We start from the raw sequence: 72089 nt of genomic DNA, 5'->3' as shown, positions 1-72089 counted from the left end.
GAGCCTTTTAGAAACAGTTCAGCTTCCTTTATGCTATTTCTGAAGTTTTGTACAGATTTCATTGCTCAAGTGGCATAAATACTGTATGGTCTATGATATCAGGAGTATGAATATTTTATAATTATGAAAAAGATGTAATGATCACTCATCTGGTTTGATAAACATCTGAATTTGTACCTTTGTATTCCAACCTTCTAAAGTTTGAGCATTCTGATAAGCCTCATAATAGTATAATATCTCATTTTAATGTAAAAATTATGCAGAATATTTCACTTTCAGTTGTAAATCACTAGTAATTTGAAGAATGTTTGATAAGGTACTAAAAACATTAGAAAATGTTAATAAGATAGTCAAACTATTTGCCTTTCTCCCCTTGAAGGTGGTTTTTAGGCATTAATTGCCTTAATTCTGACTTTAGCTTAAAATACCTTTCTGGTAACTATAACTTAGTATGAATTATTTATAATCTTCAAAAGAACCATGCAGAGAGATATGTTGAATCATAAAATGGATCTTATTCCTCATGGCAATTGCAACCGTTTGTAAGTCTTCTTGAGTAGCCCTCTTTTCTGCCTTGATATGTATAGGTGGGTTGTTGGTTCAATGATAGCCACATTGGGAGTGAGGAAAACCCACCCTGAGTTTTTTAAAAGAGGGTGAATGAATGGGACTTCTGATGTTCAGAGGATTGAGGACATCTAGATTTTATTTTATCAATAAAGTTAAAACTCCCCTTTCTGTCACAGTTTGACTTTTATAAACAAGGCTGTAGTGCTTCCACATGGGCTTTAATTGGCTTTTGCTTATAAGGTGTGGGGATGGAATGGTGATTTTTATTTCAGAGTTAAATTTTGATACTAGTGCTAATACGCACCTGATAATTTCTCTCCAGCTCCTGCCGCCAAGTCCCACCAGTCCCAGAGCCCACTTATAAAGTAAACACACAGACTCTTACATTACTTAAACTGGTTGGCCATTAGCTCAGGCCTATCATTGTCTAGCTCTTACTCTTATATTTAGCCCATTTCTATTAATCTTTACTTTGCCACGTGGCTCGTGGCTTACCGGTACTTTATATCTTCCTTGTCCTGGCGGCAGCTCCAGGCAGTCTCTCCTATCCTTCCTCCTTCCTCAATTCTCCTCTCTGTTAGTCCTGACTATACTTCCTGTCTGGCTATTGGCCAATCAGTGTTTATTTACATATAGTGATATCCACAGCACTTCCCCTTTTCTTCTTTCTTAAAAAGGAAGGTTTTAACTTTAACATAGAAAAATTACATATAACAAAACAATTATCGAGCAAGAATTACAGTTACAATATTAAAGAAGATATCCTATCTATTTTATATTTGTGAGTTTAAGGTTTTATATCTAACTTATCTTTTATCATAACTAAGGAAAATTGTAAGTATCTAGTCTTCAACCACATCAAAGACCTCAGAAGGGTATAATACTATCTGAGAAATGGGAAAAGGATGCAAGCAACTTTCAGGAGTCTTGCAGGGTAGACAATGACAGCTGACAGCCTGGACAGTCATCCAAAGTTCTCTTGTAAAGTTGGGGCATCTGTCTTTAGCCCACAGGCCTAGAGTCTCTCAGCCACTTTTCTCTGTGTCCTGTAGAATGTCTGGCAGTTTCCTCTGCAAAGCTGGAACCTGAAGGACCATTTTGTCAAGCAAAGTTCAGTGGTCACCTTCCTATGGGTCATGCATGTCCAGTTGATCAAGCAGTCCAGGCAAGAACAGTTTCTTGCCCAAATGGCTATTTTTGCCAAGGTGAAGATAAACTCCATATGGAGTGTCCTCGATGCCCATCCTCCTCTCTGAAGTAAATCGGTGCTGCCAGGAGCAGACACTTTTATTGTAACTGTAATTCTTGCTCAATAATTGTTTTGTTATATGTAATTTTACTATGTTAAAGTTAAAACCTTCCTTTTTAAAAAAGAAGACACTGTCCAGAAAGTCTAAATTTTTTAAAACATTTTAAATGCCATATTCTGCCGTGGAATGGTCTGTATGTCACGTGTGTTGCTGATTGGTCAATAAATAAATCACTGATTGGCCAGTGGCCAGGCAGGAATTATAGACGGGACAAGGAGGAGAATAAAACTTGGAAATGGAAGGCTGAGTCAGAGACACTGCCAGCCACCACGATGACAAACAGCATGTGAAGATGCCGGTAAGCCACGAGCCACGTGGCAAGGTATAGATGTATAGAAAAGGATTAATTTAAGCTATAAGAACAGTTAGCAAGAAGCCTGCCATGGCCATACAGTTTGTAAGCAATATAAGTCTCTGTGTTTACTTGGTTGGGTCTGAGCAGCTGTGGGACTGGCAGGTGAGAGAGATTTGTCCTGACTGTGGGCCAGGCAGGAAAAGTCTAGCTACAATATTCTGTAGGTCTTTGAAGTGTTTGAAGACTACCTATCTATCTGAAATATATCTATGTATACCTAGAAAACTTAACTAACATGGCTACAAGTCTCGCTATCATAGAAGACTAATTATTAATCTGTATTTTTAAAGTGACTTATGGAAGAAAGCTTATTTTGGTGTATGTTTCCCAAGGAAAATCCATAACAGCAGGAGAATCGTAGCAATAGTTGTTAGATAGGAAGTTGATATATCCCCTCTTTAACCTCAGAAATGCAACAGAAAGTTAATTGGAAGCCCACCTAAAGTGATATACTTCCTCCAGCAAGATTCCATCTCCTAAAGGTCCCATAATCGTTCCCAACACTGTTACCAATTGGGAAAAAAGTGTCCAAATCCCTGAGCCTAGGGAAGGTATTTATAATTGAAACCACTACATTCCACCATCCCCCATAGTCTCATGGTTGTATTATAATGTACATTGCATTCAGTTCAGTTTCAAAAATCTCCATAGTCTTTAATTGTCCCAACAATGCTGAAAACTGTTAAATGTCTTCTAAAATACAAGGCAGTATTCTTACTGTGACTTCCTGTTAAATCAGAAAGCAAATTACATCTTCCAGCATATAATTTCAACATACAATGAAAACAGAATATATTTTTTTATTACAAAAGGAAAGAATCATCATTTGAAGACACAGTTTCTTTCCAGGAATCTTCACAGCAACTGTCAATAAAATCATTCTTTCACAAAAGTTAAGTTGTTGAGCTCCTTTCTTTGGTCTGTTGGCACCTTCTTGGTGGAGGTGAATAATTCCTTCTCTTTTCTCCAAAAGAAAAGTCTTATGAAACACATAGCCAAAGTAAGTCAATAGAATCAAAGATGAGTTGTGGTAGGGTGTTTGCAGGGGAATCCCCATATTCCCGTCTTTCTGTATGTGTTAATAGATGGTGTGCCTCCTAGCTGAAGTCTCAGTTGTATGGTCCTTGGCATGCAACTGGGACTGCCCTACTGTCCAGATGGAAGATCTTGGTTGTGGTGCTATTTTATTTGTGCCCTCAAATAAAGCTTATCTGAGGATCAGAGGAAAAAGCCAGCCACTATATTAAACATAGAGGCCAGACAATGGTAGCACAAGACTTTAATCCTAGCATTCCAGAGACAGATATTCATCCAGATCTCTGTGAGTTCAAGGACCACACTGGGAACAGATCCAGGCATTGTGGCACATGCCTTTAATCCCAGCATTAACCATAGAGGTCTGGAGACCTGTACAGACAGACAGGAAATGATAGAGCTGGGTGAAAACAAGAAATAGATTCTAAAAGCCATTTTTATCTGTCAGTTACAGGATTCTAGTTCTGACAAAGAGGCAGGAAAAGAATGGCTATTCAGGAGGGTTAAAGCTCACTAGATAAGGTAACTAGCCTTAGACCTACAATAGTCAAATGTCTTCACATCACTGTAGTTCTACTTAGTCTATCAGTCTTTATAGACACAGCTTCTTTCGAGAATTCTCATTGACAGCTACCCTTGTTAGCCAACTATCATGTTTTGTATGTGTGACTGACCACATATTATTTGTTAAATATCATAAAGCATCTTGTATCGAACAATCATTCCTAGTATTTGATTTGATGAGACTGAGTAATGGTCAGGACATTAGGTTTCAGGAAAGAATAACAACTGATAAAGGCCATTAATAAAGAAAACTCTGGACCATATCAAAACTACTTGCCATCATGACCTGAATCTGACCATGTCACATATAATAGGATTATTATACCTGAAATTAAAATACTCAATAACACAGGTTGACCTAATGGAGTGAAGGTAACAGGTGAAGGAAGCATGTATTTTAAACAATCAAAATTTATGTATTTTTTAATCTAATTGATTATATGTTTCTCCCTGTATTTATAGTTATTTGTACTATAATAACTAACTTAATTATATTTAAATGATTAGAAATGGGACTCTAGAAGAAATCACTGTAGCACTGTCCTTTATTATAAAAATATGAATACTGTTAAATTCTTTTAAAAGCCAACTGATTTTGTTATAGGGCATGTTAGATATTATTTCAACTAAGAAACATCAGTACACATGAATGTCACTATCAGAAATTTATGTGTTTTCTATAATCTGGATACAAAGAGTTAACCCAAATTTTTGTGTATCTCTATCTAGAGTAATGGATGTAAAGTTTAATTTAAAAACTATATTGTTTTGTTTTATTCAAATTATGCTGATTAATGGGGAAAGTGTATTTATAAAGAAAGTTAAAACACTTGAATCTTTAAGACGTAAATACTAGTTTTGAATAAGTAGGGGTTTAGGGTAAGCAAAGAGTCATAACAAAAATATGATTAATGCAAGGACATATTTTCATTTTGAAACTTAATTTAAACTGAAGTTTAATATTATTTTCTAACTTAGGACTTTACTAAATGAAATATTAAACATCATAAATAACTTTAATCATAAAATTATTAAAGGAAGAGTAGAAGTATGAGAGATGTTTAGTCACTCAGAATACTCAATTGCAAATTGTAGATGAATTTCTAAATGGTATTATTAAATAAAAAACAAGGAGTGAAAGCCTTAGATGAGGGAAATAGGGAAAGCCACCAGCCAACCTTACCTCACCAAATCTGCAGTTTCCAAATGTGAGTTACTTCCTGTCTTACCCATGCCTTTATTGCCTTGTTGTTCTACCCTCTCATTGGCTGTCTTAGCCCAGCTAAATTTTATACACAGATTCAAATACTTCTTTAATAATTCTAAAACTAGCTAGTTTTAGAATTACTATGTAGTTGAGTATGAATGTTCTAAATAGGGATAACTCTTTAAAAAGCAATGACCAGTTATATAAAAAGTAAAAGCTTTGTCCAACAGAAAACACATAAAACTGTAATCTAATTATAGGTTTTAGTAAAAGAATAATGTAGATGTAACCAACCGTCTTATTAAATAAGAAACACAGAGCCGATTCAGAGAAGAAAGCCAAGAGGTCAGAGCTAAGAGCCTCACCCTTCCTGCTTCAGCAAACTTCTTCAGTCAAGAGAGCTCTCCGAAAGGGGGCTACTTCCTGTGTGTATGTCTTTATATAGTCTAGCTGTTCTGCCTTCTCATTGGTTGTAAACCCAAACACGTGACTGCCTCATCACTGCCTGTATGTACCACCCTCCAGGTCCTTAAAGGCGTGTACCACCGCCGCCACGCACTTGCTATGGCTCTAATAGCTCTGACCCCTGGGCAACTTTATTTATTAACATACAATTAAAATCACATTTCAGTACAAGTAAAATACCACCACAGAATAAAAAAAAAGTTTGTTTTGCTTTATTTTGTTTTTATTTTTTTAGTTTTTTTGGGGGGGTAAAAATTACTAAGAATAGATCAATACTTAAGAAAATATTTTTGTAGAGAATAAAACATTAAATTTTATCTAAGGGTCTTGAGCTTTGACCCAAAAGTTGTTATACCCATGAGATTATACTCAGTTTAGTGACAACCATATTTTATCAGTCTTTTTAAAACACGTTTTAATCTTAACATTATTATTGCTATTATAAAATTTAGAAAGCAGTTTTAATAAAATAATTAAAAATGAAATTCAGGAGACTATTTAAAACAGAGAAAACATGTATAGTAGCTTATATATCTAGTAGAATACAAGTAAAATAGCAATTGTTTTTATTTTTGTAATAAAAAGTAATTAATTAAATGTTAAAGTTTTAGATCATTATAACATTCACCCTGAAATTGTTGTTGTTGATGCTGGAAAAATATATTTACTTTTAATTAGTGTTTATGGGGCATCCAGAGTAAAACAATACATCCAGAAGAAGATGAAAATTGGTATATGATTAAAAGCATAGATAAAGAATTCTTTCAACCATACCATTATAATGTGACACATTAAGATTTTCTGTAAATTTTAAAATATCTTTGTAAGCTTTAATATATGTTTGTTCAAAATGTCAACTTTTAAAAACTATTTAAGCTTATAACCTGATAGGTTATAGATATGGATTTTTGAGATTTCATTTTTTTTTTCTTTCTTTGCCTTTCGAGACAGACAGGGTTTCTCTGCTTTGGTGCCTGTCCTGGATCTTACTCTGTAGACTAGCCTGGCCTTGAACTCACATAGGTCTGCCTGATTCTACCTCCTGAGTGCTGGGATTAAAGGCATGTGTCACCACTGCCCAATGATTTGTTTGTTTTTAAAGATCCAATAGTAGTCAAAATATTCTTAAAATGTTTACATGTATATACATACTCACATACACACAAAACTTACCTGAAAGCATAGAAATAACTAATCCTCTGAATATTTGGAATAGAGAATTTAGTATCTCAAAAGATACTCAGAATAATTATGGCATCTGCACCATCATGGTTAGAGGAGTGCTTATGGAGAAGCTTCCTACACTGCTGAGGCTTTGTGGGGTGATCTTCTGTTCTTGACATTTATTATTCACGGTAGACCTTTTGGCAGGTATTAGGAATGAACACATTCTTGGAAGGAGGCAATAGCAGATGTCAGATGGGTGTTTAGGTCCGCATTCCATGGTAAGAACCCTATAGAGCCAATGCCACCACTATATCAGGCTCTGTGGGGTATTCATTGATAAGCAATATCTGGCCTGCCTGCCAGATATGGGACTTGGTGCATACTGTGGGTAAATATGAAAAGGAAGATTGTTTTCTTCTGATCATGTCTCATTTTGTAGTTGGCAAGGGTTAGAGTATGATGTGAAGCTCATACTCTTAGGAGGAAAAGGTTCCAGAAGTACTGGAGGTCAGAAGTATCACACAAGTAGTAAAAGAATACTAGGCTCCTAATTGGGATCTTAAAACCAAGCAAGAACTCACATTGTAAACTTTCAAAGTTGCTCTAACGGGTTGAGGAAAGCATTTTGGTCATTGTAGGCAGAAAATATTAAAAAAAGATTTTTTAAAGGCTGGTTGAACTTTATAAAGCATATCATATCCAAACTATAGAAAAATCAATAAGGGTCCACTGCCTAGGAGAAGGCCATACCAGTCACAAGAACAGGTGAGTGATCCAACTGTCTATGGAAATCTCCTGCTCCCTAGATTCTTGATTCAATTCTCCAAGACTTATTCCACAGCCTTCACCCATTCCACTGCCTGCTCCTGTCCTGCTCCACCACCCATCCTGCTGCAGTGCCCCTGTCCCCAACTATACAGATGCCGGCCATACCAGTCAGAAGAACTGATGCAGACCATAACAGTTTGAAGAACAGACGCAGGCCAAGCAAGCCAGAAAAGCAGATAGGCAAACTCAGGCAGAGATTTCCTACTGGACCAGAGACCACACCTGCCACCAGAACCACAGATAGGCAGCTCACCAGTGGTCCTCCTACACTCACTCAGTACTTCCAATTCCCATTCCCCTCTTAATTACCATAGCCCATTCCCCAACTGGTGCAGAGACAACCTGCTGCACCAAAGGCCAAGCTAACCACCAGAAAGTCCAGCCCTCAACTTGGACAGAGACCCCCTACTGGATCAGAGCTCATGCTGGCCACCAGTTAATCCAGGCCACAAAGACCAGAAGACCAAAGGGGAAATAGAAACCAAGGAACAAAACAACCATTGAACAAAGACAAACTCAGAAATCAGCTAATTGACCTATAATAATCCCTAACTCAGATACCTAAATGCCAGTGAAAGAACACAATGAACAGCAGTCAGGGAAATATGTCACCACCAGAGACAAGCCATCCTGTTACAGGAAGCCATAAATATTCCAACATAGCTGAAACACAAGAAAACAACCTTAAAACCAACTTTATGAAGATGATAGAGGTCCTTAAAGAGGATATAAAAAATCCCTTAGAGAAATCAAGAAAAAGACAAAGAAAATAATTGAAGGAAATACATACAACACTTAAAGAATTATAAGAAAGCAAAGAAAAACAAACAAACAAAAACAAGCAAAACAGGTGAAGCAAACTGTTCAAGTCCTGAAAATGAAAATAGAAGCAATCAAGCAAACACAAACTGATGGAATTCTGGAAATGGAAAATCTAGGTAAGTGAACAAGAACTATAGACACAAGCATCACCAACAGACTACAAGAGATGGAAGACAGAATCTCAGGTGTTGAAGACACGATAAAAGAAATAAATTGATAGGTTAAATAAAATGTTAAATCTAAAAAAAAAAATCCTAACACAAAACATCCAGGAAATCTGGGACACTATGAAAAGACCAAACATAAACAATAAGAATAGAAGAAGGAGAAGAATCCCAGATCAAAATCCCAAGAAATATATTTTAAAAAAATCATAGAAGTAAAATTTCCTAACCTAAAGAAGGACATGCTTGTAAAAATATAAGAGGCTTACAAAACAAAAATAGATTGCACCAGAAAAGAAAGTCCCTACACCACATAAAAATCAAAATAGTAAACATACAGAACAAATAAAGAATATTAAAAGCTGCAAAGAAAAGAGGCCAAGTAACATATAAAAGCAGACCTATTAGAATTATACATATCTTCTCAAATGAGACTCTAAAAGCCAGAAGGGCCTGGGTAGACTTCTAGCAGATTCCAAGAGACCATAGATGCCAACCCAGACTACTATACCAGGCAAAATTTTCAATCAACATAGAAGGGGAAAACAAGCTAGTTCATGACAAAATCAAATTTAAACTATCTTTCCACAAATCTGGCCATACAGAAGGTATTAGAAAACTCCAACCCAAGGATGTTAATAGCACCCATGAAAACACAGGCAGTAAATAATCTCATAGCAGCATAATCCAATGAAGGGAAACATACACACACTTATACACACACACACACACACACACACACACACACACACACACACACACACACACACTCATGCACACACTAACACTACCATTACCAACAACAACAACAACATAACAGAAATTAAAAATCATGATTCATTAATATCTCTCAATATTAATGGACATAATTTCCCAGTAAAAAGACATAGACTAACAGAATGAATATGGAAACAGGATCAATCCTTCTGCTGTATACAATAAATAAACTACAACAACAAAGATAGAAATTACCTGAGATTAAAGAGTTGGAAAAAGATTTTCCAAGCAAATGGACCCAAGAAGAAAGCTAGCGGAGCAATCTAATATTTAACAAAATAGACTTCAAACCAAAATTATTCAAAATAGATGAAGAAGGATATTTCATACTCATCAAAGGAGAAATACACCAAGATAGCATCTCAGTTCTTAACATTTATGTCCCAAATGCAAGGGCACCTATGTTTGTAAAAGGAACATTACTGAAGCTTAAATCACACATTGAGCCTCACTCACTAATAGGGGGAGACTTTAATACTCTACTCTCACCAATGGATAGGTCATGCAGACAAAAACTAAACAGAGAAATACCAGAGCTAACTGGAATTATGAATCAAATGGACCTAAGAGATATCTGTAGAACACTTCACCCAAACACAAAAGAATATACCTTCTTCTCAGCACCTACAGAACATGCTCCAAAATTGACCACATACTCAGTCACAAAGCAAGTCTCAGCAGATACAAGAAAATTGAAATGAGCCCTCTATCCTATCAGTCCACCATGGATTAAAGCTGGATTTCAACAACAGAAAGCATACGAGCTCATGGAAACTGAACAATTCCCTACTGAATAACTATTGTCTCAAGGCATAAATAAAGAAATTAAAGACTTCCTAGAATTCAGTGAAAATGAATGAACAACATACCCAAACTACAGGACACAGTGAAAGTGGTGCTACGAGAAAAGTCCATGGCACTAAGCTCCTACATAAAGAAATTGCAGAGATCTCACACTAGCAACTTAACAGCACACTTGAAAGCTCTAGAACAAAAAAGAAGTAAACACACACACCCAAGAGGAGTAGAGGGCAGGAAATAGTCAAACTGAGGACTGAAATCAGTAAAATAGAAATAAAGAGAACAATAAAAAAAATATAACAAAGAGTTGGTTCTTAGAGAAAATCAACAAGATAGACAAACCCTTATCCAAAGTAACTAAAAGGCAGCGAGAGAATATCCAAATCACCAAAATCAGAAAAGAAAAGGAGGACATAACAGCAGATCCTGAGAAAATCCAAAGAGCCATTAGATCATACTTCAAAAACCTGTGCTCCAAAAAATTGGAAAATCAAATGGAAATGGACAATTTTCTCAATTGTACTACCTACCAAAGTTAAATCAAGATCAGATAAACAATTTAAATAGACCTATAGCCCTTAAGGAAATAGAACCAGTAATTAAGTCTCCCAAGCAAAAAAAAAGCCTAGGGCCAGATGGTTTTTGTGTAAAATTCTATCAGACCTTCAAAGAAGTGCTAATACTAATACCCTGCAAATTATTTCATAAAATAGAAACAGAAGGTGATTCATCTTCTGGAGCCACAATTTTTCTGATATCCAAACCACATAAAAGATTTAACAAAGAAAGAGAATAACAGACTATTTTCCCTCATGAACAGTGATGCAAAAATACTCAATAAAATACTTGCATACCAAATTTAAGAACACATCGAAAAGATCATCCACTGTGATAAAGTAGGCTTCATACCAGAGATGTAGGGATAATTTAACATATGAAAATCAAACTGAAAGAAAAAACCACAAGATCATCTCATTAAATTCTGAAAAAACCTTTGACAAATTCTCAAATCCTTTCATGATAAAAGTCTTGGCGAGATCAGGAATATAAGTGACATGCCCAAACATAATAAAGGTGATTTACAGCAAGCCTAGAGGCAATATTAAGTTAAATGGAGAGAAAAATCAAAACATTTACACTAAAATCAGAAACAAGACAAGGTTGTGCACTCCATATCTATTCAATATGGTACTTAAAGTTCTAGCTAGAGCAGTAAGACAACTAAAGGAGATCATCAATGGGACATAAATTGGAAAGGAAGAAGTTAAAGTATCATTATTTGCAGATAATAGAATAGTATATGTAAGAGACCAAAAAAAAAAAAATCTACCAAGGAACTCCTACAGCTGGTAAACACCTTTAGTGAATTGACTGGATACAAGATTAACTAAAAAAAAATCAGTAGCCCTCCTATATACAAAAGATAAATGGGCTCAGAAAGAAATCAGGGAGACAATATCCTTCACAATAGCCACAAATAATGCGAAATATATTGGTGTGGCTCTAACCAAGCAAGTGAAAAACTATTGGTTGAAGTATTAAGGCAACTCCATGTAATTGTTAAAAGGGAGGGTGTTTTGTGGGGTAACTTACAAATACAGGAATAGGTTACAGGGTCCGGGAGAGGTAAAGTGAAGTCCAGGGGTATTCTGTGGAGAATTCTGCTTGATCTACCTCCAGTGTCCAGGACCCAGGAACCAAGAGAGTTGGCACATGCAGATCTCAGGTCTTAAGGAATCCTGTCTTGGCCCCGCCTCTTAGGCATGACAGTTACTGGAAGCCTCAATGGGGGCAGTACTTCCAGGTCAAAGCTGGAATATCTACTGACTATATCTCCCCCTTTTGTCTAAATAAGAAAGTTCTAACCTAATACAAAACTATATACAATAGGAAAGATTATCAAATATTGTCCAGGAGGAATAAGGAATAATTACCTAGACAAGATGGAACTACAACCAACACAAACAATATCAAACAAGAGACACAATCCAGAGAAGTCTGGAGCATAGGTAAATGGCATGTTACAAAGATCATTACAAAAGGTGTCCTGTCCTAAAGTAACTAAATATAACACTTAATATGTTCTAGCTAAGAATATATATATATATATATATATATATATATATATATATATATATATATATATATATATACTAAGTTGTAACTATAACTGCTAGCTGCTAGTCTTCAATCCCATCAAAGACCTGAGGAGGAATATAATGACATCTGCGAAATGGAAGAAGGACACAAGCAACTTCCTGGAGTCTTGAGAGAGTAGACAGAGACAGCTGGCAGCCTGGATAGTCACCTAATGTTTCTCAGCATTGTTGGTACATTCAGATTGTCTACAGGCCTAGACTATCTGACAGACCATTTTCAGATGCAGGAATTCTCAAAGACCATCTTACCCTGTCTTGGCAGAGTTCAGTAGTTGCTTTTCCTTGTGTTTCGCTCATCTAGAAAGGACAGCATTTGTACTGTCAGCAGTTGAGGCAAGGGCAGTTCTTTGCCCAGTAGGCCATTTTGTGCCAAGACGAAGACAAACTTCCAAATAGAAATGTCTTAGAAGCTCAACATTCTCTCAGGATGAAATTGGTGCTGCCAAGAGCAGTTGTGTCTCACATCAACAGAATTCTAAGTTATTTAAATGCCATATTCTCTAGGTCCATGAAGTGTTTGAAAATTAGCTGTCCATTGAGCTATGTATCTGTAAATCTGGACAACCTAACTAACATAACTGTAGAGATGACAAGCATAGGTGACTATAAATCTGTAAGTCTTATCTACCTAAATAACCTAAGGACTAAGTCTTCATGTAAACAAGGTAAACAGTCTGTAAGGAAATGTACGGTGAAAGGACAATGACCTCAAAACTGTAACAATACACAAAATATCTTTAGCAGAGGTAGGAATGTATAGTGCAATATGCAATATGACAATAATCCTAAATATATATCAATATACAAAATAACCTAAACAGAGGTAGAACATACATACATTATGACAGATATAAATTTACATTTGTATCAATATGCAAAATATTTCAGATAAGAGTAGAAATATATGTACATTACAACAAATATAGTTCTGCATTTGTATCAATATACAAATTATCTTAAACAGGAATATAAAAATAGTTTACATTTGTATCAATATACAAGAATCCATAACAGTGCAAATTATCTAAGGCTGCTATTTTACTAAATTTGTTAACTAGTATATACAATAATCTACCATGATATTGTATACCTATTCCACTTTTTCCTTTCCTTTTGTTTTTTTGTTGTTGTTGTTGCTTTTGTTTTTTGAAACACTTATTCTTTACTTAAGGAGAATACTGAGTCTAGTATTTTCTTCCACCCCCAACCCTATAACCATCATTTATAACCCTGAGAAACATGAAACCTTTGGGGAAAAGTGCGTCATTTTCTTAGAATTGCTTCCTGCTGTTTAAGGGGTGATGGTATCTCTATGGGGTCCTGTAAGAAAGCTCAGATACTTAGGTCTCAGTAGGACTAACTGTAGGTTCTGCAGCCAGTTTCAGAGGAATGGGTAAGGGTGTCTGAGTTTTTTCCTAGAAGTGTACTATGATGAACCATCTCATCTTGGAACTGTCCTGGAGAGTTTTCAGTCCAAGGTTGATCACTGAGTAATGTTCATGCCATGTCATCATTCTGGACTGGGTAGAGTTGTTGTTGTTGTGCAGCCCCATCTTCCTTCTGGAGACTTCAGAGATTGCTATTGGAAAGATTTTTTTAAATGTGGAAAACGTGAACATTTTTAATATCAAAATGGAAAGTTTTTGGATTTATACTGGATAGAGAAGGGATTCTTCAAAGATGAGGAAAAGCATTGAAAGAAATAGAATCTAGATTACAATGGTCCCTTTTTATTGATTTTCTTCTGTCCTACATCAGGCAGCTCTTCTGATATGAGACAGAAACTCCTAAGTTTTTCTTTTAGCAACATGCTTGGGTTTAGAGAAGGAGAGAGCCACATTCCAACTCCAATGCCAGCTTGATTTATAATTGAATCAAGACAACAACTTTTCTAGAGTTAAAGAGATATAGATGTTAAACAGTGAGATATTACCCTGTATAGATTGGTACCAATAGGTTCTTCCCTTCTGCTGTAGATGTCTGGGTATCCAAGGCCTTATGAGTTCTGAAAGATGGGTATTACGATTACCATGTAAAGACAGAAAACAAAACCCTGCCCCAACCGTTTTGTTAAATTTTTCTTACAGCTTACATCAGTGGATGAACTTTCACTTGTCATCAAGGGGTTTCTCCCGTTCGAATCTAATTTTTATTAATTTTGTTGGTATCCATGGCTTTTATTCTCCTGCAGAAACAAAAGCAAAACCCCTTCCCCAACACAGGACGTATCTTGGTTTCCATTCTGAGGTCAACACATCTTTGAAATAAATCGGTTGATTTAGCTCAAAAGTCTGTCGTCCGGTGTCTCTCCACAGCTGTTGTTCCTTTCTCATCAGTATTGAGAAAATTCAAGGTTAATAAAGCATTATGCAATCTATTTCTAGGAGTCATTGTTACCTGTTGCTGTTTATTTAGCATATCCTTTAAAGTTTGATTGGTTCTTTCTATGACTGTTTGGCCTGTGGAATTATGTGGCATTCCTGTAACATGCTTTATATTGTAATAAGCCAAAAACTGTTTCATTTCATTGGAGACATATGCTTGGGCATTGTCTGTCTTAATTTGTACAGGTATTTCCATGATGGCCATAACTTCTAATAGGTGTGTAATCACAGAATCAACCTTTTCAGAACTCGTAGGAGCTGCCCATTGAAATCATGAATAGGTGTCAATGGTATGGTGTACATACTTTAATCTTCCAAATTCTGCAAAATGAAACACATCCACCTGCCAAATTTCATTTTTTTGTATACCTTTTATATTACTTCCTTCGGGTAATGGGAGTTTGGTTATAGGAGAACAAGTAGGACATTTTCATACAATTTCCTTGGCTTTTTGCCAAGTTATGGAGAGATCTTTCTTCAAATCCTTGCTATCTACATGGTGTTTCTTATGAAATTCTGAGGCTTGTAGCACATTATCTATTAATAACTGATCAATCTCATCATAACCCTGTACTAGAGGTCCTGGCAGACTCCTATAGGACCTGATGTGTTTTATATATATAGGATGTCCTGTATTTCTGATGATTTCCTGTAATTGTATGTAATTCTGTATTATCAGGAATAAATCTAGCAGTGTCAATATGTAAAACAACTCTCTCTGCATATTGAGAGTCAGTGACAATATTTTGGTGTTCTGTGAAGTCCATTAGTACCATTAAGAATGGCATACAGTTCTGCCTTTTGTACAGAATTATGTAGGCTTTGAACCATTTTACTTAAGTCTCCTGATTTATATCCTGCCTTTCCTGATTTGTTTGCATCAGTATAGAATGTGGGGGCTCCAGAGATTAGTTTTTGCCATACAATGTGAGGAAGGACCCATTCAGTTCTCTTTATGAATTCTATTCTCGTGCTTTTGGGACAACAGTTGTTAATTTCTCCCAAAAAGTCATGGCAGGCTCTTTGCCAGTATTCATTATCTTTCCATAACAAGGACATTTCCTTATTAGTTAAAGGTATTACAATTTCTGCTGGGCCCATTCCTATCAACTGACAAAGTCTTAATTTTCCTTTTAGAATCAAATCAGAGATCTTTTCCATATAAGTTTTTAATTTCTTACTCAGTTTACATGGCAGAAATATCCATTCCTATATAATATGTTCCCTCTGTACCAAAATACTTGTGGGGGAGTTTCTGGACGGCAATATGACCAGAATGCACTTAAGTTCTGGATTCACATGATCCACATATTTTCTTTTCTACTAGAGCCAATTCCTTCTCAGCTTCAGCTGATAATTCTCTTGGACTATTTAAGTCCTTGTCCCCTTTTAGGGTATTAGCCAGATTTACTAGTCCATCCTAAGGTACTCCAATGATGATCTATTAGTTGGATATGCTTCTTATCAATTTTTGAAAATCATTAAGAGTCCACAGTTGATCTCTTCTGATTTGTACCTTTTGGGATCTAATTTTTTGTAGCCCTGTCTTGTATGCTAAGTAGTTAATATAATCTCTTCTTTGTATTTTTTCAGGAACAATTTGTAGTCCCTAGCGAGGCAAAACTTTCTTTACTTCTTCAAACATGCTTTCTACGGTACCTAACAGTTGATCAGCAAATAAGATATCATCCACAGAACGATAAATTATAGATTGTGGAAATTTCACATGAATTACTTCCAATGGTTTTTGCACAGGGTAGGGCTATTTAACATTCCCTGTGGGAGGATCTTCCATTGATATCTCTTGACTGGCTGGGAATTATTATAATTAGATACTGTGAAGGCAGATTTTTCTCCATCCTTTTCTTGAAGAGGTATGGTAAAGAAACAGTCTTTCAAGTCAATAACTATAAATGGGAGGATAAGCCATTGTATGAGAGCCATCTAGCGATGTTACGACTTTTATGCCTTTGTCCTTCTGCATAATAGTTCCTTTGTCATCTTTACTGAGAGTTTCTTCCAGAGCTTGTAACCAAGCACCTAGGGTTAGTTGCAGTGAGTGAACCTCCTCTTTTGTAAGGGTTTCCAGAGATTTCATGGAATAATGCAACCACTTATAGTCTTCTGAAACACATGATTCCATAGCCCTTAGTTAATGATAATCTTTCTTCTTTATAAAGTATCTGAATAGTGGCAACATTACTCTGGAGAGTTATTGTCTTATCCATTAAGTATTCATATTTATTATCAATAGAATCAAATCTTGTTGTACATTTATTATTAATGGACTGAAGTTCTTGTAGTAAGTTAGCAGATTCCAAACGAAGGATTCTTTTATGTAAGTCTTTAATATTACCTTGTAAATCCTGGTTAGCAGATTCCAGAGAAAGAATCTGTTTATTCAAGTCTATATTGCTACCTTGTAAAGCATGATTAGCAGATTCCAGGGAAAGAATCTTTTTACTTAAGTCTTCATTGCTATCTTGTAAAGCCTGTATTACTCGCAGTAATGACTCATCTTTGTTATTATTAGTAAACCAGTTCTTCAAGGCTATGTGAATTATTATACTAAACGCTATGATGATATATATCATATACTTCCCAGGGAGGTCCTATATGTCCTATAAAAATTCATTCACCATACAAGCAAAACAGTTTTTAAATTCTTGTAATGTAATATTTTTTGCCATTTTGAGAAATGTTGAAAATTGGTAAAGAAAATTTTATTAATTTGTTTACTTATTAATCAGTTTTAAGGTGTAAAATTATCAAGTACTTTTACCTTGGATGAAATCCTTAATTGTTGGTGTTTAGTTCTTGATTTTTGGGTGTAGTAGCACACCTCGGCCAGCAGGTGTTGCACTGAAGCAGATCCTAGGGTCTGGGAGAGGTGAAGTGCAGTCCAATGGTGTTCTCTGGAGAACTCTGCTCAGTCTACCTCCAGCGTCCAGGATCCAGGAACCAAGAGAGCTGGCACATCCAGACCTCAGGTCTTAAGGGCTCCTGTCTCGGCCCCGCCTCATAGGCGTGACAGTTACAGGAAGCCTCAATGGGGGTAGTTACCTCCAGGTCAAAGCTGGAACAGCTACCCACTACAAAAGACCTGTATGACAAGAACTTCAAGTCTTTTAAGACAGAAATTGGAGGAGATATCAGAAGACAGAAATATCTCCCATGCCATGAATCAATAAGATTAACATAGTAAAAATGGCCATCTTACCAAAAGTAATCTACAGGTTCAACACAATCCCAATTTAAATCCCAACACAATTCTTTACAGACCTTGAAAGAGCAATACTCAACTTAATATGGAAAAATTTAAAAAAAAAACCTTGGATAGCTAAAATAAGCCTATACGTCTCCATCTCTGATTATAAGGTGTACTATAGAGCTGTAGTGATAAAAACTGCATGATTTGACATAAAAACAGACAGGTTGATCACTAGAATCATATTGAAGACCCAGACATAAATCCATATACCTATGGACAGCTGATTTTTGACAAAGAAGCCAAAATCATACAATGGACAAAAGAAAGCATTTTCAACAAGTGGTGCTGGTCTAACTATATCAGCATGTAGAGGAATGCAAATAGATCCATATCTATTGCCCTGCATAAAACTCAAGCCAGGTGGATCAAAATCTTCAACATAAAACCAGATACACTGAGCCTAATAGAAGAGAAAGTGGGGAATAACTTTGAATGCATTGGCACAGAAGACAAATTTCTGAGAACACCAGTAGTGCAGGCACTAAGAACAATTAACAAATTGAACCTCATGAAACTGAAAAGCTTCTGTAAGGCATCAATAGAACAAAACAGCAGCCTGCAGAGTGGGAAAATATTTTTTTTTGCCAACTCCATATCTGACAGAGGACTAATAGCCAAAATACATAAAGAACTCAAGAAACTACATCAACAAAGCAAATAATCCAATTTAAAAATGGGTTACATATCTAAACAGAATTTTCAACAGAGGAAGCTCAAGTGTCTGAGAAACACTTAAAGAAATGTTCAATATCCTTAGCCATCAGAGGAATGCAAATCAAAATGACTTTGAGATTCTATCTTATACCTATCAGAATGGCTAAGATCAAAAACCCTGATGACAGCTTATGTTGGAGAGGATGTGGAGTAAGGGGAATTGTCCTCTGCCGAGGACAATTTTAAGAGCCATTCCATATTGCCTGTCTGAGTTAAGTTTCTGTTGTCTGGTATTGAGCCACTAACCAGAAACTTTTGACATGCCTGGACAAGTCCTGAGTTATTAGAAAATAACTTAACATGTCCTTATCTTTCTGCTACACTGACCATTAGTAACAATGTTTTGTGTTTAGGTTGTTTGGTTGGGTTTCTTGGCAACTCAACAGTCACCTGATCTTTTTCCAAAGAAAGTTTCCTGGTCTGCTTACTATAAAACCCACCTGAGAAAAATAAAATTTTGCAGCTTGATCAGAATACTGTCTTGCTATCAATTCTTTGTGTCTCTTGTCCCTTTCATTCGCCATTCCCCCTTCCAGGGTCTCTGCTGAAGATCCCGCTGGCCGGGACAGCCTTCCAATGTTTGTGGGAGTGCAAACTTGTAGAGTCACTCTGGAAATCAGTATGGCGGTTTCTCAGAAAATTGGGAATCAATCTACCTCAAGACCCAGCCATAGCACTCTTGGACATATACCCAAAGAACACTCCATCCTATCACATGTACACTTGCTCAGGTATGTTTGTAGCAGCTTTATTCATAATATTTGTAATAGCCAGAACCAGGAAATAACCTAGATGTCCCCCAAATGAAGACTGGATAAAGAAAGTGTGGCATGTTTACACAATAGAGTATTACTCAGCTGTTAAAAACAATGACATCATGAAATTTGCACATAAATAGATGGACCTAAAAAAAATCATCCTGAGTGAGGTAACCCAAACTCAGAAAGACAAACATGGTGAGTGGATATTAGTTGTAAAGTAAAAGATAATCATACTACAGTCCACAGACACAGAGAAAGTAAGTAACAAGGAGGGCTTAAGGTAGCTGCAAGTAACTTCCTGAGAAGGGGTAATAGATTCCAGAGGACTTGGGGGTGGGAGGAGTTGGGAACAGGAAGAATCAGGTGGTAAGGGAAAGAGAAAATACTGGAGAAAAAACTAAAATTGGAGGCATTTGGGGGGTGGGGTAGGTAAAACCCCAGTGCAATGGAATCTACAAGAGTAACCCTAGCAAAGACTCCTAGTAAATCAGGACAGGGAGCCTGAATAGACTATCTTCTGTAACCAGTAAGGCTTCAAGTGGAGGAACTGGGAAACCAGCCCAGTCACAAAACCTTTGACCTACACTTTGTCCTGCCTGCAGAGTGTTCTGGAACCAGAGCTTAGCAGAATCTTTATCCAAGAGACCAGAGAGACTTCATCCAGCAACTGGGAACAGACATAGTGTCCCTCAGGCTTGGCAGTCCTACGGAGGAGAGAGAAGGAAACATCTGAAGAACCAGGGGTTTCAGGGACACCATGACAACACAGCCCACAGAATCAATTGATTGAGACTCACGTTGGCTCACAGAGATCAGGGAGGCTATAGAGTTCTGACCTAGGTCCCCTGAATATATGTTATGGCTGAGTAGCTTTGTGTTATTCTGGGACTCCTAACAGTGGGAGTAGGGTGTAGCTAGAGTTTTTCTTGTCCTATCTGGCTCACAGTCAGGACAAATCTCTTTTACCTGCCAGTCCCACAGCCGCTCAGACCCAACCAAGTAAACACACAGAGACTTATATTGCTTACAAACTGTATGCTTCTTATTACCTACTTATTCTATCTTAAATTAACCCATTTCTATTAATCTATAATTTGCCATGTGGCTCGTGGCTTACTGGTACCTTACATCTCCATTGTCATGACAGCGGCTGGCAGTGTCTCTCTGCCTCAGCCTTCCACTTCCCAGAATTCTCTTCTCTGCTTGTCCCACCTATACTTCCTGCCTGGCTACTGGTCAATCAGTGTTTCATTTATACAGAGCAATATCCACAGCAGCGGGGGTTGTCTCTGACTCTTTTGCCTGCTTGTGGAACACTTTTCCTTCTACTGAGTTGCCTAGTTTAGCCTTGATGTGATGGTATGTGCCTGGTCTTATTGTGGCTTTTTATGCAGTGTTTGGTTAAAGTATCTGGATGGCCTGCTCTTTTCTGAGGGGAGATGGAGAAGAGTTGGATCTGTGGTGGAGGGTAGGAAGAGACTGGGGGAGTGGAGAAAGGAAAAACTGTGGTTGGGATGTAATGTATGAGAAAAGAAGAAAAACAAAAAAAAATAAAAAAGAAACTGGAGAACTGACTTTATGGTTAGGAAAATTTGCTGATCTTGAAGAGAACTTGGGTTCAGCCCCACATGGAGCTTTGTAACTACCTATAATTGTAGTTCTGGTACATCTGACATCTAATTTTGACCTCTGTACCTTCATGCACATAATTCACATATAGAAAAGTATGGAAATACACATATATGTAAAATAAAATTAATCAATATTTTTAAAGAAATATAATCAAAGAATAGAGGTGAAAGAACCTGAAGGGAATCAATCTGTTAGGAATCCTTTTCTCTGTTACTTCTTTCCCTATCTGCTTGGCATATCCCCAGACTCTTTATGGGAAGAGCCCAGCAAAATGACATAAAAGATCCAACTTCTAGCAAGAGAACACAAGGGACACTGCTAAAACAAGTAAAAGTGAGAGATCAGCCCATCTCCTTGATTAAGAATTTGTATTGTCCACCAGAGAGTATCTGAGATACTTGGTACCATGATCTAGACCTCAGACTGGGATGTGTCAGAGTCACAGACACCATGGAATAAAAGACTGCTGTACTCACAATGACAAAAAAAATCCTGTTTTTTATGATTTTTTAATTTTTAATTATGTGTATATGTCATGAGTAAAGTTACCTTTGGAGGACAGTAGAGGATGTCAGCTCTTCTGGAACTGGAGTTACAGGTAGCTGTCAGTCACCTGAACTAGTAACAGAAGTACCACAGGAAAAGCTCAAAAGTATTGATAGTTAACCAAATGTTATCTTAGGGAAAGAGAGATATATTAGAGGTTAACTGTGCTAGCAGTGCAAGTCTGATGATCTTAGATATATCCCCCAAACCCACATAAAAAGTGGCATGCAACAGCAAGCATCTGTAATCCCACAGTTCCTTTGTCAAGATAGGAGGCAGAGTCAGGAGAATTAGCTAGACTTCCCCTAACCCTCTACCTGAGACCAACTAACAGAGTGTATATAGTGTAGCAGCAGAAACAGAGAGTCCTTGCCTTAAGAAGGTGGAAGCAACCTATTTGCAAGTTGTCCCCATCCATTCACAGCTCTGTTGTGGCATACATGCATCTGTCCTCACACTCACACACACAAATCGTTTTTAATTTTTTAATTCATCTGGGGCTAGAGAGAATGCTCAGTAGTTAAGAGTACTTGCTGTTCTTGTGGTGGACAAGAGTTCAGTTTCTAGCACTCACACAGAGACTCTAGTTCCAGAGTATCTGATGCCCTCTTCTGGCCTCTTCAGGCACCAGGGACACATGTAGTATACTTATATGTATGCAGGCAAAACACTCAGACACATAAGAAACATTTAATGGTGTCTTAGTACTCAGTGCAGTCTTTCCCAACAAGGTAGGAAAAGGAGGTCTGTTGTTGAATAATCTTTTTGTATACTGTGAAGATATGTCATTCTTTTTGGTTTAATAAAAAGCTGAACAGCCAATAGCTAGGCAGACACATGGGACACTGGGAAGAAGAAAGGGCGACTTGCCAGCTAAATGGAGAGGAAGCAGCATTGACAGTAAGGTAGTAAATCCAGAAGACAAAAATTAGATTGATAAAAAATGGGTTAATTTAAGTTGTAAGAGTTAGCAACAAGCCTAAGCTATTGGCCAATCTTTTGTAATTAATAATAAGTCTCCAAGTCATTATTTGTGAGCTGGTGGTCCAAAGAAAATGTTGCCTACAGATGTCCTGCCTAGGAGTTCTAAGCTTCACTTTCTTATGTTGCCATCATGTCTCAGGAATCCCTTGCAGAAAGAGGGAGTAAACCACATAGCACATTTATCATGCTCAGCGATTAACTCACATTCCTACCCTTGGACTGGATTCCTCTCTGTATCTTTTGGTTTTATGTTTTGAGGTGATGTATATGTGTTACTCAAGTGTTCTACCACTTAGAGATAACCTCAGTCTAATTCACCCCTGCCCTATATCCACTGACAATAGCAGTTTTCCCTTCTGTCAGTTCTAAGACAGCCTCACCTCCCAAGGGCCTGGCCTTAGCTGCTTTGCAGCTTAATTCCAATCAACTCTCCCAGCCTCCCAAGCTGCCTTGGTTTACAGCACTGATACTGGGATGATCACTCCAGGAGACCCCTCTGCAGCCCTCCTGCACCTGTCTTTGTAGTCTAAACAGACTTCTCACTGTCTTCCTCACAGAGCTACATTACACCTTTGTATGTGTAATGATAGACATGGCTTCTGTTATGTCCCCTTGCTAGCATGGGGTCTTGCAAAGAGCAGATGCTCAGTGAAGGTTTGGGGTAGAAATTCCATTCAGCTTGCTTTAGTTTCAATTTTAATTATTTAACCAAAATGAAGGAGTAAACACTGTAAGACAAGCAAAAGTTAATTTTATTCTGTTCTTTATGTTAATGTCAATTTTTTCCCATGGTCCAGGAAATTCCAATTTCAAAGTCATGGTATCTTGTGACATATTACAAATTAGAGGTCATTCTCATTTGTTTTGAAGATAATAATAGTCTCCTAACATGGATCAGCAATTATATATGTATAACTAATGTCATTTGTAACCTTAAAAGTCTCAAGATAATGAACCTTGTAGTAAAAATCAGCATTCTGAAATACTTAGAATTCCCAAGTCACCCAGTGAGAACAGGAAGAAAGAAATGGTTCATACCCTCCTCCTACCAGCACTCCAATGAGGATACAGTCCTTAGATCTGCCTGACATGATGTTAGTTGGAAATTGCCAGTGCACTAGAATGTGTGGTGGTCAGGGCAGTGGTATCATTTGTTGGGCAATTCAGACCTAGGTCCTCTCATTTCTCAAAGCCTCGGAATATCTGAAGGGGTAGGCTCTAGGGTTAGTCCCAGTGATCCTGGCGAAAAATTCCAAGACTTTCGTCTTGGTGGTTCCAGCATAAGCCTTTGGGCCCCACAGGAACTCATGGCTAGAAGTGTGGCTGTCAGACACCTACCTACATTCCACATACCTTTCCTGCACAAACTCCTCAGTGATGAAACTCTTGGGCTCCCCAGATATGACATGATTCCTCCCAGCATTCAGCTCCATGATATTCAACACATGACAAACTATCTCCTCACTGACACAGTTGCCTTCTATGAAGATGATATACATGATAGCTGAATTATCAAACCCATCTTGGTGTAACATTCTCTCATAGGTGATACCTAGGGCAGTGTCAAGAATATAGGAGTGGACAAAGGAGTCCACTTGTATCATGTCAATGCCGAAGACCTGCCTCATGCACTCAGAGACCTTACTAAAGACCACAGAGTAGTAATCCTCATAATCTCTCATGATCCTATTCAGCATTTCTGCCCTAGTTGCCAGCTACTTCCTCCTATATTTGATGGGCAAGAATCTCACCAAATCAACTACCTTTCTATTGAGTGCATCCTGCAGGGCAAACTTAGGGTGAGCCACTTCCCTAGCTTGCTTTCCAGAGGCCTCAGCAGATGGTGCCCCTGTAATGGAACCCATGGCAGTGGGAGGAGGTTCTCTGAGCACTCTGGGGAGAATTGAGCATTCCTCCAGCAGACACATCCACTGAGGTGGTGGCTGTGGCTTCCACCTCCCCTACCTCATACATGGGGACCTGAGCACTCTCTGGGCCCCTTTCCTGTCTTTGGGCCTGAGGGTGGTCTGGGAGGTTAAAGCTATGACTACTGTTCTCAGTAGGATCCATCTTTAGGTTCCTTTGAAAGAACATGTTCAGGTTCACAAATAAGTCACAGCAATTAAGATTGACAGACCTGGGGGAGATAAGGAGAGGATGAATAAACTCTGAAAGATATTTTTTGGGCAGCTCTCAAAATGTCTGTTACAGGATTTTTCTTGAGTGGTGCTCTAGGGTCCTGCATGTGCTCTGAGACCCTGAAAGGGATACAGACACTGGTCCTTGGGGTGTAACCCTCTTGCCTGAGTACAATCTCAGAACAAATTTCTGTGAGTCTGAGATGGAACAGAAGGCAGTGAGAGGTGACTGCATAAGGCATCCCAATTCAGCATGTTCCATTTATCCAAGGATGGGATACCAACGTGATCTTCACCTTGATAAATGGAGAAGTCTAAAAATTTTTTGTGATTCCAGTGCCCCTTTCCTTAAGGCAAAGGCCTATTTCTGTGAGGCAGTGGAAAATAGAGGTAAGTGGAGAGGATTCTACTAAAGTGCTTGGATTTTTCCACTGTTGGCTGGAGGGCCAATGGGTACTGGGTTCCCTGTGTGGCGGTGGGACTCTCTCATTTTTCACTTTGAGTCCTACCACATACCTGATCCTCTCTCTGATGATTTGTCCAAGTGGTTCTTAGAAGAGCCTTCTGTTCCCCTAGACAAATACTGAAAACAAAATAGAAGTACTAGAATAACAGCCTTGCAGAGGACTGTGGGCACAGGCTGGGGACCATGGTACCCCAAAATCCCGAGAGCCTGGATTATATGCCCTGTTGCATAGCGGGTGTGCAGTAGCAGCCTTGCGCTTACCCATTTCTGCTCCCTCAAAAAACTGCACGGTCCATTGATTCCTGCACTATGGGGACGCCTGTGGTGCTTGAGTCTGGAGAGACATTCCCTCTCTGACCCTTTTTTCACAACCTTTAGAAGGATAGGGCCTCTGTAATCCTCCATGCAAAGCCTCTTTCAGAGCCCTCCCTTTAGACCATTCGAACCTGGTTTATGTTGGCCCTTAGATTTATTACTAAGAAGGGGGAGATGTCAGGGACAAGGATAGAATCTCTAGTTAGTGGAAAAATACAGACCCCCGATAAGACAGGGAACTAGATCATCTTACAGTCAGGTTGCCTAGCAACAGGACATTGAGGCAGAGCCCTTGACCCTTTCACCCTGTAAACATCCTATACAAACATCCTGATACCTTGCCCCACCTTATGCAGATGATAGCTTCTTGCTCCCCCCACCCTGCAGGAACTATATAAACCCTCTTGGAGAAAAATAAAGTTGCACCTTGATCAGAATCTAGACTTGATGTATTTCCTTATATCTCCTGTCTCTATCATTCTGTCCTTAGGATGGTTGAGAACCCGTTGGAGCCCTGCAGGTGGGATGGGAGAGACAGGGTTCAAGGAAGACTTTTGTAGTATCTCTGTCTGTGCTCTGGACTGGATTTTCCTTCGGTTATCCCTTGGTTTCCTTATCTGGACCTTGCTGTATCTTGGAATATTTCTGCCTGTAACTCCCACTCTGATCTAGTTCCTTGCTTCACAGGAGAAGTGAGTTGTTGCCATACTTGTATCCATTGACCCCTGTGTGGGATCTCCAGTGATAACAACATAAGCTGGACTTATCTCTGCTAAGATGGGTGTTCCCTAAGTCCACCTAAGTTTTTCTTTAACTGTCCTTCTTGATATTTCCCCTTTACACCAGAATTAATCTGTCCAAAGACTCACACATTTCTTTTTGAGGTACTTTAAGAAATCAAGGCACTTAATACCTCTAAGGACTGACACCATCATATAGCCAGACTGTGCTATCATTTTATATTTTGCTTTATTCTCAGTCCTCAAGGAAAGATACATTGACTGCTGCTCTCCATGTGTGTCTCCCTATGCTCAATTGACATCAACACTAGCACTGAGAGATTGTCATCACCCAGAGATGTCTCACCACAGTTCAAGAAGCCTAAGAGAGACCATCCAAAGCATCCATCCCAACAGAGATCTGCATGTATCAGAACAGGGGACATTACAAGCTTCATGTGGTCCCTGGCTTGTGTAAAGGTTTGTCCTCATCACAGGTTCAATTCAAACCATGGTTGCTAACCTGGATTACTGACAGATTCTGGGCACTTCCTCTGGTAACCTCACATGGCTCCCTCTGCCTCTCTGCTTCTCTCTCTTAACAAACTCTCCTTCCTTAGAAAGGAGACAGAAGTGTAGATGGAGCACATCTGTATATACCTGGGTGGGATTTCTCAAGACTCACAGAAGGAACAGTTCTCTTGTACTAACCTAGGAATTCTGAAGGTTTTCCTACTTGCTCTTCAAAAGGCCTCTGATGACCCTCAGATTCATCTTTCAGACAAGGTCACCCTTGATCCCCTCCTTACCCCCTGAAAGGGAACTAACAGGTGACATCTTTGGTCCACAGTCTTCCCCTGAAGCAGTCTGGGCTGACAGCATGGCCAGTTTTGCATACCTTGAATCAGAGGTCTTGCTGGATCCTACTTCAGGGCCCAAGTATCTTAATTCTGCAGTTATGAGGCTTTTTTCCCCAGAGCAAGGCCCACTCATGCCTGATATCCTTACAAGCTGTAGCAAAGGTGCATTGAGTCTGATTGTACTCTCCTTACTGTTTCCAGGGCTGATGAGAGAATGGAGGCCTATGAGTGGTCTGAAGGGCAAGAATCTCATTCCTATTATTAGGAGCCACTCAGTGCCAGGCTGCATCATTTGAAAACTATCTATCTAGAAAGTATCAGTCAGGCTTCTGCTGTCACCTTGACTTTGATATTGCAGTCATCTCCTGAACAGTAATCTCATGGATATGGAATGATTTGAGTATTCTAAACAGCAGGAACCTCAAAATATAACTCTTAAGTGTCCAAAGTCCCAGGATATAGATGCTTAAGATAGGGGAGGAGCTCATTCCCACAATTGAGCCTTACTTTGGTTCGGGGTGGAAAAAGTATACATTGTAACTTGATTATCCCAGCCTGTCTATCTGGGGTGGGGCTTCCACAGCCCACTCAAGATCCATATTTTTACCAACAGACACCCTGCTCCTCCTCTTTCTGAAACTCTTAAATGGTTCCTGGTCACTCCTAGGATAGGGAGAAGAGGTTCATTTCTTCAACTATACCCCAGTTGATTTGAGTACCCTCTAGATGGAATGGAATTTCTTCAGTCCACTCTCAGATGCTACATGCACCCTGAAAGCCAAAATATGGTCTAAAGGGACCTATAAACATTGCTCCTCTGTACTGCCCATAATTACAGACTGGCAAAGAGCTCAGTACCACCACTGTCCCCACATTCCCCCCATTTCATGTAGTGTTCACAGCAGTGGTACAGCTTTAATATTGTGGGAGCCTCTGTCTGGAGTGGGGCTTCCTCAGTCCACTCTCTGGCCAGACTTTCATCATGGACAAAAACAGTCTTCATCCTCAGAACCTTCTAAAATGGGTCCTGAGTAGTGTCTCCAAGGACTGACTGAGCAAGGGACTACTGCCTACAAGTAGTAATCCCCTCTTACAATGTTAAACAAAGGGGTGAAGCTGAATTAATTGGGGTCCTTCTATCCCCAAAGAGGCTTTTAGAATTTACCCTAAGTTTTCACCTTGATTCTGAAAGTATGGTATGATCTTTTTCCTTCCAGGAAACTGACAAAATGGCTCTAAGACCCCCAAATACCTGGATGTGAATGTGAAAGGATGGGTATGGGTACTATTATTACAAGCCAGCCCCGATGTGTCCTCTAAGTTCTAGGAAGCTCACAAAACGGCTCTGAGTGTCTCCTAAGTCCCCGGATGCAGAAGCTTGCAGAAGGTTAATTCCCACAAATCAGCCTGAGTTTGACACAGAACCCTCAAAAAATACAGTGTAGCTTGATTATCCCAGCTTAACTATCTGGATGGGCCTTCAGAGTCCTACTCCAAAGTTCCCATTTTACTCAGAAAATAGCTTGTCCCTTCCTTTAGAAAACTCTGAATCTATTCCTATGGATAGAGTCCCACCCTACCCCCTAGAAGGAGCAGAAGGAGCACACTTCCACAAATGACTCTATTTTATGTAACACATACAACTAGCTGAATTATATAATTTGGAGTCTCTCTGTCTAGAGTCTAGCTTCCACAGTCCACTCTCAGGTCACACTTTCACCCTACAAGTTATACCTCCTCACTTTCTTTCTCTCTGAGAATGTTTGAAAATGGTACTAATGAAAGAGGTTCCAGGGAACGGAAGGGCAAGGGGTTCAAACATACAAGTGGGCTCCACTTGGAACTAAGTTTACCACAGGGATGAAACTGCATTATTTGGGAACCTTCTATCCTGAAAGAGGTTTTTAGAGTCCACCCTAAGAGCTTACCTTAGCTCTGGAAATACAGCAGTCTCCCAGGAACCTCACAACTGTCTCAAAATCTTCCATGTTCCCAGGTGCAGATTACAAATCTTATGAACAGACTCATTCCCATAATCTCGTTTTGGTGTACGTCCCTCAGAAAGACACAATGTAGCTTGATTATCTGGGTCTGCTTATCTGGAATGGGGATTCTGATATCCACTTCCAGCTGTCACCTTAAAGTGGCCAACTCCTCTCTGAGAAACACAGAAATGGATCCTATGGACAGAATCTCTACCACTCCAGATGGAGGAGAGGAGTTTAATTCTTATAAGTAACTCTATATTATGCAGCATACCAAAATGGAATAATTAAATAATAACTAGGATTTCTCTATCCAGGGCAGAAAAGGATGGGACTTCTACAGCGTTTGTCTTGACTCTGAAATGATCCAGGCCCTCCCCACTCTAGAAATCTTGAAAAGTGTCCCCTAGTCACAGAATCCTGGGATAGAATAAGGAGATGGGTGGGGGTTTATGCACATAACACTGGGTCACATCTTGATGCCAGACTTACCACAGGGGATCAGTGACAATAATTTTGGTCCCTCCATGTGGAATAGAAGCTCTGCAGTTCACCCTAAACCCTCACCTTAATTTCAAGTGACATTCGCAGTTCACCCTAAACCCTCACCTTAATTTCAAGTGACATTGGCACTGTCCAATCTAGGAAGCTTAAAACCTGGTTCCCTGCAGACAGAAAGGTTAAGTGGGCTATTCATAAAAGGGAGTTTCAGATTGGTACCAGGTTTATGAAAAATACAGTTCCATTGTTTGGTAGAGCTTTACTTTAGTGGGACTTCCTCAGGCTGCCCTGTAGCTTTCACTTTGACTCTGAAAGGACTCAGGCCCTCAGCACACTGTGGACCTTAGAGCTTAGCTCCCACTCCCACAGTCTACAAATGGAGATCTCGGGGAGAGGCTGATATGTACTTTTGAAACCCATTTTGTGAAGTCTGGAAAACATGGCTACAGCCAGATTATTTGGTGTTAGAATATGTGGGCTGGGCCTCTCTGGTCCATTCTGGGCTATCTCCTTAACACTTGCAAGTGCCCAGGCTTCTTCTTTTCCATATACTTGAAATCTTGACTGTGGTAGTTTGGATGTATTTGGCTCCCATTTTCTCATAGGGAATATCACTATTATAAGGTGTGGCCTTGTTGGAATAGGTATGGCCGTGTTGGAGGAAGTGCATCCCTGTGGGGGTTCCCTATGCTCAGGATACTACCCAGTGTCACAATCAAATTCCTGTTGCCTGCAAGATTTAGGACTCCCAGATAATTTTCCAGCAACACATCTGCATGCATGCCACCATGTTTCCTGCCATGATGATAATGGACTGAACCTCTAAAACTGTAAGTGAGTCCTCTCAATTAAATGTTTCCCTTATAAAAGTTGCCATGGTCATGGTATCTATTCAGGACTATAGAAACCCTAAGACATTAGTTGGTACCAGGAACTGGGGTATTGCTGTGATAGGCCTGACCATGTTTTTGTTTGGAGGAATTTGGACTTTGGTACTATGGATTATAATAGCAATGGAATGCTTTAAGCACTGCTTAATGGGCTATACTAGTAGGAGCATGGAAGACAGAGGTGCTAAGAGTTATTTGAACTTTCGGGTGCTCACTCAAGAGGTTTCAGAGGAGAAAATTTTAGTATGTTGCCTAGAGATCATTCTTGTTATATTTCGGTGAAGAAAATGGCTGCCTTTTGCATTTGTCTGGAGAGTTTTGAATTAATTCTGTTGGCAGAGGAAATCTCAAAACAGCCTAGTATAGACTCTATCATGTGGTTACTAGTGTTATGCTTATAAAGATTAATAATGAAAAGGAGCAAGGTGAGCAGGGTAAATTATAAAATGTAAATTTTGAGGAAATAAAAGAGTACCAGGAAGTGAAATGGAGCTAAATCTTGTGTTCAAGGAGATAAATGTATTAAGAAATTGAATATAAGGACTGGTGACCTCAGGGCAAGATCTCACTCAGCTAAGTTTACAACTTGTGAAAAGGAACTAAAGAAAAGCTTAGAGAGGAATTGGTGGTGCACACCTTTAATCCCAGCACTAGGAAGGCAGAGGCTAGCAGATCTCTGAGTTTGAGGCCAGCCTGGTCTACAGAACAAGTTTCAGGACAGCCAAGATTAAGCAGTGAATGACAGAAAACTGGTGATGGAGTAAATGAACAAGCAGACCATGTTCCAGTCTCCTATAACCTGCAGAACTTGGCAGCTTTGACCACATGGTTCTGGCTTTAGAAGAAAAGGGATTTGCCTCCACACCTAAAGAGAACCATTGAGGCCAGGCATGTGTCAGGGGTGTCCCTGAGATCTAGTAGAGAGGCCATTGCATGAATCTGTGAAGGTGAAGCCTGGAGACCCCAAGATATTATAGATGCCAGAGCCATGGGATGCCTGCTGAGGAAATATGCTAACAGGGAGTGAAAAAAAAAAAAAACAACAAAACAACAAAAAAAAGTATGTTGCAGTCAACAGAGCCAAGTGGAGTTGGAGAGATGTGAAGAGTTTTTTTGACATGAGACATGGAGATACAGAGTTTGGAGTTTGCCCAGCTGGTTTTTGGTCTTGCTTTGGTGCAGTATTTCCTCGCTATGCTCCCTTCTCTTTGTGATCTGCTTTTTGATTTTGATTTTTATTGGTGATTATAGTTAAGAGATTGCATGAATCTCAGAGAAGACTGAAATTTAAAACACTGCTGCGACTGTGATAGACTATGGGGACTTTTGAAGCTGGACTAAATGAATTTTGCATTATGATATTATTACAAGCTTATGGGGGTGAGGGAGTGGAATGTGGTAGTTTGAATGTAATTGGCCCCCATAATTTCATAGGGAGTGGCACTATTAGAACGTGTGGCTGTGTTGGAGTGAGTATGGCCTTGTTGGAGGAAGTGTGCCACTGTGGGATGGGCTTTGTGGTTTCCTATGCCCAGGATACTGACCAATGTCTCAGTCAACTTCCTATTGCCTGCAAAATGTAGGAGTCTCAGCTACTACTCCAGCACCACCTCTGCCTGCACGCCTGCTCCCCACCATGATGATAATGGACTGAACCTCTGAAACTGTAAGCAAGGCTCCCCAATTAGATGTTTTACTATATAAGAGTTGCTGTGGTCATGATATTTCTTCACAGCAATATAAACGGTAAATAAGACACTTAGATGAATATCCTCACTTCTCTGAACCTGTTAAACACACAGTTCAGTGGCTATCATGTCTGTCAGCATACTGAGAGCCATCTTGGTCTGAGATCAGTTGTCTTAGTTTGTCTTCTATTGCTATGATTTAAAAAGTAACAAAATAACAAAACAATACAAAATGACCAAGGTAGCTTACAGCAGAAAAATATTTATTTTAGATTGTGTTTTCAAAAGGTTGAAGTGATGACAGAGCAAAGGAATGGCTAAGAGCTCACATCCATACATAACCATTGGGCAGTGAGAAAGCATCTGGAATTATAAAAGTGGTTTGAAACTTCTAAGCCCACTTCCAGTGACATAACTCCTCTCACAAGGCCACATCCCCTAATCCTGCCCAAACAGTTCCACCAACTACTGACCAAGTATTCAAATATATGGGCCTATCATTCAAAGCACAACATTCCACTTTCTGGGGCCTATAGGCTGATGGCCATATCATAATGCAAAATGCATTTAATCCAACTTCGAAAGTCCCCATTATCTTTTATACTCTTAATACAGTTCAAAATTCCAAAGTTCAAAGTCTGTTCTCAAATTCAAGACAACCTCTTGTAACCCCTTTAAAATCTAAAAGCAAATCACATACTTTCAGCATACAATGTCCCAGAGTATGCATAACCATTCCAAAAAGGTTGTATAAGGTCCCAGTGAGGAAGTACTGGATGAAAGCAAGACTGAAACTCAGCAGGGAACATGTCACTTCTGTAGCTCCAAATCTGATATCAAAGGACTTTAAAGGCTCCACCCTTTCAGCTTTGCTGCCTGCAACATGTTTCTCTCTCTTCCAGTCCTTGTATGCAGCTGTATTTGATAGGCAGGCCACAGCCATGGCATCTCTAACATCTTGAGGTCTCCAGTGTAATCCAGGTATTACTTTCACAGCTCCATGAAATAGCCTTTCAGGGCTTCCTTGTAGGGACCCCTCTGTCATATACCAGGCCTCAGTGACTCTCCTTAACCAAGGTGTATTATTCCACAGCTCCTTTATTCATGTGTCCCTCATGACTCCAAACCATAACCATGTGGACAACACTGCTAATTGCAATTACCACTTGAGATGGAGACTAGTCTCCTACATTTGAAGCAGCTTTTCTTTATTATTGCTTTTTAAGAGCAGAAAATTTCTCAGGTATTTCCTCTTTTGCAAGTTGTTGGCTAAGCTGGGTGGGTCATGTTCTGAGGGTACCACTTCCTTTATTCCTTTTGCACTGGGTCTTTCTTTAATCTTTTCATCTTTTTCATCACAGACCTTGGCTCAAACATTAAATTTTTCTCCTCAAACTGTACATTTTGTATTTTATTTTGTCCCATTTGGTTTTTCATTGTAAATCTATATAAGTTATTATTAATAAATATGACAGAATCAGTATTAGACAGTCTGGAAATATCCTTTACCAAGGAAATTAGGCCTTTATTTTTCAATTTAGCCTCAGACAATTTCTTAGGACAAGAGCAAAAAGCAGCCACATTCTTTACCAAAAGGTCACAAGAATGGTTTCTGGCCCAGTTGCTAATATTGCTCTCCTCTGAAATCTCCTGTATCCACATTGTTCTCACAATGAATCTCTTCAAAGCTCCTACAAGATTGGCCTGTTAAGTCCATTTTCAGTGTTCAACTGCTTTCCTAGCCCAAAGTCCCAAAGTCTTCCACAATTGTCAAAAAAACCCAGCATTTTCAGACCTTTGACAACAATCACACATTCCTTGAAACATAGTTGTCCTAGTAATTTTCTAGTCCATGATAAGATATCATGACCAAGGCAACTTTTAAACAAGTGTTTAATTTGGGTTTAGGATTACAGAGGTTTATATTTTATGATGGTAGAACAAAAGGACAGTCTAGAGCTCACATTATCATCCACAAACATAAAACAGAGAAAGAGGCACACTATCAATGCTACAAGTCTTTGAAATGTCAAATCCCACACCCAAAGATATACTTCCTCTAACAAGGCCACACCTCTTAATCTTTCCTAAATAGTTCCACCAAATGGGGACCAAGTATTCTAATATGTTAGCCTATGGCAGCCATTCTCATTCTAACTAACATATCAAATTACACAAACTTTGGTCACCCCAAATTCTACATTTTAACATGAAAAAATTTTATGAAGTCCTTATGTTAACAGAACAAAGAAAACCATAAGGGTTGCTACTTTTTAAATATGTTGATGGGTATATCATGTAGGTGGGTAAGCAGGTAAAATTCCATGAGGCCTCAAATGCTGTCCAATAACATTCATAATTAGTTTGATTGGTGAACACTAGCATCTATTCATAAATTCCAGGTGTTTTTCCTCTGTTACTCAAAGGATGTTAGAGCTGATGAAGAGATAAGCAAGGAATGGCTATTTAAGAAGTTAAAAACTAGCCAAGATAATTCTAATAAATGCTCTGGACCTACAGCATTCCTAACTCTCCACATTCCTGGTGTTGTAATCAGTCAATCAGCTTTTGCAGGCACAGCTCCTGTACAGGGATTTACTTTTTTAGAGGGTTGGGGATCTTGTGATCTTTTATTTATTTTATTTTTAAATTATTTAATATAAGTATTTTTTATTGGCAATAGATTCTTCTCTCACACAATACATCTCAACCACAATTTCCCTTCCCTCCACTCCACTCAGCTCACCTCTATCTCCCCTCTCCCTTCACCTACCTCCTCTAGGTGTTTCATTTAGTAACTACCAATAAACTAGATCACTGAATTTGGTGGACTCCTTTCTTTGATCTGTCAGCTTCTTAGTGTAAGTGAATAATTCATTATCTTTTCTCCAAAAGAAAAGTCATATGAGACATGTATTCAAATAGAAACAAACAAAATAAAAAATGAGTTGTAGTGGGATGTTTGCAGCAGAATCCCAATATGCTCATCTTTCTATATATGTTAATAAATTATATGCCTCCTAGCTGAGGTCTCAGTTGTATGATCCCTGGTATGCAGCCGGGGCTGCCCTACTGTCCAGACGGAAGTTCTTAGTGGCTCTGCTATTAGCCCAAGAAACTTGTCTGTATAAGGAGGGAATTTCAATGGGAAATGGACATGCAAGAAGCATCCACAAGTTAGCCTCTGATTTGGCAATAAAACTGAATAAGAGTGATGACGAGATGGAGGTTCTGGCTTGCTGGTTATGATGTATATATAGGGGAATGAGAAGTAGACAAAGGCACCTTTCAGCCCTCCCAAGGACAAATAGAGCTGGATTTATGTCATGCTGAAATTCCTAATGAAATCCTTTGAAACAAAAGCCAAAGGCTGTGCTTTACTTTGGGCAGTTTTAAAGCACAAACAATGATTAACCAGAAGCCCTAATAACAGGGAAGTACAGATGCTTCTCTATGTTCCTGCAGTGGAGGGATGAGCTTTCATTGGGGTGAGGACTATACATGCTTTTCCCCTAACAGTGTAGCCAATGCTGAGTGCACTTGAATATCGTGCAGACAATTGTGTTGTTTCTAATGTAGGGAACACTGAGACTTTAGTAGATACTGGAGCTGAGGATACCTTAGTCTACAGCAACCCACAAAAGCATCAATGACAATAAGGAATAGTGAATACCTTAGGAGAAAAACAGTGCAGGGGGAAAAGATTCTTTGGAAGTTAGACATACTATGGCACACTGTGTATATTTTCCTGCAAGGAAACATGCTCAGAGTTCCAGGATGAGGCTACCTTCTTATGCATTATTAGTGTGCAAAATGTCTGAAGATTTTACTCCCATATGCTGGCTAGTGCCACAGTATTCATTGAATGCCAGATATATGGATGTAAATGATATGTCCCTGTTGCTGAAGACACCACTCTAATCCCAGAAAGCACCATGTAAATATTTGGAAAGATATTGCTAAGGGTTCTGGTTAGCTCTAGATCCTGTGGGTACACACTCAGCATGCCAGGAAAGTTGTAACTCTTAGTGTAGGTGTGCCATGAGTACAACTAGATCAACTCAAATTGGATTTAAGGACTGATCCATGGTATAGAAAACATGTTGGATACTGTAAGCCTAGTCAGTGAGCTATTGCTGGTGAAACCACATGCCCCAGCAGGGAGAAATATGGTGATATTTTATTTGTATTAAAATATTATTTGTATGTTAATAAATAAAGTTGCCCGGGGGTCAGAGCTATTAGCAAGCCATAGGAAAGCAGGGCAGTGGTAGCGTAAGCTTGTAATTCCAGCACTTGGTAGGCAGAGCTGGGTAAGTCTCTGTGTGTTCAGGGATACAGCCATTATTGGATACACATGCTTTTAATCTTAATACCAATCATGGAAAACCTGGAGGCCTATACAGACAGGCTGTGAGGAGGCGGTCATGTGGTTGGGTTTACAACCAATGAGAAGGCAGGACAGGAACTCTATATAAAGACTTTAACACAGGGGTAGCTCTGGTTCGGAGAGGTAGGACCACTGCAGGAGGAAGGGTAAGGTTTTAGCTCTTAGCTCTGACCTCTTGGCTTTCTTCTTTGCATTGGTTCCGTGTTTATTATTTAATAAGAAGGTTGGATACATCTACAGAGAAATGCTGTGGTATTGCTTTGTTAAATAGGATTTTGAAAATGTCTTTCAATTTGTGTTCTACTCATTTGTGCTTATGCCCATAGATTAATGCTCCTATTGGCTAGAATGAAGGGAGCTTCTTTATTCAATGGGCAGTGATTATATCACTTTAAAAGGTTCTCTGGATGATGTTACTTGCTGGCCAATTCAAAGGCTTCTCCTTCAATGCTTCTCCTTCTGCCATTCAACCACCTTTCTTGCTGGTCTCTTTGTTGAGCCCAAACCAGTGCCACTGAAGCTATCAACAACTTGAGGGATTTTTCTAAGCCAAGACTCCAAATTTTCAGTGACATAGTCCCCTAATTCTCATGATACACAGTTACTGACTCTGGGAGACATGAAGATCCCTGTGCTACTGTTAGGCCACACTCATTTGTCCACCACAAACCACTGTCTTACCCCCTTTCCATGCCAGCTACTCAAACCACATTCCTGGAGCTCCTGGTACCCTGTTCCTCTCTCCCACTTTTCTGGTACCTTATACTTCCATGGTTTTTCCTCAAGGGTGAATGATCTTTTCTATTCAATATCCACTCAGCCTGCAAATATGCCTATCCTCACATTAGCGGCACTGGTAAGGCTAGATCTCTGGGTCTTGTGATGTACAAATCTCCAAGGCCATTTGGGTGTTAAAATGAGTTCAGGGTCTTTAATTGACCTGTCAATGCTCTGAAGTAAGATGCCCATGAGGGTGCCAAAAGCATGGTCTAAATGAAACACACAATGTGTATGCACTTTACTCAAGAAATTTCTCTTTCTTCGTAGTCAGGAGGGCTTTGGAATTCTATTTTTCTTATAAATTTTAAAAAAACTGGCAGATAATATAAAATACTTTATTAGGCATTTTCATACATATTTTGTGTCTGCTGATTTTCTTCTCTACTCTTTTCCCCATCCTCTTCCCCTCCTTTGTCTCTTTCCTCACCTAGAAGTCCTCATCCCACTTTCCTGTCATATGTACTCTATTACTACTCTTACCCCTCACTACAGTTTAAGACTTCTTTTTCTCTTTCATGGCTGCCTTTTTTTAAAAAAATGTGTTTATTTTATAATTAACTTAATTTCACATATCAGCCACGGATTCCCCCTTCCTCCCTCTTCCCACCTCCCAGCCCTCCCCCCAATCCACCCCCCATTCCCACCTCCTCTAAGGCAAGGTCTCTCCTGGGGAGTCAGCCTAGCCTGGTAGACTCAGCAGAGGCAGGTCCAGTCCCCTCCTCCCTACACCAAGGCTGAGCAAAGTGTCCCAGCATAGGCCCCAGGATCCAAAAAGCCAGCCTATGCACCAAGGACAGGTCCTGGCTCCATTGCCTGCGGGCCTCCCATACAGTTCAAGCTAATCAACTGTCTCACTTATCCAGAGGGCCTGGTCCAGTTCCACAGGGGCTCCTCAGCCATTGGTTCACAGTTCATGCATTTCCACTAGTTTGGCTATTTGTCCCTGTGCTTTTTCCAATCATGGCCTCAATATCTCTCGCTCATACAATCCCTCCTCTCTCTCTCGATTATTGGACTCCCAGAGCTCTACCTGGGGCTCGGCCGTGGATCTCTGCATGCATTTCCATCAGACACTGGATGAGAGTTCTATCATGACAGCCAGAGTGTTCGACCCTCCAATCACCAGAGCAGGTCAGCTCAGGCCCTCTCTCGACCATTGCCAGTAGTCTATAGTGGAGGTATCTTTGTGGATTTCTGGGGACCTCTCTAGCACTCTGCTTCTTCCTATTCCCTTGGGGTCTTCATTCATCATGGTATCTCCCTCCCCGTTCTCCCACTCTGCTCCTGATTCAGCTGGAAATTGGGAATTAACTTCCCTCAAGACCCAGCTATACCACTCTTGGGCATATACCCAAGGAATGTTCAATCACACCACAAGGACACATGTAATAGCCAGAACCTGGAAACAATCTAGATGCCCTTCAACTGAAGAATGGATAAAGAAAATGTGGCACATATTCACAATGGAGTACTACTCAGCAGAGAAAAACAATGACATCATGAGGTTTGCAGGCAAATGGATGGAACTAGAAAAAAATCATCCTGAGTGAGGTAACCCAGACTCAGAAAATACAAACATGCTATGTACTCACTCATAAGTGGATACTAGATATAAAGCAAAGGATATCCAGACTGCAACTCACAACTCCAGGGAGGATACCTAGTAAAGAGGACCCTAAGAAAGACACAGGGATCACCCACTGACAGAGAAATGGAAGAGATCTACATGAGCAAACTGGGGGTGGGGGCGGGGGAATGGAGGGCAAGGGTCAGGGGAAAGAGAGCTTAGGGGAGTGGGAAGTCATGGCTGCCTTTTAAAAATTTCATAACCTACTTACATACATATACACACATATGTAAAAAAGCAAAATGCAGGAATAACATATGAAAGGTAGTATGTATCTTTCAAAGTCAGACTTACTTGGTTTTATATAATATGGAAACAGTTATCAGATGCAACAAAATAGGTGGCAGCTGTTTAACTATGTGCATGGTGTTTCTTGAGTGAGTACCTCTTCCATTCTTGACAGAGAGTGCTAAACTTTTCTCTTTTGTACAACATAGGTTTACTATTCTTTGGATAATATTGGCACCATGGCAATGTTGAGAGGGTTCCTTATGGAGCAAATACAGAGAAAATTTTAACCATTTATTGTTCAGATTAAAATTAAAGGTCAGAACTAAACAAACATTCACATTAATTGATCTTAAAAAACAAATGATCCATACCAAGCAGAACCAAGGAAATAAAAGGGGCACCAGAAGTCAATGACAGTGAAATCAGAAATTAAACCAATAAAATGATAAAAATTAGGTTCATGAAAACTGAAGCATTACCCAGACAGGGAAAGTTAAAGACCACTCAAAGACTGTTAGGGAAAAAATAAGGAAATGTCATTATAAAACCCATTTCCATGAACAGAATACAACTAAATACAGCATTCAAAAGAGCTTTGAAGGTTTTCGTGTATCTGGCTGTACACTGCTTGGTGTGGCTCTGAGTATGTTGGTCTGATCTCTGTGATGCCATTTTTTTCTGCCTCTATAATTCCTGGTTTTTCCTTAGAGAGTGGTTACATGTGATACGAAGTGCACAGCCTTTTGGGGTTCTTTCCCTGTTGGGGTGGTGATGAGCTTATGCCCAGTCCAGGACTAGATGTAGTCTTTTAATCACACTGTGCCCCTTTGCCCTGGTCTTCACCATGGTCTTCTCAGCACCATTTTCATCTGTATAATGATGGATTGCAATTAAGCATTTCCCTTCAGTGAGGAAAATAGGGTTTTCTATGATTTCAGTTATTCAGATAAGAACACTTTTCTTTGAGGCTAGGCCTGCTGTAGAACAGAATACATTGGGCAGTGTGTCAGATGACTACTCTTCCTGACACTTCTGCAGGAATTAGCCTAGATTTTTCTATGGTCTTCCCTATTAGAAGAAAAGGAGGATCTTGAGGGAAATCTTAGAAAAGTGTCCCAAGATTCTGCCCTCTAGAGCTGCTATGTCTTACATTTCTCCTTATTGAGCTCCAAATATTGATCCTTGACATGAAAGTATCCCCTGCCTATCATTGCTGGATCCTGTAGACTCCAAGATCTATTCTACAGTGTAGAGTAATGTGCTCCTCGGGTTTCATTGTCTCCACCCATTCTGCAGAGACATTCTGTCTCTCCTACTTGTCTGTAGAAGTTTGCCACACATGCTCAGTCTTCCCTCTAAAGCATGACAGAAATGCTGCCTTTCAGTTTGTTTCATCTCAGTTTTGCTTGTGTCAATGACAGAGGCTACATAGCTCCTTCCATGTTCAAACTACACAGAAGGAATTTGGGAATCATCACTTAACAAGGTTCTTTTATGACAAATATATAGGGCCTCATAGTTTAAAGAATTACAATATGTGTCAACATACAAAATTATACCAGGTTTCATTTCAACACCAAATAGAGTTAAACCTTTGGTTCTAGAGTATTCAGAAGAGCTGTGCAGAAAGAATATTGGAATCGCCTTGAGGAAGCCAGCTAACAAAAGAATTTTTTTGGAGAGAATTGTGACATATTTGTATTTTTGAATTTTTATAGCAAAAATACATATAATCCATATTATGAAATATGTGCAATACTAATTAATATCTGTGAGATATATATGTATATATATATAAAATCATGAAAAATACTATGTGTGTTACCTCCTGCACAGGTAGTAGGAGGGTGATGATTGTGATGGGGTAACTAGAAATTGTGTAATTGTTACCCATGTAAAACAAAAAAAGTAACTACTGTATATTGTGTGATGGTAGCATTCTTTATATATTGATTAGGCATCTACAACCAGGTCTGCCCTGAAATTCATGTATTCTTTTTAATTTAATTTCATTCTATGTTCAAACTGACTATTCTTTGCCTGAATATTTCATCAGGTGCGTTAGTCAGCATGGAAGACAGTCACAGGAAGGATGGGATACTCTTTCTGGGCTTCCAGAGGAGGTGGCAGAACATCTGATAAAAAAACAGGTACATACAGACCCCAGGGGGTCTCTTCCCAGCACTGTCACTTACCAGGCAGGAACTGGAAAAATTCCCAAGGCTGGGGGCCATGGTGCTTTTCAACTAGAAAGTAATAGAGTCTGTCCTTTAAGGGCTGCTGGAATACTTGTCCTGCATTTGAAGGCACCAGTACAGTTCCTTAGTGAGGGGAACTATAGTGAAGGGAAGATGACTTATTTTTATTAGAATTTTATTCTAGCCCCTTCCTCCCTGGGGCCATGCTGTTGTCCCTGACCTCCAGGATATATCAGAGAACATGTAGCCCAGTGGGACAGTGGGGCACAGTATAGCTAACCAGTCACAATGAAATTTCAGGAATAAAACTCACCAAATCCTTCCTCTTTTTGGATGTATACATCAAAATCTGGGTGCAAATTAACTACCCCTACAATGACGCTCCTGGAGTCTGAGTCAAGGAGCAGCTTCTCACATCCATCTCTCCCAGAGGCTTTTCCAGGTAAACCACTACCTTCAGTAGTTCACCAATTGCACTGGAGATAACTGAAGTAAGATGTTATCTTAGGATTGAAGAGATGATCAGAGTGTAAAAGTGCTAAATGCTCCAGTCTGACAATTTGAGTTATATCCCTCAAAACCACATAAAGTGTGAGGTTCAATAGAGTCCAACTTAAATCCTTCCACTCCTTTATTGAGGTGGGAGGTAGAGGAAAAATTGGTTCGAATCTCTGAGGACGGCTAGAGTAAGAAGTACAGCAACAGAAATAAGAGAGATTGAAGCATTAATCTAATTAATCTTATCAATAAAAACTAGGAGTCAGATATCAGGGGTAAAAACCTGAAAGATCAGAGAAGCAGGAGAGCACCCACAGTCCCCTCCTCTTTCATTAGTCCAATCCCAAAGGGCAGAGATAGTATCTTAACACTTTCTGTTCCTCGCTCTAGAGTCCTCCAAACCTCTATGGTTAGCTAGTGGCTAGCTCTGCCCTCTGACTCCAAGCAAGCTTTATTTGTCAGAACACAATCAAAATATCACACAAGAGGTCCTGCTTCAACATGGTGGAAGGCAACAATGTGAAAGTTGTTTTCTGCTGCCCACACCTGTACAGTGGTATGCATGCATTGACCTCACACTGATATACACACACAAATAATTCTTTTTTCAGTTTAACTTCATCTACGGCTAGAGAGCTCTGGTAATTCAGAGCACTTGCTGCTCTTTTGGTACACCAAAGCTTTGTTATCAGCACTCGCAGGCTAACATTCTAATTCCACTTCCAAAGGATCTGGCACCTACTTCTGGCCACCCTAGGCACCAGGTACATATATACCTCACTTACTTACATGCAGGAAAAACACTGATACACATAAGAAATACTGAAAGTAATCTTAAGAGACCCTGTCTAGGAGTTCTAGGCCTTGCTTTTCCATGATTCCCCCACATATGCTAGGAACCTTCTGTAGAGTATAGCAGTAAATCTTGGAGTGCATGAGTTGTATTCAATTCCAATTCCCATTTTTGTCCCAGGATAGGATTCTGCTAATTTTTTAAGTTTTGTGTTTTGATGTGATGGGACTACAATCTTCCTGATTTCATGTGACATGAAAGTATTTGACCACTGAGTGACAATCCCAGGCTGATTCCTCTCTGCTGAAGTTTGCTGACAACAGGGACTGCTCAGAGTAGTTTTCCCTTCTCTCATCCCTAAGGCAGCCACATCTCTTGAAGGTCTGGCCTTAGCTACTTCACACTTTAATTACAATCAATTCCCTCAGCCTCCCAAGTTGCCTTGGTTTAAGGCACGCTGGACTTCTGATCCCAGAAGTGTCTTTTGCAGCCCTTCTGTACTGGGCCTTGTGGTCTAAAAAGATTTCTGTCTTCCCCACAGAGCTGTGGCTCCTGCACTCACCCCATCTACAAGAAAGCATGGATCTGGCTTCTTCTATGTACCAATTATCCATGGGTAGAGAGGGATCTGGCTTCTCCTTCATCTCACTGCTAACACAGGACTTTGCAAAGATCAGGTTCTCCAGTGAAGGCTTTAGGAAGAGATTCCATTTAGCTTACTTTAGTTTTAATTTTAATTAGTTAACCCAAACGAGAGACTAAACATGGTAACACAATCAAAAATTAATTTTATTCTGTTCTTTATATTAATGCCAATTTCTTTTCCATCACCCAGGAAATTCCAACTTTAATGCTATTGTATCTTATGACATATTATATATTAGAAAACATTCTTGTTTGTTTTCAAGATAACAAATTCTCCTAACCTGGACCAACAACAGATACATTACTAATGTCATTTGTAACCTTAAAAATCTCAAGCAAATGAATCTTGTAGTAAAAGTAACAAAATCTTATAATGAGCCTCCTCAAGTCACTCAAACAGAATAGTAAGAAAGGAATGATTTATACTCTTTCTCCCACCAGTCCACTATTTACTTCACCCCTCTGGCTGACCTGATGTGGGTTAGATATTGCTAGTACAGTAGAACTTGTACTGATCAGAGCAGTGTTATCTGTCATCTGCTGGCCTTCTCTGGCCTAGGCCCGCTCTTGCTCCTCCCTCAAAGCCTCTGCATACTTTTCAGGGTAGGATCTAGGATCCTGCTTAACAATGCTGGCATAAAATTCCAAGACCTTCATCTTGGTGGTTTCAGCATAGGCCCTTGGGCCCCACAGGAACTCATATCGAGGAGGATGGCTGTTGGGTACCTGCCTGTATTCCACATACCCTTCCTGCACAAAATCCTCAGTGATGAGACTCTTGGGCTCCCCAAATATGAAATGATCCATACCAGCATACAGCCCTAGGCTATTCAACACATTCCAGAACACCTCCTCACTGACACAATTGTCCTCTATGAAAATGATGCACAGTACAATTATGACCAGCCCTGTCTTGGGTACACCTAGAACCCCATGCATCAACCCATCATAGGTGATCCCCAGGGCAGGGAAAAGGAAATAGGAGTGGACAAATGGGTCCACTTCCATCATGTCAATACCAAAGATTAACTTCATGCACTCAGAGGCCTTACTAAAGATCACAGGATAGTACTCCTCATAATCTCTCATGGCCCTCTGCATCATTTCTGACTTGGTGGCTAGTTCCATCTTTCGAAACTTGATGAGTAGGAATCTCACCAAAGCAACTATCCTTCCATTTAGTACAGCCCGTGGGGGAAACTCGGGCTCAGCCACCTCCCTTTCTTGGTTTCCAGAGGCCTCAGCAGATGATGCCCCTCCCATGGCAGTGGGAGGAGAGGAGGCTCTCTGAGCACTCTGGGGAGAGCTGAGCGTTCCTCCAGCAAACATATGCCCTGGGGTGGTGGCAGTGGCCTCTGCCTCCCTAGCCTCAGCTATGGGGACCTGCGCACTCTCCAGGCCCCTTGCCTCCCTTTGGGCCTGAGGGCTGTCTGGGAGGTTGAAGCTCTGGCTGTTCTCAGTAGGATCCATCTTGAGTTTCCTTGGCAATAACAGGCAGGAAACCACGCAGGTCACAGGGATGAAGACTCAGAAGCCTGTGAAAGAAAGGAAAAATGTAAGAGGACTCTAACTCTGTCCCTGGGGCAGCTCTCAAGCAAAGCTTGTTACAGGAGTTTGCTTGGGTGATATTCTAATGCCAAAGGACTATGGTGCTGCATGCACTCCTAAAAGACTGAAAGGGGAAAAGACTTGGCTTCTCCAGGCACACCACTCGTCTTGCCTGAGGCAAATATCCAGAAGTTCTGTATCTCTGAGATGCAACCAAAGGAAGTAAGGGTGTCTCAAACCTCCTTATACCAGGTACTGAGAAAGTACAAAAGGTAGACCAAATCAATATGACCTGATTTTCCTGCATATGAGACCAGCCTGATCTTCACCTGGATAAATGTGTAAAGGAGGAGATTGTTCCATGTGACCCCCATGTCTTCATTCCTTAAGGCAAGGCTCTATGTTTTATGACACAGAGGGAAGAGGTTGTGAAGGGAGGGAATCCTCCCCAAGTGCCTACGTCTTCTCATTGCTGACAGGAGGGCAGGGGGGGGTACTGAGTCTCTGTGTTGGTCTGATGGGACTCTCTCAGGTCTCACCTTCGTACTGATGTACCTGACACCGCCTCTGATGACTTGAGTCAAGCTGTTATTAATAGGTCCTTCAGCTCCTTTAGATTAATGCCTGGAAATAAGACAGGGAGTTCAGACTGATGACCCTGGAGAGAACTTTTGTGGAGCAAGTGGTGCAAGGAAGACTTTTTTGTACCCATGTCTGTGCTATGTGCTGGAGGTTCTTCCAATCATCCTCTGAGGTCCTGACTAGAACTTGCTAGATCCTGGAAGCCCTGAGGTTAACCAAGGTCTCCCATTCTGGTCACATTTCTCACCTCCCTGAGATCTTTAAAGCCTTGGAGAGCAGAAGGATTCAGTATGGACCTCCTTTGAGGACTATATCTGAAGTCAAGGGAAAATGTACTGTATAGACTACGTATGTCCTGGGATCATGTTTCAGAGACATTAAGTGGCTTGTTTACTTAAACTATCTCAGGCATGAGGTGAGAGTTTAGGGGTAGATAAGGTCTGAGGTAAAGGAAAAATCTCAAGGATAGGTGAGATGAACTTCAGGTGAACTTAGGGAACCCGTATCTCAGCAGAGATGAGCCCAGGTCATGTGATCACTACCAGAGACCCCACATAGAAGTGGATGAGATGTGTCACCAGCTCACTTCTACATATGTAGCTATTGCCTCAGAACTGACATTAATCCTAGGATCAAGTACAACTACAAGAGAACTATCACCAGTAGGCATGCACTTAATCTTAAGTGCTCAACCCTAGCTACCCATCCAGGGATCTCCAGGCATAAGAACTGAACCATACAGACAGTGGTCCTTTGTTAGCAGATGTAGGGTTTCTTTACACCATTAGTCCTCATCATATTTCTCACCTGGATTGCTGGCAGATAATGGACACCTCCCTCTGGTAATCTCAGGTGGTTCCACTGCTGCTTTGGAGATACCACACACTGTACAGTTTTACTTTCCTGAGGAGGAAAAAGAAGTGAGAATAAATCCAATCTTGAGACCCCTGGGAATTCATCAAGACAGGCAGAATGAGGAAGATTCTTCTTTTGTCTTGAGGGTTCTGGAGATTTTCCAAATTCTCCTTAAAAGGCCTCTGCTGACCTTTAGATCCGTCATTCAGGCCCAGGCCAAACATGATCCCCACCTAAACCCCTGAACAGGAAGTAAGAAGTGACATTTTTGGTCCAATGTCTTCCACAGAAACAGTCTAGGCTGACAGTGTGTAGGGGGTGTGAAACTTTTTCATGTATAATATCAGAGGTCTACTTGCTACTCCTTCAGGGCCCTGGTACCTTACTTCTTCAGATCTAAGGCCTTACTCCTCAAAAGTACTCTGCCCTCACATCTTACAGGGTAAAACAAAACAATACTTGAATCTTATTACTCTTGCTTGGGTCTATCAGTGCTTAGGAGAGAATGAAGGCCCACCTACGATCTAAGTAAAGGGCAAGATTCTCTTTTAAACATTTGGGCCTCACTTGGTACCAGAATGCATTAACTGAGATGTAGCTGGAGTTATCTCCAGTCCCGCCCAGGCCCATAGCCACTCAGACCCAAATAAAGACACAGATGCTTATATTACTTAAACTGTTTGGCCTAATGGCTCAGGCTTCTTGCTATCTAGTTCTTATATCTTAAATTAACCCATTCATATTAATCTATAAGTTGCTACGTGGCTCGTGGCTTACCGGTACTTTATATCTTACTTATCATGGCGGCTGGCAGAGTCTCTTGACTCAGCCTTCCACTTCCCAGAATTCTCCTCTCTCGTTTTTTCTGCCTATACTTCCTGCCTGGCTACTGGTCAATAAGCACTTTATTTATTAACCAATCAAAAGAACACATTCATGGCATACAGATATCCACAGCACTGAGAAACCTCTATCTAGAAAGTGTTTCTTTGGTGCAGTTTCTGCTGTCTCCTGGATTGATAATTTGGCTGTCTCCCCACCAGGAACCTCATGCTGGGTAGAGAAGGGACCTGTTGCAAATTAGGAGGGCTCAATCCTGCAAGTCATCACTAAGGCATCCTCTGAGCATCAGAAATTCGACACAACACATGGCTCTAAATCCCCCCAAATCCCAGGAAGCCGTTACTGGAGATAGGGGAGGGGCTCATTCCCATAAATCAGCCTTAGTTTGTAACAATATTATCAAAAGTATACAATGCAGCTTTTTTTTTTATCTTAGCCTATCTATTTGGCGATGGGTTTCTCAAACTACTCCCATCTTGACTTACAGATCCTGGACCCCTCCTCTTCCTGGAGTCTCCTGTGCACTGACTAATTGGAGAGTGTAAGGAAGTAACTAGTTCCCCAAGAACACTCCCAATCAAATTACAGTTTGAGTTTGATCTAGTTCAGTGGTTCTCAGCCTTCCTAATGCTGTGACCCTTTAATACTATTCCTCATGTTGTGGTAACCCCCAACCACAAAATTCCTTTTGTTGCTACTTCATAACTGTAATTTTGCTACTGTTACAAATTGTAATGTAAATATCTGTGCTTTCAAGTGGTTTTAGGTGACCTTTGTGAAAGGGTCTTTTCATTATCAAAGGGGTTGTAAAAACACAGGTTGAGAACCACAGATCTAGAGCTCCCACTCCTAACACACACACACGCGTGTACACACACACACACACACACACACACACACACACACACACACACACGGAAAGCGAAAGCAAAATTGCCATCTATCTAAAGGGACCTCTAAGTATCCTCTGTATTTTTGTACAGTGAGCACATGAGCAAAGGGCTTATTACTAAAAGTAGATCACCATTTGGTGTACTACTGATCACAGGGATACAGATTTAATATTGTGGGACCCTCTATCTGAATTAGGGTTTTCTAAATCCACTGTCCAGTCAGACTTTATCCTGGACAAGAGATGACTTTTTCCTCTTAACCCTGACAATGTGCCTGTACAGTCCCCAAGGACAGACTGAAAACATGGCTTGTGCCTACAAGAAGGCCTCACATAGTACCATACTAACAAAAGGTATCAGACTACATTACTTGAGGTCCTTTAATCCCCAAAGAGGATTTTTGAGCCCACCCTCAGTTCTCACCTGGGCGCCAAAAGCACGAAAACAAGGCGAGGCTGTCCCTCTTCCAGGAACCTCACAAAATGGCTCTGAGCCTTCCAAGTCCCCGGAAGCAGAAAGTGCTGACTGGACCCGCCTTCCAGAAACCTAAAAAAATGGCTCTGAGCCTCCCAAATACCCGGATGCAGAAAATGCTGACTGGAATTCCGCCTTCCAGGGACCTCACAAAATGGCTTTGAGTCTCTGAAATCCCAGGTTTCAGAAAACACTGAGGACTTCCCACTTCCAGGACATTCATAAAATGGCTGAGTCCCTTAAGTCCCCAGATGCAAAAAAATGCTAAGTGTACTTACCTCTTCTAGGACCCTCACAAAAGGGTTCTGAGTCCCCCAAGTTCCTGGATGCAGAAAACCTGGTGTGCTGGCTCTGAATAGCCTAAATCCCCAGATGTAAAAAGCACCGAGTGGACTTCACCCTTCCAGGAGCCTCGCAAAATGGCTCTGGGTCACTAAACTACCAGGATGTGGATGTGAAACAGTGGGGAGGGGATCATTTCCACAAATCAGCACTGAGGAATCTTCTAGCCTCCGGGAACCTCACAAAACGGCTGAGTCATTCAAGTCCCCGGATGCAGATGCGGAAGTTTAGGAGTCCACACATTGCCAGAACTCAGCCTCGATTTTATGAAAGACCCTCAGAATGACACAATGTTGTTTGATTATCCAGACCTTTTTATCTAGAATGGACTTCTGATATCCACAGCCAGCTTCCATCTGGACTCAGAAAAATCACCTTGTCCTCTTCTCCCTGGGAAACTGAAATAGCTCTTATGAGCAGAATCTCCCCACCTGCCCTGAGGGAAAGGAAAGAGATCCTCTCAACAAGTCAGTCCAGTTTAGAGTAGTGCATATCACCCTGGAATAACGATACTATCTTTTGTCTCTCTATCCAGAGTGGAGCTTCCACATTCCACTCTCAGGTCCTACTTTCAGTCTGCAAGTTAGGCAACCACCTTTTCCCTCCGGGAATGACAGAAAATAGTGCCTATTCAAAGGTCCCAGCAATGAAAGCAGAAGGGTCTCATTTTTCTATGTTTGCTCCACTGAAATCTAGACTGACCCTGGGCATGACACTGAATTATGTGGGGACCTCCTGTTCTTAAAGGACTCTTGTAATCCACCTCAAGCAGCTCTCACTTATTGAAAATATGATACAGAATGGTTGTCTCTTGTCCAGGAACCTCACAAAATGATCCTTCATCTCCCAAGCCCTTACATGTGGGTGTGGTATGGTGGGGAGGGGGCTAATTCGTAAATTTAACACTCAGGCATCCCTCAAACTCAAGCTAACTCAAAAAAATGGTTAGAAGTTTCCCAAGTTATCTTATGAGGATATAGAAAAACATCAAGTGAGTGCTTCTTCTTGAAGGTCAGCCCATTTTGGTGGATCCTCAGAAGGGATGCTGCTGGATCCAGGACTGTCTATCTAGGATGGGGCTTCTACTACCCACTCTCAGCTTTCGTCTTGACTCTGAAATGATCCAGGCCCTCCCCACTCTAGAAATCTTGAAAGGTGTCCCCTAGTCACAGAATCCTGGGATGGAATAAGGAGATGGGTGGGGGTTTATGCACATAACACTGGGTCACATCTTGATGCCAGACTTACCACAGGGGATCAGTGACAATAATTTTGGTCCCTCCATGTGGAATAGAAGCTCTGCAGTTCACCCTAAACCCTCACCTTAATTTCAAGTGACATTCGCAGTTCACCCTAAACCCTCACCTTAATTTCAAGTGACATTGGCACTGTCCAATCTAGGAAGCTTAAAACCTGGTTCCCTGCAGACAGAAAGGTTAAGTGGGCTATTCATAAAAGGGAGTTTCAGATTGGTACCAGGTTTATGAAAAATACAGTTCCATTGTTTGGTAGAGCTTTACTTTAGTGGGACTTCCTCAGGCTGCCCTGTAGCTTTCACTTTGACTCTGAAAGGACTCAGGCCCTCAGCACACTGTGGACCTTAGAGGTTAGCTCCCACTCCCACAGTCTACAAATGGAGATCTCGGGGAGAGGCTGATATGTACTTTTGAAACCCATTTTGTGAAGTCTGGAAAACATGGCTACAGCCAGATTATTTGGTGTTAGAATATGTGGGCTGGGTCTCTCTGGTCCATTCTGGGCTATCTCCTTAACACTTGCAAGTGCCCAGGCTCCTTCTGTTCCATATAACTGAAATGCTGACTTTTGATTAATATCCTCACTTCCGTGAACCTTTGAGGCCTCACTCAGTGTCCACCTTGCTTGAAAGCCTGCTCAAGTCCACCCTGACTTGACAAAAGTTTTGGAACAGAATATTTCCCACTATATCCCATTAATATATTCCATTCTGTGGCCTATACTAGTCCAATCCCAGTGAACTTTGGAGATTTCCTCACCTGGTTTTTTCATGTGCAAATGTTTTCTTCTCAAGAAGTGAGACATGGAAAAAACCCCTGCACATCTGTGACAATACTGTTTCATCCCATATTATTTAACTTCCTTCCTGCTCTTTGCATAAGCTGATTTCCTCAAGAAGGCCTTAGAATTCATTATTTGTTTTGACTAATATTTTCTTCCAGAACTTAGTAAGGCTTCTTACTTTCCAAAATTCAAGTCAGAGATCAGCAACGTCTGAGAAAGTGGTTCCATCCATGACTATACAAAGTAGCTAGCATCCATCTACCACCACACCAAACAATGCCCTGCTCTGTTTCCTTCATCCACAGGCCACACTATCTAATTGTTTCATTTATTCCATGTTCAATTTTTCTGTGCCAGAAGTAAACTCTTAGTCACTGGATGATTGTTCTGCATTGTTTGGAATTTAATCTATGCCAGTACAATAAACTCAGAAACAATGGCAAACTTACTAAGCAGAGAAACTGTGACTCTGGACCCTCAATCCCCATAGTTGAACACATTTGAGCAGAACACAGATGCAGGAAAATCTCCAATTCTAACAAAAGTCCCCTTAAAACACTCACCTCTGGGCTATGGTAGAGGATGTCTCTTGCTTTATGCAGCCATATTCTCATCCAATTGAAGGGGCCTGAAGCAGCTCCTCCATCATATCTTTGGAAACAATGTTGCTTCCACGAGTAACTGGCTGGAACTTGCATTTCCAGTCGGCGAACCTGTATCCAGCTTTTCTCACAGCACTGCATTCTGGCCAAATTAGTCCTTATTTTCTTTTAATCCTAAAACGTGAATAAAAACATGTGTTTGGCAAGTGATTTAATCTATATTTTCATTCAATTTTGATCAAAGAGATATGTCAAAGCATAACGGTCTCTTCTGGTCACCGGATGGATACAGATATATTTTGTCCAACTGTTGTTGGGACAAGAATTGTTGAAGGATTCACAAGAAGGAAGTGGATAGTCATCATCTGTACAAACCAATGACCATTCATTCTTGTCTACATCTGGCTAATTCATTCAGTTTTCATACCTGTAACACATTGATCAGAACTTTGCACTCCCTTATCACATGACACATCTGTCCTCTTCAAACTTTGGGAGACTATGGTGCAGTGTGTCTTCCACTCTTAGCTACTTCTTATAGCTGGGTATCTGGGTGACTCAAGAGGAAGCTCTTATGCATTGAGATCACAGAGCTTCCAACTAGCAGTCAGGTACTGTGACGACGGGGCACTTTCAGTACATTACAATTCCCCTACTTACCAGAACTAAGGAAGAAGAACAGTCCCCATTCAGGAAACCCTCATTCATGACTTGCATCTGCTCTGCAGTGTTGCTGGGGTGTTAGGCAAAGAACCAAGTAGGCAATGACAGCACAGATGAGAATCTAGGGAAGTGATGCTTCATAACATGGCAGGCTTCATGGAATCTAGCGTCCTTGCCTCACCTCCCCATGCTTTGTTTCCTGGAGGTCTTCAGGGTAAGAGCAAGGGACACCTCTCTAGAAAGGAGGGAGCACTCCTTCTTGGATCCAACATTTACAAAACTGTTACAGTGTCCTGGGAATCACACTTACATAAATAAGAGAAAACAGGCCTTGCCTGAAAGGAACTCAGAGATTCTGTATCAGCACAGTTTTTGAGAAAGCAGGTACAGCCTCAAGTGAAGTTCAAGGGCCTAATACAAGGTGCATGTGGGTGGAGGTCAAAATGCTACCAGAATCCAGAAACAAAAATGTCTAAATTTCTCTAGGAGGCAGTGATAGTGCCATTTTAGCTGTGTCTTTAATGTCTTTAATGAAAGGGGCATCCAGGACAAGATGTGGGAGTGTGGAAGTGTTTAGAAAATTCTGGTTGAACCTGTTGGGTCAGAGATAAGGGAGTTTACAGCACTGCAGGACCCTAAAAGTGGAGTGTCCCTGGTTTGAAATCCCATACTGGTTCCTAAACACAAAAATGCTTAGCAAGGGAAATGGCTTAGGTATGGGATGAACAAGGGTAAATTTGCAGTCTAAAAATTGAATCAGTGTGTACAGTACGTGATGGGTGGAGGGGAGAAATTCAGGAGGCTGACAGTGTCATCCAGCATCTCAGGGAGGAGTTCAGACAATAGACGAGGAGTATCCTCAGGAAATAGCCTAGGAGACCTTGAGGAGGAACATAGTTTTTCACAGGTATTGCAGAGGAAGAGACCTAGTGTAGCAGGAATCTTAGAAGGTCTTATTAATCAAACCTGAGGCCAGTTATTGGGGTGAATGCTGGAAGATCAGAGAAGCAGAACAAGCCACAGCTTCCTCACCTTGCCAGTTCCTCAGCTGATCCGGTTTCCTCAGACTGGAAGCCTCTGAGTCCTCATATCCGAATGGATCTCAGCTGAATTGCTGCTAGAAGCCTAAAAGCTTAACTAGCCAAATGCTGATAGTTCCTGGTCTTTACACCTTATATATCTTTCTGCTATCTGCCATCACTCCCTGGGATTAAAGGCTCACTTTCTGGAATTAAAAGCGTGAGTCACCAATGCCTGGCTGTTTCCAATGTGGCCTCGAACTCACAGAGATCCAGAGGGATTTCTGCCTCTGGCATGCTAGGATTAAAGGCGTATGCTACCACTGCCTATCCTCTATGTTTAATATTGTGGCTGTCCTGTTCTCTGACCCCAGATAAGTTTATTAACGTGCACAATATTTTGGGGAACAATACCACCACAACCTAGACCTTGACCCTTAATACACTGTACATGACTCTGTAAGGAAGCATGGGAACAGAATACAGGAGTTTTGAGAGAAACTACTTTTTACTAACTGCAATGGAGAAGACAGGAAAGCCAAGGTTTGTGGTCATATCGGACTCTGTCTTGGAGGACTTATTCCTTTAGGCCAGCAGGTCATGAGAGTAAGATTTTTTTCTCCCTTGAATATTAAGCCTTAACAAAAAGGGGCCACTGACAGTTATGGATAGTAGGGCTTGGAGGAAGGAAGGATGGTTTGAGAGTTGTAGCCTTGCAGTGCGAGGCTTAGCCTGGGGCTGCCTGGGTCCCAGGAAGAGTCCATGCCTTTATGACTTCTGTGGTTATGATATGGCAATATTCCTGAGGAGACATCACAAAATAATAGGGAACCAAAGATAATCCAAAGTAAGTCTACCACTGAAGTCTGATGTGGTGAACTAATGAGTTTTAATGGGGTTATGCACACTTAATATGGGTGAGTGCCTTGGTTACAGTTTTGTTGCTGTGATAAAAAACCATAACAAAGGGAACTTATATTAAAAAGAGTTTATTTGGGTTTATGTTTCCAAAGGGCTAAGAATCCATCACCATTGTGGTGTAGATGCATGGCAGCAGACAGGCACAGAAAGTGGAGTAGCAAGCTGAGAGCTTACATCTAGAACCACAAGCCAGGAGCCAAGAGAATGCACTAGAAACTACCTATGGATTTTGAAATCTAAAATCATGCCCCAAGTTCATATTTTCATGACAAGGCTACATCTCCTAAACCTACCCAGTATCTACAAATCGAGACCAACTATTCAGATTCCCAAGAATATAGGGATATCTCTTTCAAACTATCACATTCCTCTCCCTGGTCCCCAGAGTCTAACTGCTGTATGAGGCTGCAAAGTGAATTTAGCTCAACTTCAGAAGATCCATAGTCTTTCACAGTCTCAACAGTGTTTAAAAGTCCATGGTGTCTTCTATGACTAAAATCAATCCCTTTACAGTGACTTCTTGGAAAATCAAAAGGCAAATTGCATACTTCCAATATACAATGACATAGAATATATATTTTTATTCTAAAGCGAGGAATGAAGGCATTGGGAAATAAGGGATCAAAGCAAAGACCAAAACCAGTAGGGCAAACACCAAGGCTCCTTGACCAGTGACTAGGACTTTATTTCCACAGATATTGGATGTCTTCACTCATCCTGCTTTGTTGTATGCATCTTACATGTTTCTCTTGGGCTGGTTCTATGACTTATGTACAGCTGTCTTTGACAGATACCTCTTGACTCTGGCATCAACAACATTTTGGGGTCTTCACCTCAACCAAGGCTTCACTTTCACAGCTGCATATAATGGCCAGTCATGGCTTTGTAAATACTCCCCTTCACACGCTGCCTGGCCTCAGCAGCCCTCTAAAATCATGGAGGAAGAATCCATATTACTCTTAATCTTTCATTGTTTATGTCTCAAAAGCCAATATCATATGGGCAATACTGTCAAGTTAGACTGTCAGCTTAGGATGGAGCCTCAGCCCTAGAACCATGTTAGCAGCAGCTTTTGTATACAGTTGTTTTCTTGCAGCTGAAAATCCCTCAAGCTTTCTTTTAAGAGTTGAAATTTAAGCTGGGTAACATCTTCCTCTGAGAGTACCTTCCTATTCCAAATCTAGACTAAGAGGCTTCTCATTAATGAAACCAATCTTTTTAGCAATTAGAGTCTTTTTTCCAGCACCTGTCTTGGGGGTAACATTAAGCTTCCTATAACTCTTTTTCTCTCTAAACCATACATTTTGTACTTAGTTTTGCCTCACTTGTTCTTTTTCATTGTAGCCATTCATAAGTTATTAGTAATAATTGTTGTAACAGGTTCATTATTTTTGCAACCTTGAAACTTTTTCCACCAGAAAAATTAGGTCATTTTTATGCTGATTAGTTTGCTGTCTACTTGAAACAGCTAGAGTTGGCTGGGAAAAGGGAACCACAGTTGAGGTATTGCCTCCATCAGGTTGGCCTGTGCTTATGTCATTTTCTTAATTAAATTCATGTAGGAGGGCCTGGCCCACTGAGCAAGGTGCCATCCCTAGACAACTGGGCCTAGGTTTTGTGAGAAAAGTAGCTAATCAAGTTAGGAAGCTACATTCCTCTGCAGTCTCTGCTTCAGTTCCTGCCTTGGCTTCTCTCAGTGATGGACTATGACCCGGAAGTGTAAGCCAAAGATCTCATTTCCTGCCCATGTTGCCTTTATTTAGTGTTTTATCACTGCAAGAGAGAAACAACCTAAAAAAAAAAAACTACTTTCTAGTTCGTTCTTTTCTAAATTTTCTTAACATGGAAAAATAGGAGCAGATTCATTGTCATACAAATGAATTTTAGCCAAGTTTCCATTAGGAAGCTTTTCCCCTGTGAAACTTCATGAGCTGGACCTCTACCATTCACATTAGTTTTAACACTACTATCTTCCAGAATCCTTCTAGAATGACTCATTAGTCTCATCTTAGAATATTCCACTGATTTTCTAGTCCAAAATTCCAAAATCTTCTATATTTCTCAAAAAAAAGAAACAACAATAACAAAAAAAAACAGTATGTTCACGGTCTTCATAGCAATACCCCCATTCCTGGTACCAACTTCTGCATTAGTTACTTTTTGAAGTTGTGTAAAATACATAATCAAAAGTGACTTAACTGGGCTATGGTGGCACATGCCCTTAATCCCAGCATCCAGGAGTCAGAGGCAGGTGAGTTCAAGGCCAGCCTGGACTACAGAGTGAGTTCCAGGAAAGGCTCCAAAGTTACGCAAAGAAACCCTGTCTCAAAAAAAAAAAATGACTTAAAGAAGGGAAAGTGTATTTAGGCTAGGGTTTCACTGAGTTCATAATGGCTGGGGACGCATGACAGCAGGCAGCCAGATCAGGAGATTGAAAGAACACATCTTCAACTGCAAATGTGAAGCAAAGAGCCTAATCCCAAAATGTGCTTCCTCAATCAAGGCCATATGCTTTAAAGATTCCATACGCTCCACAAACAGTACCACCAACTGGAGACCAAGTATTCAAAAGCCTGTGCCTATGGGGAGAATTTTTCATCCAACCAACTACACATTCTAATACATTGTAATTCAAGGATATTCAAATTTTATCCTTATATGCTGAGAAATGATAGTAGAAAAGGTGATTCAAAGCGTTTAGTTTCTATAATCACATTATTACATTTCTGTATGAGCAGAACATTTATATTTGCAATAAAACTTCTATAATTACTAATATATAATAATCTCAAATGTGGCACTATTCAGGTAGCATTCGTTGGTGTTGTGTGTTGAGACAGAGTGCATAGTGCAAAGTGCACATGCTGTACGTTCAGAACCAAGGCTGCAGTGACATCTTATGATGCAACATGTGTAAGCACTAGCAGAAACATGTTAGATGGTTGTTTTAAATTAACTTGATTTCTGTTAACACTTTTCATTGTCCCTCTTTTTAATACTTCCACAGTCAGTTATATGACTTAAATAGATCTTGATCTACTATTTAATAAACCATGGTCTAAAATGCCTGTGTGACACTACTTTAGAATATATATTCTTCTGCATATTGGATGAGTTTTTAATTCAGCCACTTAAAAAATAAAAATGGATACCACAAAAAAAACAATCTAGGAGCACACCAGCCAAGTAGAAGCACATTAGTCAAGTATGTTGGATGAGATAGAAATCCAGTATAAGACAGTATTTGAGGAATGTCATGCTTCTTCTTGAATCCCAGCTCTATCGCTCATACCTTCTGTAACCAAACATGCAAATGTCTTTGAGCAACATTCCCTCATTTGTATAGCCGAGATACTTTAAATAGTATATGTATAGAGATTCATATGTAACACACTTAGAGCAGTGCTTGACACATAGTTTTGGCTAATGAAATGCAAGTAGGACCAAAGCAAATAGACTTTAGAAGGATGAAGGGGCCAAAGCTGTCAAATGCTAACACGAGGAAGTATTAGAGATGGACTGCAGTGTATTCATTAGGTTTAGCAGCAAGGGTGATTAGAGTTTAATAGAAATCTTTTTCCAATGGAGAGACAGGTATAGAAGAAAGAATAGATGAGTTGACCATGAAGAAGTGGAAAAAATAACAACGAACAACTACAGTCATGTTGTGAGCCAGGTTCCTTTAAGCATTCTTTATGGTTGATCTCATTCACAATAATTGTTTCCAACTTGCAGCTGAGAGAACTGAGGCTCAGGAGGCTTAAGTAACACCAGGAAATTTACAGGTAGTAATTGTTATAACAGGATCACAAATACAATTTCTTTTCACACCCCCTATGCTAGCACAGTGAAATGTTAGAAAGCTTTAAGGCATTTATTTAACAGCTTCCTCAGATTAGAAGATACTGTGGACTTTAGTTTTCTTAGTACCAGGGCTCTAAAGAGAAAACACATAATAAAACATCTTTCAACCTTGTAGAGGTGAATTTCAAGTCTAGATTTTTGAACCCAGTCCTCTACACATTTGCTGTGGGTGGTGAAGGCTTTTTAAGATTCCCACTAATGTGACTGTAAGGCACTGCTGATAGAGCTGTGGTGCCCTGAGCTGACCTTAGCACAGTGTGAAACATTTATCTAGAATCAAAGAGAACACCCAGTCAAGGAAAATGTGTAGTAAAGGTTTTCCAAAAATGAGAACTGAGGTCAGGGAACACATATGTTTTACCTTTTATTTAGGAATATGTCCTGGGTGTGAATCTTTCTATTTAAATTTCCCTAAGCAACAATGTTCTGGCTGAGCCCACATTCTGATCCACTGGGTTAGCTGTAGTTCTTTCACACTGACAGTGTCCTAGTAAAGACATCTATGTCTCACAATGGCAGCAATCAAAATGCTAGAAAGTATTTTATTTCAATAAGTGAACATGGCAGGATCTCAGAAAGTGCTTCTACAAAGTAGAATAGGGATTCATGGAGAAGCAGGCTTACTGGAATGACCTAATACTATCTCTGTTGAGCCCAAGCTGGCATAAATTCATAAGAAATATATTAAGAAAAATTTCCCTTTGGAAAATGTGAGGATCCTGAGATGACTTAATAGGTAGGATCAAAAAGGATTAGTTGAATTTGATTTTATATCCATAAGTATTCATGAGTAAATTGTTAATTCATTTAGAAAAAATGTGTAGAGTAGGTTATTAACAGGTTTAATGCATTAACTGATTGTCCTATAAAATTTTATGCATCACAATTTAAAAACTCCCTGAGAACTCTAAAATTCATTTAGAGAACAACCATACATTTCCCAAGTTTTTCTTCACTATATTTGTCTGTTTAGGATTCTCAGTGTGTTTAAATTCTTTTCATTCACTGATGGTCATAGAGACTCATTTATGTAGATCTGTATGCAGACAGGCACCATTCTCTGATACATTGCATGTGGCTGTTGGCCCTTACATCACTGTACATCACCCTATGCCTAAAAATGTGCATTGACATGAGTCTATTCCTCTTCTGGAGATTGGATAACTGGATAATTCTGGAACACAAAAACCAAAAAGCCCTACTTTAAATTAGGAGAACCATGAAGGTCATTAAGCCCTGAAATCACATCAAACTGCCCGTGGTAGTTTAAATAAGAATGACCCCCATATACTCATGTGTTCTAGTGTTTGGACATAGGGAATGCCACTATTAGGAGATATGGTCATGTTGGAGTAGGTGTGGCTTTATTGGAGGAAATGTGTCACTAGAAGCAGCCTTTGCAGTCTCAAATGCTCAAGCCAGGCCTCGTGTGACTGTCACTTCCTGTTCTCTGCCAATTCAAATCTAGAACTCTCAGCTCCTTCTCTAGTACCATGTGTACCTGCATGCTACCATGCTTCCCACCATAATGATAATAAACTAAATATCTGAAACAATTAAATGTTTTCCTTTATAAGAGTTTCCATGGACATGGTGTCTCTTCACAGAAATAGAAACCCTAACTAAAACATTACCTGAGTACACATTTTTATAGCCTCATCTCAGGTTACTATCTTCTATTACTCAACTCTGCCTTCTTTATTCTCCAAAGGACCTATTCCCTTTTAAGAACCTAATTTACCTGTAAATAAAGGGCATTTTTCTATTTAGGCCTTTACAAAAGGTACAAAAGGGAGATTGTCTTAATGTGGAACTCCTCAAAGGAATGAAAGGCAGCTGGAAGAGGTTCAGAGACATCTGCATCATTCAAGGGTGTCATGTAGATCATAAAAGCTCAGATAAGTATCTTTCCTTGGAATATGCAAACACCAGGATGGGATAGTCCTTAGTCATCTTGTGAACAACAAAAAAATGGTGGAAGGGTTCCTAATTGCTGTTACCCTCTGGATCCCAGAGCTCATGTAAAGTGTAATACTGTCACTCTCTCTTGAACTTTCCCTAATAAATCTCTTGTATACAACTGTTAATCTCAGAGTCTGACTACTGGGAACCCATTTCTCGAGATTTACGTGCCATCTCTCCCAGTGGACTAAGTTTGAGCTCCTCTGGTTAAGATACAGGACTCACCCTTCAATGAAGATCTAATGGCAATCAATGCCTGCTGAGAGGAAGAGAATCAGTTTTTTCTAGGAACATGTCATTTGGTAGATTCTCTAATACCAATTTTCCAGCCATAAACATATGTATGAACGACATTAAGTGGATTCAATAGGGTATATATGAAACACGAATTGCACAGAAACTCACTACAGAGGTTTTAAGTGTGTAAGTGAAAGACACCAAAAGATAGTTTTCTGTTGGTAATACAAGTTAGGATAGAAAATCAATTAGGTACATTTTGGATTCACCAAAATAGGATAGATAATGGAATATTTTCTCTGAATTTTTCAAATGCAAATGGACTAGACATTGTTAATGTAATTCTTGACTGTATATATTATATATACTTATTGTACTTATTGTATATAGTTTTTCTTATAACCTTTTATTATTTTAGAGAAAAAGGGGAAATGTGGTGATATATTGTGCAACCCAATAAAACTTATCTGGGGATCAGAAGAGAGAGCCAGCCACTAGATTAGACATAGAGCTCAGACAATGATGGAACACACCATTAACCTTATCACTCGGGAGACAGAGATCCATCTGGATCAAGATGGATCAAGAGATCCATGTGGATCAAGACCACACTGGGAACAGAGCCAGGTGTAGTGGCACACACCTTTAATCCCAACACTTGAAATCTCATGCCTTTGCTTGGGAAGCACACACACCTTTAATCCCAGGAAGTAAGAAAAAGGTATATAAGGAGTGAGGAAACAGGAACTCACACTCTTGAGATTGAGGATTTCATAAAGGTAAGAATGTGGATGGCTTGTTCTGTTTCTCTGACCTTCCAGTTTTCACCCCAATATCTGGCTCAGGGTTTTATATTAAAAGACCATTTAAGATTTGTGTTACGTGCATGTGTGTGTGTGTGTGTGTGTGTGTGTGTGTGTGTTTGTGTGTGTATAACAGTAACAACTGAAGAAAAAGAGGTCATGAATTTGAGAGGGGGTGACTGCCATGGGAGTAATTACAGGGCAGAGAGAAATGGAAATGATGTAAGTACAGTATTCTAGCATGGTATTGAAATATGTAAATGGTTTATTAAAAATAAAAAAAAAATAAAATCCAGGCACTAGAAATATATAGCAATATATGCTATGAGACATCTTCAAGATTCTGGGCAGAGCTTTATACTCTATTCTGACATCTTCAAAATTATTCAGGTTCTATGGGGTTCTGGATACAAGAGCCACTTCAGGTTGAGACCATGAATTAAAATTCTTTGTCCTAATGATATCCTTGTATCATAAAGATGGAAACTTGAGAAACTATATATATATATATATATATATATATATATATATATATATATATATATATATTACCCACATTCCTGAGTCTGGGCTTTGCATTTTGATAAATGGTCAACAATAATGGTGAAACCACTACTCATTGGTTTAGAGGGCAGCAATCTGGAAAAGATAAAGCTTAGAATAGTATAATGGTCACTGGCTGAAGCTTACACAAAAAGCATCATGGGAAACATGTAGACAAGTGTAGAATATATATGAAAGGGTCATTTTTGAAACTTGAGATCCTGTTTTAGCAATCAATCCAGTAGAAACTTAAATTTCTTCCATACCTTAGCAATGAATAATAAATGACAACTGAGTGACAGGTAAGATCTAAGTGTTGTGGGTTACAATAAATTATCTTGAAATCTTACTAATTAAAATAAAAACTTTTCTTGGCAAGAGTGCTCATACTTAAATGATATCAAAGATCAGAAATTCCTGAAACTTTAGTAATGTAAGATTTAAAAATAGGCATTATTCTTCCTATAAATGTTTCTTGGGGTTACCTTCATGTGTAGGGATTTTATCTTTGGATTCTGGTTTAATTTGTGACTCTAAAGTAGATTGAAACAAATGTAGAGAACAAAATGAGTAACATTTTAAGAATTTAAGCTCAATACACATGATATCTCAGCAGCCCTATTCTTCATAATAAGAGAATACACATCAGGACTTAATAAAGCTGGTTTGGGAGATGGCTCAGTTGATAAAATGTTTGCTCTATAAAGCGTGAAGATAGATGTTTAGCATTCACAATTAACTGGGCAAGGCAGCATACTTAGGTAACCCCAATACTGGGGTAGGAGTTAAAAAAATTGGAGTGGCTCTAGAGACAGGTGCTCCTGGGAGCTCACTATCTAGTCAGTCTTGCCAAAATAGAATGTTCCAGGTTCAGTAAGAAACCCTGTTTCAAAAAGTTATGTGGATAAATGACTGATGAATTACGTGGTGCTCACTTTTGGCCTTATGCACTCATTGATAAACACACATATATGCACACAGACACATACACTTCACACAAAGAATTACCTTTCTTAATATACAATTGAATCTGTAAAACTGCTAACCTAGCATACTTCTAAGCAATTTCTACAGACCATATAAAAGTACCTCTCAGCCGTACACATAAAAAATGTAGACATAGTTTCTTGTTGGCTGCCAATAAGCAAATAATGACACAGAGAATTATTATTGATTATGAAAGTTTGGCCTATAGTTTAGGTTTCTTCCTATCTTGTTCTTATAACTTGAATTAACCTGTTTATATTAATATATGTTTTACCACATGGCATTACCTCTCTTCCATCTTGAACCTCCTGGTTCCTTTCCGTGTCTCCTGGCATCTCCCATACGTGCCTAGATTCCTCCTCCTATTTCCTCTCTCTGCCTGAAAGTCCTCCCTATACCTCCTGCCTAGCTATTGGCTGGTTAGCTTTTTATTACATCAATCACAGCAACATACCTTCACACAGTGTACAAATATCCAACAACAAATTATCAAAACAGAAAAAAACTCTGTGGGGAAAAATGTTGACTTCTCTACAAATATAACTTCAAAACAAACATAGCATTTAGTCGATTCCTATCCTTAATTTGCTTGTTTTCATGTTTCTTCTCCTTCTTCCTCAATTTTTACACAGATACTTCCAAGCCTTTCTCTTATCATGTATATATGTAGGTTCCTCAATTGAAGGAATTAAACTTTTCTGAGCCTTTGGTAACTGATAGCAAAATGGAGGAAATAATAGACATTGAACGGCATGTTCACTTGATGCTAAGTATATTATCAGTATGCATCTTTATGAAACATTATTGAAATGAGATAAGTTTTCTGCAACATCTATTATTTCACATTACCTTTAATTAAACAGTTATTGTACCTCTCATATCACTTAAGGACAGAGAGAAACGAGAAATATTTTCTGTTTGCTCTCTCTCCCCTACTACTTTTCTCCCCATCAAGAAATAATAAATATTTCAGAAGAGATTAAGAGCAAAGAAAACTTATTAAGAAAATGAGCTCTTGGGACTAAATGTAAAATACGTATGTACATAGACATTTATTCTCCTGAACAACTAGTAAATAACATTGCTTGTTTACAAATAAGGTAACTGAAATCTAGAAAGATAATGTTACCATTCAAGATCAATCATTTCCTTATTATGTATTTATTTTCATGTTTGTGTTATTATAAGAGTTAAAATAAAAATAACCTTTGGAAATAATTTAATGTTTTATAATCTTGGACTAGTATTTTAGAATAAATTCTGAGAGTTTATATTTTTTGACAAAAAGTATGTGCTTTTCAGGGGGTGTGGTGTAGATGTAACCAACGGTCTTATAAAATAAGAAACACAGAGCCAATTCAGAGAAGACAGCCAAGAGGTCAGAGCTAAGAGCCTCACCCTTCCTGATTCAGGGATCCTCTCCAGCCAAGAGAGCTCTCCGAAAAGGGCCTACTTCCTGTGTGTCTGTCTTTAAAGTCTTCCTGTTCTGCCTTCTCATTGGTTGTAAACCCAAACATGTGACTGCCTCGTCACTGTCTGAATGTACCGCCCTCCAGGTCCTTAAAGGTTTGCGCCACCGCCGCCATGCACTTGCTATGACTCTAATAGCTCTGACCCCCAGACAACTTTATTTATTAACATACAAATAAAATCACATTTCAGTACAAGTAAAATACCACCACATTTCCCCTTTTCTATTTTAATAAAAAGGAAAAAAAAAGAAAAAGGTTATAACTAACAAAAGAAAAACTATATACAAAAGTACAATGACTATATACAATATATACAAGTAATAAATGTCTAAACAATGTCTAGTCCATTTGTATTTGACAAATTCAGAGAAAATAATTTCATTATCTATCCTATTTTGTTAAGTCCAAAATGTATCTAATTCACTTTCTATCCTAATTAATCTTCAACTATAACTAACTAACCTTCAACTATAACTACCTAATCTTCAATTCGCTCAGAGACCCAAGAAGGAAATAATATTAGCTAACAAAAATAAAAACAGAAAGTGCATGCAAGCAACTTCCAAAAAATTTGTGAGTTGACAGAAACAGACAGCTGCCTGGACAGTCACCTGAGGTTTCTCCACAGTGTTGGGGCATCATCTTCAGCCTATAGGCTTAGCATATCTGACAGACTCATTTGTGAAGTAGGATGTACACAAGGTCAACAGTTCAACCTCACATTGGGTGAGAGCAGTCCATGTACCAGAAACACCTGAATTCCACTAGTGTCATGTCATGATTCAGGATTTTAAATTCTGGAAATTGTTGTTGTTTTTTTTTAATTCAGCTGTCCATTCTTCTTGGCTGTGTATATATGGCTTCATCTCAGCATCCCGTTCTTCTCCACATCCCTCTATCAAATGCCAGTCTACTATTGTGGAAGGCTGAGGGAAGAGACACTGCCAGCCGCCATCAGGATAAGGAAGATGTAAAGTACCGGTAAGCCACAAGCCACGTGGCAAGGTATAGATTAATAGAAATGGATTAATTTAAGCTGTAAGAACAGTTAACAAGAAGCCTGCCACGGCCATACAGTTTGTAACCAATATAAGTCTCTGTGTTTACTTGATCGGGTTTGAGCGGCTTGGGACTGGCGGGTGAGAGAGATTTGTCCTGACTGTGGGCCAGGCAGGAAAACTCTAGCAACAGTGTGGGGTATTGTTTTGATTTTTATTCTACAAGGTATTTGAATTAACTAAGTATCCAATTTTTTTGCAAAACCAGAAATGACTTTGGTAACATATACTATTACTTCTTTCTCACTGGAAAATACATTAGATAAATATTAGAGTTAATCACCAATGGGTTCTTTGCCTCTTGTATTTATTTACTCTTGCTGGTAATTTTGAGCAGTTATCTAAGTGAGGGGCTAAGTGCTTCTGCTTTCCACAGCCTCCAGCAAGTATGTCTGGCATTTCTGACCAACAGACTCAGAGATCTCTATCTTATCTTCAGTGTTAGAGTCTCTTCTGAAGTCATGCCATAGACAATTGTGGGAAAGAAGTCTGCTGAAAGAAGAAATTTTCCACTTGTTTTCACAGTTGATTTTGATTAATTATGAGGTAGAATGATTAGTGTAATAAGATACTTTTATCTCTTTGAAATAAAGATTCTCTCAGAAGAACTCAACATGAAGTGAGAAATGGTAGCATTGATGATAACAAAAGCAGAGCTTGTGATTGCTGAATCAACTAGAATTGCTGCAAGGAGTGATTACATTTCTTGCATTTCTTCAGTATAGTTTGATTCTGTGAGAAGAATATGAATATTAAATGGAGTTAAACATTACATTGGAAAGTCATTATTGGAGAATATATTAAATTTTAGTATGTTTAATAAATATATATTCAATATATGGATACTTCTTTTGTGGAGATAGACATACAGACTCACAGACAGGCAGACATACAAGCTCACAAATAGACAGACACATGCACACAGACAGACAGATGAAAAGAATTTTATTCACTATGAGATGAGAAAGTTAATGCATGGAGGGGCTAGATGCTTAAAGACACACTCCTGAAATTTGTAAAAGTGCCGGAATTTGAACATCTGACTCCACTTTTCCCCTTTATGGATAGTATCTCCTAGTGTCATAAGACAAAAGTACAATTAAAGGTCTGTGGGAGTTTAGAGGAGGAATTGGTTAATTCTTTCTCAGGGGTCAGAGAAGGTTACTGATGGTTGAGTAGGCTTTGATTGGCAAGGAACAGGTGACATGAAGTTGAGAAGGTGAAAGACTATAAAAGATTAAGAAAGCAGTGTGAGTCAAATCAGTAGGGAATTAATGTGCCTGATATTTTCAAAGCAGGGAATTGTATGACCCTTGTGGATGCCCCATAAGTTGATGGGGGCATAAGGGACAGTTCTGGAAAGGAGAGCTTTGGACTTCACTGCGGAGGGACTTGGAATGATAGGACAGAACTTAATGTTTACTTTTTATATGAAGGCCCATTGATGGCAAAGGGCTAAAGGACAAATTTGAGAGATAACAGCCTGAGACCAGTGTGGTGGTATTGTGTTCCCCAAAATATTGTGTACCTTAATAGACTTATCTGGGGTCAGAGAACAGAAAAGCCACAAGATACTTAGGCTAGAAAATGTTAGCACATGCCTTTAATCCTAGCATTCCAGAGACAGAAATCCCTCTGGATCTCTGAGTTCAAGGCCACATTGGAAACAGCCAGGCATGGTGACTCACGCCTTTAATCCCAGAAAGCAGCCTTTAATCCCAGGGAGTGGTGGTAGAAAGCAGAAAGGTTTATAAGGCGTGAGGACCAGAAACTAGAAGCATTTGGCTAGCAGCATTTGCCTGGTTAAGCATTTGGCTGGTTAAGCATTCAGGCTTCTAGCAGCAGTTCAGCTGAGAGCCATTGGGATGAGGACACAGAAGCTTCCAGTCTGAGGAAACAGGACCAACTGAGGAATTGGCAAGGTGAGATAGCTGTGGCTTGTTCTGTCTCTCTGACCATCCAGCATTTCACCCCAACAACTGGCCCCGGGTTTGATTTTATTAATAAGACTCTCTAAGATTCATGCTACAGACCAGTGACAATAAATATGAAAGAAACTGACACTATTCCAAAGATAGTTACAAGGCAAAATTAGCTGACTTTCATGACTGATGCTAAGGAATAGGAGGAGTTCAAATTGATGCCGAGGATTCAAATTTGGTAAAGAGATATTGGTTTCAGTCTTTTCAACTGCATCCACCATTTATATACCATGCCACCTTTGTCATAAATAACAAAAAAGCAAGTTTGCTTTTTCAAAGACAGTCATAGTGCTGGAAGTCTGAAAGAGGATGTTTTATGGATTCAGGACCTCTAGTTCAATAAAACTGTTTGTATCCACATAGTAGTGTATTATAGGAACTAGTAATGTCTCTGAAACTCTGTAATATACTAAAGTGACTCAGTTTACCTTACTAGACTTTTTTGACTAAAACTATTTTTTTTTTTAATTCCTACTCTAGGTAATTTCTTCAACAGCTATTTAGAAGTACCAGCTATCAAAGCTTCAGAGATAGATAGCCAGGCTTTTAACCGTGCTATACCTACTCAAAAATTTTGAGAGAATGTTGATAATAATTCACCACCTTATGTCAACCCTACCTGCCTTTTAAATAACTTTTCTGTGGTAGATATTGAGAAACATGTGGTTGTATTTTTCAGGCTCTTAAAATCATAAATCTAAAACAGGCTGATAAGAAAAGAGAGAAAAGACCAAGATGTGGCTGTGGTCATAGGATAGGAGTTTGCAGAGCACCTTCACTGTGCCTTTGTTGCAATGGAAACCATTGCCATTGCTAGCAATAAGACAAGGAGAGAGGCCAGAAGTTCAGCTCTTGCCATCATTCTCAGCCAGCGTACTTGTGACCACATGGTGAAGAAAGGTAGCTAGGTAGTAAACACATTTTCATTGAAGAAATGGTAGGAAAGAGGTTCAACTGAGAGCTTAAATGTAGATGGTGACATAAAACTTGTGATTTTATATGTGATTAGAAGTTGGCCTAGTGACTGGGGGTGGGGCAACACCAACTGTAAGATACAACTTCTTCAGTGTCAGCAGTGGGTACTGGAGTGAGTGACATTCTTCAGGGACTACTTAACCTCCATTAGCTTTATATTGCATGGTATCCTTCTCTGTTTCCCTTCCTGAGTTTCATCCTGCCTACCCACTTACCATTCTAAGCACTCTTCAAGACTCACTGGCTCCCTGAATGTACAATCTCTTTTCACTGCTTCCTGTGAAGTTCTTAAAAAACAACATCCATGTAGGCCCAGCCTTCCTTGGTCCCATATGTGCCTGAAACTGTGTCTTATCTTCTTTCCAATATGGTAATTCTTGTCTCCAGCATCTTTCTTTGCACAACCCAACATATGCTCAGGTCTGTAATAGGTAACAACACTGCACTCCACCCTTTCCTGCAAAACCCTGACTCACGCATCTGAGAAGCTGTGCTTCTGTCAATGATGCAATTCTACTGCCTTGATTCATCTCTGACTCTCCCTGCTGCAAAGACCTTTTGAGGACTCAGATCCAGGCTGTGCTAGTATTAAAATATCAATTGTTGCCTTTATTTGCAATTCTAAGCCACGGATGCCTATGCCCACTCTGTTGACATCAGTGCCCCGTTCAGAAAACATCAAACATGATTGACAGTGGTGGGAATTATACCTGCATACTCCTTTGTGGTGGTATTGTGTTCCCCAAAATATTGTGCACCCTAATAAATTTATCTGGGGTCAGAGAATAGACAGCCACTAGATTCAGAGGCTAGAAAATGGTGGTACTCACGCCTTTAATTCTAGCATTCCAGAGACAGAAATCCCTCTGGATCTCTGTGAGTTCAAGGCCACATTGGAAACAGCCACACATGGTGACACATGCCTTTAATCCTTGAAAGTGAGCCTTTAATCCCAGGGAGTGCTGGTAGAAGGCAGAAAGGTATATAAGGCGTGAAGACCAGAAACTAGAAGCATTTGGCTGGTTAAGCTTTCAGGCTTCTAGCAGCACAGTTCAGCTGAGAGCCATTCAGATGTGAGGACACAGAGGCTTCCAGTCTGAGGAAACAAGACCAGCTGAGAAGTTGGCCAGGTGAGGTTAGCTGTGGCTTGTTCTGTCTCTCTGACCATCCAGCATTTCACCCCAATAACTGGGCCTGGGTTTGATTTTATTAATAAGAACTTTTAAGACACCTGCTACACTCCTTGATCACTGGGAATGCTATGAGAATGACTTCATTTATTAAAAGAACTCAGATAATTCATTTTATGTGTTTTGTTTAATTGGGGACTAAAACTTCTATCTGTGTGCTCTCTTGTTCTCATTAGAAGCATAGTGACTTGCCACAGTAAACAATTAGCAGCCATGACTTACTCAGGAAAGGCAGAAATATGGCAACTTTTCTTCATGTTATTGTCTTTTACTACAGAAATTGTTACAGTACCCCACATTGTGACCATGTTCTTCTTGATACAACCACACCTTTCTTTATGTGACATTTTCTGCTCTGTTGGAGAGCCCTTTTTCTCTGCCAGCACTTAACAATTTATATTTCTGACTTCTGTCCTGTTTCCACTTGTGCTTTTACTCTTCCTCCCTTACTATCCCTGTGACCTCCATGGCCCCCAGAACCACACATCTGAACACTCAGCTCAATGTTCTTTCCCAAAATTGAGTTGTGTCTTATGCCTCCAGTGGTTTGCCTCCTTGGCCACAATTTGCCATGTACAGAATGGTTCACCTGCCTGTTCTGTGGATGAATTTGCTTTAACTGTGACTGGAAAATCATATGGCAAATCATGCTGATTGACATGCTAATTTGGTTACAATCTGCTTCCATATAGTTTTCAGATCTGAGAAAGATTAAAAGAGGCCCTGCTTTGTCACAAAGTAGTCACAGAATAGTTGTGGTTACTCACAGCCAAGTTCAATGCACATGCATTCAGTGAACACACATATGTGTGTTGTTGTGTCCTTGAGATGGTGAGGGAAGCCATCACTAAGGATATGTGGACGTAGGCTTAAGCCCTAGAGTGTGGCATATAGCATGCAATTTCCTGAAGTCAGTATATGCACGGTCTGCTGGATCACAGACATGACATTCTGTCTGTCTATCTGTCTGTCTGTCTCTCTCTCTCTCTCTCTCTCTCTCTCTCTCTCTCTGTGTGTGTGTGTGTATGTGTGTGTGTGTGTTTGTTTGTGTGTTTGCGTGTGTGTGAAGGTATTTCTGAATGATGAGGGTAGGGGTCTCACTCAATCTGCCAAGGGCATGAATAGAACCAAATGGTGACTAAGAGTGAGCTCTTGCTGCCTGACTGTGAGGGCTATAACATTCTATTCTCTGTTGTCCTTAGGAATTGGACTAAAACATCGACTCTTTTGCTCCTCAGTCTGTCGGTTTGGGGACCAGAACTTATATCTTCAGACTTATGTGGGAATTTCCAGGTGAGACCTCAGGACTCTTCACCCTCCAAAATCACTGAGACAATTATTTACAATAATCCAATTATTCCCAATGTTTTTCCTCCTTTTTTTTTTTGAGATTCCAATTACAGTTAGCTACTTCTTTTACTAATGTCACCTACAAAACCTATCTTCCGGGGGATTAGTTGTAATCAGCATCCTCTGAACTTAATTTTTTTATGTCTACACTTATGAATTTTAGCACTCATGTGGATCTCTATATCCATGAACGCTATCAAGGAAAGAGTCCCATCACTATCTTGGGTTTTCCTGTTTCTCTTCTGTAGCCAAAGTCGCAGCAGGAAGCTCTGAGACCTCAAGGATCTGGACTCCTTTTTGTACTCCTGTTTTTTTAAGACCAGAAATAATCAGTGCTAACATAAATAGTCTGTTCACTTTCTCTTTTTTGTCTCTCAGAAGGATTCTCTAGAGAATAATTAAAGTTGCTTGTGCCACTAGTATTTTTCTCTAAGCATTAGTCTGTATTATAGACATACCACATTCCAATCATCAGTCACTCTCTGTTGTGAAATTTCCTCTGAATTGAAACATTCCCTTCTGGAGAAGGGAGGGAAGATAACAGGACTCAGAAAGCTAAAAAATCTTGGGAGGTCTGGGATCCCAGAAAGTCACCACATTGACAAGGCCTGTCCCCAGGCCATATTAAATAATAACAGTCACTGGGGAGTGGAGACTAGCTTTGAAGGAACTGATTGTAATTTGTGTAAGGAGCTGCAGGGATGCAGCTTTGATGAGTCATCACCCTTGCTGGCATGGGCTTTCTGGTGAAGGAGCTACCTTTGAGTCACCCAGACCATTGGTAACCCCAGGAAACTCACTGGTTCATCATGCTAGGCCTGAGTGGAATGGCATCTTTGGTCTGTTCATCTCTCCCCAAGAAAAGTCACACAATACTCTCCATTAAAGGTGTTCATGTTGTTTCTGGTTGATGGTAATTAGGACTAAAACTCCTCTTAAGCATTCCCATTCAGACTTTGTGTTAGTAATTCACATGGATAAACTCCTCTTCTCCTCTCCTCTCCCATATCTCTGCTCTTCAGCAAAGATACAGGCAAACACTACTTAGTTGAATCCAAACAGCACCTAGGGCAGTCTGTGGATATTTGCAGATTTTTTGTGTTTATTATACTTGAACTGTATTCTGGTTATTCTGGGAGAAAGTCAGTATAAACAGATGTGAAACATCTTGAAGAAGGAATAATGATGTGTGGAGGCAATACTGAGAGTCAGGGACCTGAACTACAATCTGACAAGTCAGACAGTGCAACTATAACTCCTTTCAAGTCCATCTCTGTCCATATGTTCTATCAAGAATGGGAAGACAAAGAATGAGGAGTTGCAAAACCAAAGCCTGTGGCATGTGAAGAGGCAACACAGATATATGATGTATGATGAGCATAAGAGTAGTGAATAGCAGAGGAACATTGGTAAAAGACAGTTGGCTGACTCCCAGTAACAATGAAAGGGTAGGGAGCACAGGGCTAAAGTCAACTGAAGCCAGCATAGGGCTGCCTGACACAGAGACTCAGCTCCACCTGACATTTGTTCAATGCTGATGACCTTGGTCCCACTGTGTGCTAGACAAGTTAGATAAGTGCTGTACTGTGAGCTCTGGTCTTTCAACCCAGATTGCTGTGCAAACTACATGACATCCACAGACTG

At 39.8% G+C, this 72089-nt stretch overlaps 1 protein-coding gene, 1 long non-coding RNA gene and 1 other non-coding gene across 3 annotated transcripts; all 3 read right to left on the bottom strand.

The window, feature by feature from the left end:
- Positions 1 to 39182: 39182 nt before the first annotated feature.
- Positions 39183 to 39310, bottom strand: LOC128118271 (U6atac minor spliceosomal RNA). Its single transcript, XR_008221093.1, has one exon. It is a non-coding gene; the product is annotated as a U6atac minor spliceosomal RNA (small nuclear RNA).
- A 4318-nt stretch (positions 39311 to 43628) lies between these two features.
- LOC128116158 (melanoma-associated antigen 10-like) lies at positions 43629 to 44767 on the bottom strand. Its single transcript, XM_052747369.1, has one exon. It carries the CDS (start codon positions 44708 to 44710, stop codon positions 43796 to 43798), a length of 915 nt encoding a protein of 304 aa, XP_052603329.1. The 5' UTR covers positions 44711 to 44767; the 3' UTR covers positions 43629 to 43795.
- A 559-nt stretch (positions 44768 to 45326) lies between these two features.
- Positions 45327 to 48850, bottom strand: LOC128116147 (uncharacterized). The gene is made up of 3 exons (XR_008220406.1): positions 48714 to 48850; positions 46178 to 46273; positions 45327 to 45412 (listed from the first exon to the last, which is right to left on the bottom strand). It is a non-coding gene; the product is annotated as an uncharacterized LOC128116147 (long non-coding RNA).
- Between the last annotated feature and the right edge of the window lie 23239 nt (positions 48851 to 72089).

This window comes from Peromyscus californicus, unplaced genomic scaffold (assembly GCF_007827085.1).
Source record: "Peromyscus californicus insignis strain IS unplaced genomic scaffold, ASM782708v3 Scaffold_10__1_contigs__length_136768540, whole genome shotgun sequence".
NCBI classification, from domain to species: Eukaryota; Metazoa; Chordata; class Mammalia; order Rodentia; family Cricetidae; genus Peromyscus; species Peromyscus californicus.
The sequence above is the reverse complement of the archived record's forward strand: the minus strand, read 5'-3'. Positions and strand labels throughout refer to the sequence as shown.

Coding starts and splice junctions, on each gene's coding strand:
- LOC128116158 (XM_052747369.1), bottom strand. CDS start 44,710: ATGGATCCTACTGAGAACAGCCAGAGCTTCAACCTCCCAGACAGCCCT.